The sequence below is a fragment of the Ciconia boyciana genome, chromosome 4 (assembly GCF_034638445.1).
Source record: "Ciconia boyciana chromosome 4, ASM3463844v1, whole genome shotgun sequence".
Classification (NCBI taxonomy): Eukaryota; Metazoa; Chordata; class Aves; order Ciconiiformes; family Ciconiidae; genus Ciconia; species Ciconia boyciana.
Window position 1 is genome coordinate 33,427,496 of NC_132937.1, and position 72,089 is coordinate 33,499,584.

Consider the following 72,089-nt stretch of genomic DNA (forward strand, 5'->3'; position numbering starts at 1 on the left):
GTGGCTAGAATGTTTCTTGTACCTGCAGCATCTTGTTTCTAAAACATGTTAAAGCAGTCAGCAGTATGAACTGTCCTTCATCTCTTTTCTCAGAATGGAACTTTTTACATTGATTTTGTTATTGAAATATCTGTTTAATCAGTGGTTTACTGAGATCTTTAGCAAAGACATTATTGTGGTGTTGCTGCTGTCTAGTATAGCATACTTTCCCCCAGCTCAGCTCTGTCTCCTGCTTTGACCTAAGTGTCCTGAAGCTGAGGGGAAAACAATGCAGCAGCTAGTTGCATGTGGATTTTTTGAGTTCTTTTCTGAATCCAAACCTAGAGTAGTTTTCAGTTTTGAAGGACTTTTACCCCTAATACCAAAAATATCTTAGGAAAAGCAAGAGGCAAATGGAGACCATTGCTTGGAATGCTATGAATCCGTGAATGTAGCTCTTCTTAGTGACATTAGTATTAACTGAGATTAACATTTGAAGGCAGTGGGACTGCTGATTCTGCCTTGGACTGTCTGTCAGAGCAGAATTGGTTCCTGAATGCTATCAGTTTCTGTGTCTGAAGCAGGAATGCAGTCATGTTGTTGGGTTACTGGTATACTCTAAACCTGTACTTCATAGTTGGTGTACTGGCAACAGTTTAAAACTGAAGTCTGGTTATCCATGAGCTCTCTGAAAATCAGTGTTGCTTTGACTCCTCTTGTGACAAAAAGCAAGAATTTGTTTTTTATCATCTGTAACTCAAACTCTGTAGCTCAAAAATCAATATTTTTATTCAAATGGAAAAAGTTGATTTACCACAGAAGAGAAAATGGTATTTTGCTAAAGATATCTTTTAGAACCATTGAGCTGTGGCTTGTGACCTTAAAGTCTATGCTTTTATTTCCTCTAAATATACTCTATTCTGCTTTCTGTGTGTCTGTCATGTTGAATAAGTAACTGGCAGTGGGCACAGGACCAGGACCCATGCCCATGCATTATGTAAAATAAAACAGGCAACTCTTTGAATTATGAGACTAGAATTCCATCAAGGGATTCTTCTGATGTCAAAAAACTGGAAAGCAAATTTCATGCATAGTTCTCAGAATCCTGAGATAGAATTGTAGCCTAGTAACTCAAAATTTAGTAATTCAAAATATGCTCAGGTTGGGTTTTGTTTGTTTGCTTGTTTTTCAATATAATACTTAGTATTTTAGTATAATACTTGCTACAATTTCTTTAAAAAACAACCTCATCTTTCAAATTTCTTGTTCTTCTGCCTAAGGTTCCTTCTGAATCTTCCCCTAGCCTGCCTCTTTCTGTCCCCCTTCTTTGCTGTCCTTTACCAGTGTAGCTTTCTCTACCATTCTGTTCCATCTCAGACATTGCCAGAATCCTCTTCACTGCTCTGAGGTTACTGCTTTGGCTCTGCTCAGTGACAGAGAAATAGTGTTGACAATTATAACTTCAGATCTGCCTTCTTCACTGATGCTTAATAGTACTTCAATCTGTGAACAATCCCTTGGATTTGACTTTCCAACTGTCAGAGAATCCAATTTCTAATCAATAAGATGCTGCTTGTGTGTTATACACTTATATGCTGTGAATGAGAAAGAGAGAACAGGATCCTGTGAGAGTAGGTTAGCTGGCAATTTTCTGTCCTGATATTATCTCATCAGCAGTAGATTTGAATAATTCACCAAAGTAATATTACTACAGCAATCAAAAGAAGGGTTATTCAGAAATGTTATTTTAAAATATTGTGGATCACACTTCTGAGTATATATTAAAAGTTTCATTTTGTGTTACACATTCCTTAGTTTAGGGCTTAATTTATATAAATTTTGCAGCCTGTCTACTCAAAAGTGTGGTTTGGCAGCTCTCAAGACTGGTGTGCCAAACTGTCCATGTCTTTTCCAAATTATAGGTTAAACAGCTGATTGGTGGTACCTTGCTCCTGTGGCAGGCAATGATTCTTGACTCCCAGATAGTGATGTACGACATTCTGAATCTGCTCATGTTCCTTCTCTAGCATGCATGCTTATCAACTCCTTGCTCTGACAGATAAGGGACTGCCCCTGCCCTTTAGTAAAAAAAAACAGATTTCATGCTTATATAAAGTAACCAATTCCTATAATGTCATCTGCCAACAATTAAAATGTCATTAATTTAATAGCTTAGAGGAAATTTGACAAGATTTTAAAAAAGATAAACTTCTTTTCAGATTACATTAATATAGTTACCTGTTGAATAAAAGAAGTACAGATGGTTATTTTCTTTCTAGCCTGCCCCTGTTATATACCTAGAGGGTGATATTTCAGTGAATCTTACTAAATTCCCTTCAAAATGTAGCTGTTGATCTCTCTTTTTTTTCAACAATATTCTGTTTCAAGTGAATTCCAGTTCTCTGATGCTAACTGTTTTGATAGGTTCTTAAATAATATGATAAATGTTAGAGTCTATTAAATTTCAACTTTCTATTTTTATCCATTGTTAAACACTACTCCAAATGTGGGTGTGAAGGACCCTGAGAAGCTGAAGGAGTTCTGCTTTTATTCAGCATTTTTAACTGTCCAAACGTTTTAAGGTTGAGTGTGTGCTGTTTTGGTTTTTTTAAGAGCAGAGAAAAACAGGCTTGCGCAACTTACTTTGCATAAGTGCAGTGAGTCATTCACATCTATTTTTGGCATGTGTCTGTGCATGTGTTATATCATTTTATATAACCTTTCTTTGAAAAAGCACTACTGTGAATGCTAAGAATATATTTGCCTTGTAAAATAAAAAAGATAGGTGGCCATTGAACACATAGCTGCTTCTCTGTGATGTCTCCTCATAGATGCTGTTCTCCAGAGAGACATTTTGGTCATTCTCCTTGAAGCTCTCATTCAGTGGCAAAATTTATGCTGGTATATAATTGTATAAGGGGAAGGATGGGTAGATCTTACATTCCCCTTAGTAGGCAGAGCTGTGAGGAACTCCAAAACACAACCGATAGAACTCTGCAAGAGTTTAACATTGCTGCTTTTCTCTTTTTTCCCCTACATGATCTGGGGCTGCCTCAGTTATGATAATGTTGATTATATATATAGGGAATTCAAATGTATATAGTCCTTTCAGCATATCATAGCTTCTTCATTATTGCATTGCTTCTTACCACTTAGGGAAGGGTGGAACTTTCCTGAGCCTCAACACCAACTGGTACTCTGTGCATAATAATGCAATCATCAGGCACAGTCAACATGGGTTTACAAAGGGAAAGTCCTGTTTAACTAATTTGATATCCTTCTATGATAAGGTCACATTCCTAGTGGATGAAGGGATGTGGATGTAGTTGTTCTGGATTTTAGGAAGGCTTTTGATACTGTCCCTCACAGCATCCTTCTGGACAAGTTGTCCAACTGTGAGATGAGCAGGTTCACGGTGTGCTGGGTGAAGAACTGGCTGAAGGGCAGGGCTCAAAGGGTTGCAGTGAATGGGGCTACATCTAGCTTGTGACTAGTCACCAGCGGTGTTCCTCAGGGCTCAATTTTAGGGCCAGTCCTGTTCAATATTTTTATCAACAATCTGGATGCAGGAGTTGAATGCACTATCAGCAAGTTTGCTGATGATACCGAACTGGGAGGTGCTGTTGACTCTCTTAAGGGCCAAGAGGCCTTGCAGAGGAATCTAGATAGATTGGAGCATTGGGCAATCATCAATGGCATGAAATTTAACAAGAACAAATGCCGGATCCTGCACCTGGTATGGAGTAATGCTTGGACACAAGTATAGATTGGGAGAGGAATGGCTGGAGAGCAGCCCTGCAGAAAGGGACCTGGGGGTGCTGGTCGACAGTAGGCTCAATAGGAGTCAGCAGTGTGCCCTGGCAGCCAAGAGGGCAAACAGCATCCTGGGGTGCATCAAACACAGCATAACCAGATGGTCAAAAGAGGTGATTATCCCACTGTATTTAGCATTGGTGCAGCTTCACCTTGAGTACTGTGTGCAGTTCTGGGCCCCACAATTTAAGAAGGATGTTAAGGTAATTGAATGCATCCAGAGGAGGGCAACAAAGCTGGTGAAAGGGCTGGAAGGCATGTCCTATGAGGAGCAGCTGAGGACTTTGGGTTTGTTTAGTTTGGAGAAAAGGAGGCTGAGGGGCGACCTCATTGCTCTCTACAGCTCCCTGAGGAGGGGAAGTGGAGAGGGAGGTGCTGAGCTCTTCTCCCTGGTATCCAGTGACAGGATGTGTAGGAATGGTTCAAAGCTGCATCAGGGGAGGTTCAGAGTTGACATTAGGAAGCATTTCTTTACTGAGAGGGTGGTCAAACACTGGAACAGGCTTCCTAGAGAGGTGGTCAATGCCCCATGCCTGTCAGTGTTTAAGAGGCATTGGGACAATGCCCTTAATAACATGCTTTAACTTTTGGTCAGCCCTGAATTGGTCAGGCAGTTCAACTAGATGATCATTGTAGGTCTCTTCCAACTGAAAACATTCTATTTTATTCTATTCTATTCTATTCTATTCTATTCTATTCTATTCTATTCTATTCTTCAACATGGGTCCTCCCTATGGGCTGCAGTTCTTCAAGAACTGCTCCAGCATAGACCCTTTTCCACAGGCTACAGTCCTTCAGGAACAGGCTGGTCCAGTGTGTGTTCCCCACACACCACAGGTGCTGCCAGGAGCATGCTCCAGTGTGGACTCTCCAGAGGCTGCAGCTTCCTTCAAGGCCTATCAGCCTCCTGCGGCGTGGGGTCCTCCACAGACTGTAGGGTGGATAGCTGCTCTACCATGGCCCTCCATGGACTGCAGGGGGACAATCTGCGTCACCACGGGCTGCAGGGGAATCTCTGCTCCAGCGCCTGGAGCACCTCCTTCCCCTCCTTCTTGGGAGGGGACATTTGTGTCTGCATAGTTATTTCTGTTACATCTTCTCACTACTCCTCTCTCACACAGCTGTTGCACAGTGGTTTTTACCCTTTCTTAAATATGTTATCACAGAGGCACCACCAGCATTGCTGATTGGCTCAGCTTTGGCCAGCAGCGGGTCCATTTTGGAGCCAGCTGAAACTGTCCAACATGGGGGCAGCTTCTGGTGTCTTCTCACAGAACCCACCCCTGCAGCCACCCCGCTACAAAAACCTTGCCATGTAAACCAAATACAGTCAGATGCAATTTTTTATTACTGCTCATGAGTAAGCCAGGAGTTAAGCTGAATATTACATTTTTGAATGGCATAATTACATTTATTTTTCTTGTTTTTTTGAAGTGGCTTTTGCCTAAATGCAACTGCTAAGCTTACAGTGGATGGACTGTAGATAATATGTAAAAGTTAAGACATTGTTTACTTTTTTGCTAAAAGCTGCAGCATTTTTGAAGAAAATCAGTTGCATGATTACTCCTTGAAAAATATAATGATACATTAAGCAGAAATCACTCTGAAGATAAATTTTAAGCTGTTATGATGTAAAATGTATTTATGTTCATTGCTTTTCCTTTTTAGTCTTTTATGATTCACAGTATGTACTGCAAAGAAAGATCTACTGCATATATTTCATACTTTGTAAGGAATGCCTCACATTAATTTTTACCCCATATGGGGAAAACACTGGGGGCTTTTTGATGTTCTATTCAGTTTCATTAGACTAGGTTATCTTTTACATTCTAACCGTAACTGAATTTTCCTGCATTCGTTCCTCTCTAAATATCAATGCAATTAAGACACTTTGATAAGCTGAGTAAGCATTTTCAATTAAAACTTATTTTCTTCCTCTTTTAGCATCATAGAATCTGAATGACATTGTGACCCTAATTTTCAAGACAGAGCGAAAGATTAAATAATCAGTCTCTCTATATCACACATGGATACAAGAATAGATTGAGATCCACATAAGCTAAGGACTCTTTGTTCTGTCAAAATGGTTTCACCATAACCTTTTTTCTACTCATACCCCTTAATGTAGGTCTTTTGTCTATGTAGGAAAGCAGGATCCTTACAACTGGTATGTGAAAATAAAAGAAAAATATATACCAAGTGGCTAGTATTTTATGTGCCTAGAGACAGACTGAATGTGCAGTTATTCACCAACACCTGTACCTTGCAATTTCCAACACAGCAATTTTGAGATTTCTGATTTCTTAACATTCTTTAAAAACATATTATTTTTGTAGATCCTCAAAATTAGGATCTCATCTAGGAATCCATTTTTGCAATTTGTGAAAATTAAGCATCAATTAAAGAAAAATAATCTGCAAAAATTAACCTGTTTTCAGAGTTCTAGCTAACATTTTCTTTCTAAATAGTATCTTTTTGTGTATGTCACTTTATGTCTGGAACGTAAAACTATATTCCAACTGCCTTATGCCCCATGAAGGATATTTTATCTTCTAAGCAGAAAACAATATACTGTATCTTCTCAGCCCTAGCAGCAGCTGGCAAAAAAAGGTTTACGTATCTAAGCTCCTCATTGTACTGGGTGTACATGGCAAGGTTTTGTAGCAGGGGAGCTGTGGGGGTGGTCTCTGTGGGAGAAGGTCAAGGGTTGCCCTGTGCTGGGCACAGCCAGTTCCACAATGGCCCCACTGCAGGCCAAAGCTGATCCAGTCAGCACAGTTTGTGGTACCTCTGTGAAAACATAATTAAGAAAAGGCAGAAAACGCCAGCCAGGCAGAGGAGAAGAGAAAAACAGTGAGAAACAGCAGAGGGAACAGCAAGGTTGGAGGAGTAGGAGGCACTCCATGGCAGAGCAGGCACCCCTTTCCAAAGGGACTGTGGCCTGTGGAGAATCCATGCCGAAACAGGTACTTCCCTGGAGCGACTGTACTGGTTTTGGCTGGGATAGGGTTAATTTTCTTCATAGTAGCTAGCATGGGGCTATGTTTTGGATTTGTGCTGAAAACAGTGTTGATAATACAGAGATGTTTTAGTCACTGCTGAACAGTGCTTATGCAGTGTCAAGGCCTTTTCTGCTTCTCACACTGCCCCACCAGTGAGAAGGCTGGGGGTGCACAAGAAGTTGAGTCACCGAGACAAGCAGCTCCGGTGCCGGCAGCTTGGTGTACAGGGGGGGTTCCTGAACCGGGGAAACCTCAGGGGAGCAGAGAGACCCACCAGGAGCCCGCAGCTCGCGCGAGAGCGGCTGATGAAACCTGGGCAGGGCCAGGAGCAAACGGCGGCCAAGCCTCCCCCCACGTATAAAAGAAGCCCCTAGGGAGCGCTAGCGACTAGGAGTGCTGCGAACAGGGTGGGCAAACAGGGCGTGGCGCAGCAGTTCGCGCGGAAGGGTGCTGAAGCTCTGCTAGCTTGACCAGGGAGCAATGGTATCCACCCGGCAGAAGGCCATGGCCTCTCTAAACTCTGCACCCGCCACGACTGACGCAGCTTCCCAGACAGAGCTCCGATGGGAGCATGTTGCCACCCAGGTGTCAGGCTGCAGGGTGTGCCCTATTCTTATGCCAGTACTGAACGGCAGCAGTGAGCACACCTGTGGGAGGTGTGCCCAGGTAGAGGAAATCCTCTGCTTAGTGACAGAGCTCTGGGAGGAGGTGAGTAGGTTGAGGAGTATCAGGGAGTGTGAGAGATAGACTGACTACTGGAATCGCACCCTACCTTCCCTGAGACAGGCCCAACAGGCAGACAGGGCGCATGATATGGAGGGTTCCCTATCCTCTCTCCGCCTGGCTGAACACAGTGACTCAAGGGATAGGGGGCAATGGCGACAAGTTCCTGCCCGGCGCAGCAGGCGCGTCTCCTCTGTGACTACCCCACCTTCCCAGGCGCCCTTGCATAATAGGTATGAGGCTCTGCAAATGGAACCGAACAATGACGAGGACGATGGTTCATCTAGGTTGGTGGTGTCGCAAAGGTTAAGTCGGCCTACACCCTGCGTCAAAACCACTTCCATAAAGAAAAAAAGACAGGTCATTGTCATAGGAGACTCTCTTCTGAGGGGAATAGAAGGCCCAATATGCAGACCAGACCCACTTCTTAGGGAAGTCTGCTGCCTCCCTGGGGCCCGGGTTAAAGATGTGAAGAGAAAACTTCCTACCCTGGTATGGCCCTTGGATTATTATCCATTATTGCTTTTTCATGTAGGCAGCGACAAAGTTGCAATAAGAAGTCCAAGGGCAATCAAGAGAGACTTCAGGGCCTTGGGATGACTGCTTAAGGGATCAGGAGCACAAGTAGTGTTCTCCTCTATCCTTCCAGTTGCAGGGAATGATGAGGGAAGAAACAGGAAGACCCAGCAGATCAATACCTGGCTCCGAGCCTGGTGTCACAGGCAGAATTTGGGGGTTTTTGATCATGGGTCGGTCTACACAACACCAGGCCTGCTGGTGACAGACGGGGTGCACCTGTCTCAAAGGGGAAAAGGATCTTTGCACAGGAGTTAGCAGGGCTCATTGAAAGAGCTTTAAACTAGATTTGAAGGGGGGAAAGGGCTTGCTAGTGGCTTGCTAGTGATAAGCCTGGGGGCGTCATGCCAATGTTTGAGGGACGGTGTGCTAGCGAGGTCCTTCAGCCTGCTCCACGATGTGCTGAGTACACTGGAGCACATTTGAAATGTCTTTATATACTAATGCACGCAGCACCTTAGCCATCTCAGTGGGGGTTGGGGATGGAGATCCACGCAGCAGCAAAGACCCAAGGGTTGTTGAAGTGTTAGAAACCACGGAAGCACCTGAAAACAGTCACATAGGAATTAGGGCTTCTCCCCCAAAAAAGGTGGCAGGATCTGCAGTGCATCTACACCAATGCACGCAGCATGGCAACAGACAGGAGGAGTTGGAAGCCATTGTGCAGCTGGAAAACTGTGACATAGTTGCGATCACAGAAACATGGTGGGATGGCTCGCACAACTGGAGTGCTGCAGTGGATGGCTATAAACTCTTCAGGAGGGTTAGGCAAGGCAGGAGAGGCGGTGGGGTAGCCCTGTATGTTAGGGAGTGTTTTGATTGTCTCGAGCTTAATGATGGTGACGATAGGGTTTAGTGCTTATGGGTAAGAATCAGGGGGAAGGCCAACAAGGCAGATATTGTGGTGGGAGTCTGTTATAGACCACCCAACCAGGATGAAGAGGCAGACAAAATATTCTATAAGCAGCTGGGAGAAGTCTCACAATCGCTAGCCCTTGTTCTTGTGGGGGACTTCAACTTACCAGATGTCTGCTGGAAATACAATACAGCAGAAAGGAAACAGTCTAGGAGGTTCCTGGAGTGCGTGGCAGATAACTTCCTGACACAGCTGGTGAGCGAGCCAACTAGGGAAGGCGCCCCGCTGGACCTGTTGTTTGTGAACAGAGAAGGACTTGTGGGTGACGTGACGGTTGGAGGCTGTCTTGGGCATAGCGATCACAAAATGACAGAGTTTTAGATTCTTGGAGAAGTAAGGAGGGGGGTCAGCAGAACTGCTACCTTGGACTTCCGGAGGGCAGACTTTGGCCTGTTTAGGGGCCTGGTTGACAGAGTGCCTTGGGAAGCAGTCCTGAAGGGCAAAGGAGTCCAGGAAGGCTGGACATTCTTCAAGTAGGAAATCTTAAAGGCGCAAGAGCAGGCCGTCCCCATGTGTCGAAAGACGAGCCGGCAGGGAAGACGACCGGCCTGGCTGAACTTTGGCTGGAACTCAGGAAAAAAAGAGAGTTTATGACCTTTGGAAGAAGAGGCAAGCAACTCAGGAGGACTACAAAGATGTCGTGAGGTTATGCAGGGAGAAAATGAGAAGGGCCAAAGCCCAACTAGAACTTAATCTGGCTACTGCTGTAAAAGACAATAAAAAGTGTTTCTATAAATACATTAACAACAAAAGGAGGGCTAAGGAGAATCTCCATCCTTTATTGGACGCAGGGGGAAGCATAGTGACAAAGGCTGAGGTACTTAATGCCTTCTTTGCCTCAGTCTTTAATAAAGACCGGTTGTTCTCCAGGTACCCAGCCCCTGAGCTGGAAGACAGGGATGGGGAGCAGAATGAAGCCCCCATAATCCCAGGGAAACGGTTAGCAACCTGCTACACCACTTAGACACACACAAGTCTATGGGGCCGGATGGGATCCACCCAAGGGTACTGAGGGAGCTGGCGGAAGTGCTCACCAAGCCCCTTTCAATCCTTTATCAGCAGTCCTGGCTAACCGGGGAGGTCCCAGTTGACTGGAGGTTAGCAAATGTGACGCCCGTCTACAAGAAGGGCCGGAAGGAGGACCCGGGAACTACAGGCCTGTCAGTCTGACCTCAGTGCCAGGAAGGTTATGGAGCAGATCATCCTGAGTGCCATCACATGGCACGTACAGGACAACCAGGTGATCAGGCCCAGTCAGCGTGGGTTTACGAAAGGCAGGTCCTGCTTGACTAACCTGATCTCCTTCTATGACAAGGTGACCCACTTAGTGGATGAGGGAAAGGCTGTGGATGTTGTTTACCTGGACTTTAGTAAAGCCTTTGACATGGTTTCCCACAGCATTCTCCTGGAGAAACTGCCTGCTCATGGCTTGGACGGGCGTAGTCTTCGCTGGGTAAGAAACTGGCTGGATGGCCGGGCCCAAAGAGTGGTGGTGAATGGAGTTTACTCCAGTTGGCGGCCAGTCACAAGTGGTGTTCCCCAGGGCTCAGTACTGGGGCCAGTTCTGTTTAATATCTTTATCAGTGATCTGGATGAGGGGATCAAGTGCACCCTCAGGAAGTTTGCAGATGACACCAAGTTGGGCAGGAGGAGTGCTGATCTGCTTGAGGGTAGGAAGGCTCTACAGAGGGATCTGGACAGGCTGGATCGATGGGTCGAGGCCAATTGCATGAGGTTCAACAAGACTAAGTGCAAGGTCCTGCACTTGGGTCATAACAACCCCATGCAACGCTATAGGCTTGGGGAAGAATGGTTGGAAAGCTGCCTGGCAGAAAAGGACCTGGGAGTGTTGGTCGACAGCCGGCTGAATATGAGCCAGCAGTGTGCCCAGGTGGCCAAGAAGGCCGATAGCATCCTGGCTTGTATCAGAAATAGCGTGGTCAGCAGGACCAGGGAAGTGATTGTCCCTTCGTACTCGGCACTGGTGAGGCCGCACCTTGAATACTGTGTTCAGTTTTGGGCCCCTCACTACAAGAAAGACATTGAAGTGCTGGAGTGCATCCAAAGAAGAGCAATGAATCTGGTGAAGGGTCTAGAGCACAAGTCTTATGAGGAGCTGCTGAGGGAACTGGGATTGTTTAGCCTGGAGAAAAGGAGGCTGAGGGGAGACCTTATTGCTCTCTACAACGACCTGAAAGGAGGTTGTAGAGAGGTGAAGTCGGTCTCTTCTCCCAAGTAACTAGTGATAGGACAAGAGGAAATGGCCTCAAGTTGCACCAGGAGGTTTAGATTGGATATTAGGAAAAATTTCTTCACTGAAAGGGTTGTCAAGCATTGGAACAGGCTGCCCAGGGAAGTGGTTGAGTCACCATCCCTGGAGGTATTTAAAAGACGTGTAGACCTGGCGCTTACGGACATGTTTTAGTGGTGGACTTGGCAGTGCTAGGTTAACGGTTGGACTTGGTGATCTTAAAGGTCTTTTCCAACCTAAATGATTCTATGATTATATTCAAGACAATTCATAATGATAGAATTCAGCCAAAGGGAACGTCACTTATAGAAGACAGTATCTTTTTTTTCCTTACATAAACTAGATTGTGCTGGACTGAAAATATTTTAAAACAAAAGTGATTTTTTTGCTCTTAATATGTTAAATCCATGGCATTTCTTAACATAAAGTGCATACTTACTAAGACAACTTAATGTACAGCCATATTTCCCAACATTTTCCTGTTTTTCAGAGTTCTTCCTGAAATGTTTTGAGCATGATTTTTCAAAGGTGATGAGAGCCTACTGCCTCTGCTGAGCTTATTTACAACTTCAAGTAGTCATGAAAACCCACTGTGACTTACATTCGATATGTAAGAACAAGAATAATGAATATGTCTGAAACTTTTGGCAACATCTGAGTGCCACAGATGTTATATCAAATATTGAGAACATCTGAAAGAAATAACCACAATGTACAGACCATCATACATAACTGTAGTATTAAAAAGTGGAAGTATATTCAAAATTTATATTCCTTTCTCTACCTTTTTAACTGAATATGTGTTATAATAAAGTCTTACTTACTAACAGTTTTGTTTTCCTTTTACTCAATCCTCTGTTGGATTCATCATAATCCTATATTTAAGGCATCAGTCTGTTGTCATGGAAAGGAGAGCTCACAAATTCACTCTTAGAACTTCATGACAGGATCAAATATAATAAGAAAATGGGGCTTGAAAAGAAGGAAGCCACTGTTTAAAAAGCAAAACTTAGGTAACAAATTTATTCAAATGAATGTTGACACGTTCCCTATGTAACATTTCTCTGAGATCAGATTTTTCATCTTTTTAGTAGCCTATTTTTACTATTTTTATTTATCTAAGACTGTTCAGTGTCACATGCTGGATAAAAACTTCTTACTAGCTGTATTCTGTGGTCTGTAAGGCTTGTCAGATACAGCACATCTTGGAGGAAAAAATGCACTTATAAAATGCTCAGTGGCACCAATTAAGCTACCTTTCTGTTCCCATTGCAGAATGTAACCAGCTGTTATACTGTCATTAATAGAAAACTAGCAACAAAGGTAAGAAACAGATTAACAACAACAATTTGAAGAGAGAACAATTTGTGGAAAAAGAAGAGGTTGCTGAAACCTTCCTAATATATTTGTAAAAATCCCATTAAATGGCAAAGAAATTTCTCTCAGCTATAGCACTAAGAAGCCTTATGAAAAGGATAAAATTTTAAGAAGATACTCTTTTCCTCAGCATTTCCCTATTGGCTAGTTTAGATTGTTTGCCACTTACATTGCTTTTTGGATATCCCATTCTTAAGTGTCCACCTTTTCCCATAGCAGGTGTAAGTTCCAAAAGACTATAGAATCTACCAGAGGAACTTGGTATCCTAAAAGTTAGGTGTTGAAATGCTCAGTATTATGATACCCAGTTCCCTTTTTGAAGAACTTAAAAGTCAAGTTCTCTTTTGATACCTGAGAAAACTGATGAATGTCAAGGTTGTACAAAATAACAGAGGCCACAGTGCTTACATTAAAGATGCACAATTACCAAGTGTCTTAGAGGACCCTGACTTCCTCGTCTCCTAATCATACAGCTAGACCTCATAAAAGATGCAGGTGAAGCATGTTGTAGATCTGTTCCATTCTGTCCACTTTCTCATAGACACAGGGACAAATGAGCTATGCCCAGATCTTACCTAAACATGGAGTCAGGAGACAGCTGGAGCATGCAACTAGATCAGGGTAGGTGGAGACTATCTGAAGTCCCATTGTTTACATATGGCCTGGGAGATCATAGAATCATAGAATAGTTTGGGTTGGAAGGGACCTTTAAAGGTCATCTAGATCCAAGAAGTAGAAATAGATATCCCCTTGTCCACTGTTCTATGGTCTGGGTTAGATTATTGTGCAAGATAAATTCATAAGCCATTTCTTGTTATTCACTTCGTGCAATATTTTGAAAAACCCCTGTATCAACAACAGCTGTACATCTAAGACCCCAATCCAATAACCATTGCCATTAATGGGAATGCCCATGCTGACTTTGAAAAGAATTGAATTGAGCCAAGATGTTAAAAAGAAAAGCTTATTCTGTGAAAAAGTCTTAGCTATGTTATAAAGTTAGGCACTCTAAGATTCCTTATAGCTAACCTATTCCATCTTCATAAGAAGAATGGGTTTATGCTATCTAAGATTAGATTATTAGTATCTAATTGGAAGCCAGGCATAAACAACTTTTTCAGTCAGCACTTTGTTAAATTTACAAGAGAAAACTTGTATTTAAGCTGAATCAAGAAAAATAAATAAATTCTTATCAATGAGAACAAGTAAGGTATTTCCCATAGGATGAACTGAAAATAAATAATTTGAGAGTTTTAAAATTAGTCTGGAAAAAATATTGAAGAATATATTCTGCATTGATGGTAGATGTGACTTAACTGGATTTTTCCAACTGTAGTGTCTGTGATTCATTCTCTGAAATCAAAGTAAGGAAATGGGCTCAGAAAAATTATTATCTACTCAAAGGAATTGCAACTTTCTTTTCTTCCTACATTTTCCAAAAGTAATTAATAATTTTTTTTACTACTATAGCCTAGTTAAAAAATTTCAAAAACCTCTTTGTTGGACTGTACAGCTTTTTCACATTACAAATGTGAAAAAACACTTAGAGAAATTTACAACTTTCAAATGTGTATTAAGTTTTCTTTTTATCTGCATGTTTGAACTAAATCAAGTTCCTAGTTAGATATGTGTGCAAATTTTGATCCAATGAAATAACGCTATTTCAAGATAGAAATGGGTCTTCTTACCAATATAATTTTTAGTGCTCTGCAATAAAATAATAGTAGCAATAAATTGACATTTCAATAAGTTATTGATGAGGTCATAAAGTCTTTAATTAGCTAGGAATCAGATGTGATAGGCATTTGCGTCAAACTCTGATAGCAACTCAAAGATAATGAAAATAATTTATAAGTTAAAGAATCACTTCCAAAAGTGTCATTATAATAGACACATATTTATTACATAGAACCATAATTCAAAAAGCACTCAAGGAGCAGAGATAGCTACCTGACTTTTTCATGTATTAGGGAACAGTAAGTTTTCAACAGTGGCTGAAGGCAGATCCAGAATAAATCACAAAGTCCACATATGCATTTTAATATGTTAGAAAAAGAAAATATGTCATCCAATTATATTCAACTTCACTCTGTAAGTTTTGAGTTGCAACTATAGAGATGCAACTAACATCTAATAAAAGCCAGACTGTAAATTGCAATACAACCCTCCTACCCCCTCTTAGTAAGAAGTGTGAGAATGACTCCTTAGCCTACATACCAGTAAATCAGATTCTCCTCCAGCATCTCCAATCTGCTATATTGTTGGCAAGAGTAAATCCACATACAGCTGAGCCTATGATGTTTCAGACCTCTCTAAGTGGGGAAAGAAAGAACACATGATTTGTATAGCTGTAGATAAGGACATGAATTCCTTGACATTTACCTAAATGTTGATTCTTTGTTTGTACTCAGACACCGATCTGATCAGCATTATTCCCAAGTACATTACAAATATCAATTAATTTCATACACAATGATTTCTAAGGCAGGAAAGGTTTGTTAAGCAGATGAGCAATTGGGGCAGAGACAAATTACAGAACTGCACAAAAGTAGGGCTAAAGGAACTTCAAGGGATGGAGTTAGTTATCCCCTCTCCCAGGAAAATAACATCCTGACAGATCCTCGTATAAGCTGTTCTTAAAGATTTAAAACAATGGAGACTTCACAGCCTCCACAAGTGATTTAGTCTAGTGCTTCTCCATACTTTCTGTGAGGTTTCCCAAATTTCCAATCCTGTTTTCTTGCTGTTGTTTAAGCCTATTATTTCTCATCTTATCCCTCCTGAATACCGACAATAAATAATTACCACAGCAATGTTTTATGTACTTGAAGATTCCTATCTGTTCTCTTCCTCAGTCTTCTCTTTTTTTATTTAGGTTAATCAACCTCATTTTTTCCCAGTCTTTCCTGTAGGTCCTGCATTTGATGATCTCCTTCTCATGGCCCTATTCTAGATTCTCTACCATTGGTTGGATTTTGCTTAATGTTTTTCTTCTTGAATGTGATGTCCAAAACTGGAAACGTCCAAAACCTTCATAATGCAGAAGAATTACTATGTGTATCTTGTAAGCTGTGATCCTGTTTATACATTCCAATATGCTTTTTCCAACAGCATGAGCACGTTGACCCATGATCAGCTTGCAATCCATTATAAGTCACAGGTACTCCCCATGGAGGCCTGTCCTGAGCCAGTTGCAGCTCATGTTGCGTTTGGGCAATTGAACATTCTTGTCTAAATATAGTGTTTTGCATTTACTAGTGAACATTATCCCATTTGCTTCTAGATAATTTCTCCAATTTTGCCATCATAATTTTGAATTTTAAACCTGTATTCCACTTTACAGACAGTCCCTCTCAGCTTCACATTGTCTGCAAATTTAATAAACACATTATTACATTTTCATATGTTTAATGAAAATATTAAACAGATTCCACGTAATACAACGCCCCCCCAAAATCCCACTTGATTTAGTGTTTGTTTTATAATAAATAACTCCTAACTCTTCACAAGTGTTGTGGTTTAACCCTGGCCAGCAACTAAGCACCACACAGCTGCTTGCTCACTCCCTCCCCCAGTGGGATGGGGGGGAGAATCGGAAGGGTAAAAGTGAAAAAACTCGCGGGTTGAGATAAAGACAGTTTAATAATTAAAAAAAATTAAAAACATTTGTAAGAAAAAAACCCAACAAACAAAGAGAGAGGAAAATAAAACCCAAGAAAAACAGGTGATGCAAAAGAAAACAATTGCTCACCACCAACCAACCGATGCCCAGCCAGTCCCCGAGCAATGGCAGCCCCTGCCAACCTCCACACACACACCCCGCACACACCGCGGCCAGTTTTACTGCTGAGCACGACATCATATGGTGTGGAATATCCCTTTGGTCAGTTGGGGTCAGCTGTCCTGGCTGTGTCCCCTCCCAACTTCTTGTGCACCACCAGCCTACTTGCTGGCAGGGCAGTGTGAGGAGCAGAAAAGGCTTTGACACTGTGTAAGCACTGCTCAGCAATAACTAAAACATCGGTGTGTTATCAACACTGTTTCCAGCACAAATCCAAAACATAGCCCCATACCAGCTACTATGAAGAAATTTAACTCTATCCCAGCCAAAACCAGTACAAGGTATCATCATACTACTACTTTTGCATCCCCATTATGGTAATTTCATCTTGATCAGACTTCCCTAGCATCCATCATGTGAGACATAAAAGCCTTACAGTAGTTAAGATATATAGCAGGAGTTTCTTTGCTAACTCTCAAGTGTTTACAAATAGTTTGTTTGATTATTTATTCCAGAATTTTCAATAAATCAAACTGATCCATAATTTTTCAGGTTTTCTCCCCTCCTCTTTTTGAAAGAAGCAAAGAGGCTTCTTCTTTTCCAGAGCATCACCCCAGTTCTCAAGGGGTTCTCAAGTACTCCAGTGTCTGAGATGATAGCTTTAGATGATTGTTTAAGCAAAAATCTTACAGGACAATTCGTAAGAGTCCAAAGATTAAATTCTTTGGTCGATTTGAAAGCATCCAGTTCACTTAATATTCTTATTCTATCCTACACAGGTATTGTCTTGCCCACTTACTTGCATTAACTTTTATTAGAAAACACCAATCCAAAAAAAGCAGTTTTTCCTGTGGCCAAAGGATTTGTGCAACACAACACAGGCCTGAAAACTCACTCCGGTTTGGTCGGGGAGTTAGATCACTACCTCCCCGATGTACAGTGGTCTTCCGGTCAGGATCACTACACCTGCTAAGGGTGTTTTCCAAGCTGTCTACAATCCTTGAGAGTGAGAGTCTAACACTAAGAATTAGACTCAGTTCTTTCACAAGGCTATAATCAGCCTGCTAACAGTGCATGCACCGCTTCAACATACAATAACCATAAAAAGTCACACAAAGATCTCCTGCATGGAACAAAGATGACTTCTTGTCTTTCTGCTAATCATTGCTGTGTGACAATCTTTTTATTAATGTCTTTAAGTTTACTACTTAATTTTCATTTCAGTAGAGCACATTTACAAAGTATTTTGCAAAGCATGGAGGCTTCAACAAATGACTCACTGATAATTAGTGTCATAGAAGAGCCAATTGCTCAATATTTTAATACATATTTTACTATTCTTAGTTGTTATGGTGGCTGTACATCACATCACGTGATGTTTTCTCTCAGCATCATTGCTCAAAGCACAATGTCATAGGAAAATGTCTGTCCTCAATGTCTGTCTGTCTTCAGTGGTCAAGCATAATAGGCTTCCAAACATTTTGGTGAAAATCAAGTGAGATATATTTATTGTAGATTTTGTCCTATCACTTGAGTAAGGATTACTCACAAATGTAATACCATAAAAGGCAATGGGAAGACTAATGTCAACAAAGATTAAATGGCACAATCACGTCTCAAATGTATGTAAGGAATTACTGCAAAAAACATCTCATTGGCTTTCTTTATGCATCTCTCACCTTGAAGTATGACAAATGAAGTGGGAAAGTAGATGACTGGCCATATCTAAAAGACTGTGTCTAAAATTTTCCTTTCCCTTGTCATGGCTTTGCAGGATACCAGGAGGTGAAGTTTTTGGCCTGTGTCATCATTTTTGCATAACCCCATATAGATGACTAAATCAGGCATGTGTTAATGTTGTCATTTGAGTAACTTTCATGCAAGACAATTTCATGTTGTTTTGGAGATAAGATCACTCATATCCATGGGAACAGAAAACTGTATCTTAAAGGGAAAAATGTGAAAGTGTTTTTTTCTGCTTCAGTGTCAGAAAGCTTAATTTGCTGAGGCTTTAGACTAGAACCTCTGTCAGTAATTGCTTCAGTTGCTGTAGACCAGGAGAGCCTCTAGTTACTAGGGACTTTCAGGCCCTCTATAGCAGAAATAGTCTTTCTTCTTCTCAAGAAATCATCGTTTCACATCACAAATCCTCCAAATTATTGGCCTCATTTTATTAAAATTATTCAAATATCATCAATAAGGCAACTCTGAGTAACTAAAAATTTCAAATCTCCCTGGTCCTTGGAAACTTCTGAACAAGGTATAGGGAAGCTGGAACTTAGCACACTGTCTGGTGAGCTGTTTTTGCCAAGAGCTGAAAACGGGTGTTCCTGATGACATTGTAAGGTCAGTTTTCTCCCTTCTGTGCTGTTGGCCATGAGAAATTGCTGATCTACCTGTGTACCTGTGTGTGATCTACCTTCTTTCAATCATGTTCAAGCATAATGTGTGCCGTTCCTTCTTGAACGTTGCAGGGTGCCTATTGCTTTCCCTTCTCCAGTACTTTTATGTGGTGCGCTCCAGATTTCCCACTCATCATTTCTCCTGCTCAGTCATGTGTAGAGGGATGCTAGAAGTGATTTTTTTCTTGTTGTTGTTGTTGCAGGGATATTCATAGCACTTCTGCTGTCTATATACTTAATATACACTTCATAAAATGGCACATTTTTACATTCTTGAGGACTTTCCAGTGATTTTTCAGTCTAATCTTAAAAATGAATGGTGATACATGTTTCTACTTTCCACAGTATTGGCAGCATTACCTCAGAGTTTCAGTAACTGCAGTGTTATTTACATTAGCGGCACATGCTCATTAATTAAAAGAACCTTTTTGAAAATACTTCTCATCTTTATTGTGTTCAAAATATTCAGGTGAAATCAAATATTTACTTCAGTCCTGAAGAGTTTTCTGTTCTCTAGATTCTCTTTGAATCTAAGTAGGGTAACGTGCTAGTTTCCGGTACAGTTTCCACAAATGTTCCCATATGCATGGAAATATTTTGATTAATACTTTGAACTGCAGTCAAATGACCCTCCTCTTTCTTTACTGTATTTTATTTCTGGCTTAGATCTTTATTAAAATCACAGTAACACGTATTTTATAGAACTTTCACTACTACTCATCTTGAGCAGGAAGCCCTGAAGGACTTGGTTAGTATTAAACATTTTTGAGTACTGATAACATTAAATATATAAAATGATTGGTGAATATAGTTTTCTCTGACTACATTGTTATGTACTAAATACCCTATGGATATAAAGAATGCAATGCAAGGAAACCAAGGATAATACTAGAAGTCACCATATCTCCAGTTAATTCCAGGGTGTGTATGTATATACATATGCATATGCATATGTATAAATTCATTAAAATACGTTTCATATATCATGACCTTAAAAAGTATTTTATTCTTATTTCCGTCCAAACTGTATGTTATTTGGAATATTATTTTGTACTGTATGTGGGCTATATTAAAGGTGAGGAATTAAAGCCTTTTCCCTGTGACTGGGTGTCGCGGTTTAACCCCAGCCAGCAACTAAGCACCACACAGCTGCTCGCTCACTCCCCCCTGGTGGGATGGGGGAGAGAATTGGAAGAGTAAAAGTGAGAAAACTCGTGGGTTGAGATAAAGACAGTTTAATAGGGAAAGCAAAAGCCGCGCACGCAAGCAAAGCAAAGCAAAACAATTCATTCACTCCTTCCCATGGGCAGGCAGGTGTTCAGCCACCTCCAGGAAAGCAGGGCTCCATCACGCGTAACGGGTACTTGGGAAGACAAACGCCATCACTCCGAATGTCCCCCCTTCCTTCTTCTTCCCCAGCTTTATATGCTGAGCATGACACCATATGGTATGGAATAGCCCTTTGGTCACTTGGGGTCAGCTGTTCCAGCTGTGTCCCCTCCCAACTTCTTGTGCACCTGGCAGAGCATGGGAAGCTGAAAAGTCCTTGATTTAGTATAAGCACTACTTAGCAATAACTAAAACATCTCTGTATTATCAACACTGTTTTCAGCACAAATCCAAAGCATAGCCCTATACTAGCTACTATGAAGAAAATTAACTCTATCCCAGCCAAAACCAGCACACTGATGAATCCCCTTTCTAGTAATGGTGGGCTCTGTAGTCTATTACCATTATCAAGGCTCTATATTCTACATATTAGAAGATTAGGAGTGGAGCAGGGAAAATCAATGTGGGTAAAGGTTATTAGACTTGCACAATGAATAACTCGAGGACATAAATATAAATGAATTCGTAGATTTATTGTGGAGGGAAGGTATAGATAAGTATGATAAAAGATCAGGGACAGATAAACTGAAAAGTATTCAATGGACTCGTGTAGTTTCTGAATTTGCCTTCTGTTAGGAAGGAATCACAGAATCATACAGAATCACAGAATGGTTGAGATTGGAAGACACCTCTGGAGGTCATCTGGTCCAACTCCCCTGCTCAAGCATGGACACCTAGAGCCAGTTGCACAGGACCACGTCCAGGAGGCTTTTGAATATCTCCTAGGAGGGAGACTCCACAACTTCTCTGGGCAACCTATTCCAGTACTCAGTCACCCTCACAGTAAAAGAAGTGTTTCTTGATGCTCAGACAAAACAACCTCCTGCATTTCATTTTGTGGCCATTGCCTCATGTTCTGTCAGTGGACACCACTGAAAAGAGCCTGGCTCCATCATCTTTACACTCTCCCTTCAGGTATTTGTATATGTTGTTAAGATCCCCCCAGAGCCTTCTCTTCTCTAGGCTAAACAGTCACAGCTCTCTAAGCCTTTCCTTATAGTAGAAATGCTCTAGTCCGTTAGTGATCTTTGTATCCCTGTGCTGGACTCTCTCCAGTATGTCCATGTCTCTCTTGTACAGGGGAGCCCAGAACTGGACACAGGACTCCAGGTGTGGCCTCGCCAGTGCTGAGTAGAGGGGAAGGATCACCTCCCTCGACCTGCTGGCAACCTCGAGTAGGCTGGGGGTGCACAAGAAGTTGGGAGGGGACACAGCTGGGACAGCTGACCCCAAGTGACCAAAGGGCTATTCCATACCATATGACGTCATGCTCAGCATATAAAGCTGGGGAAGAAGAAGGAAGGGGGGGACATTCGGAGTGATGGCGTTTGTCTTCTCAAGTAACCGTTACACGCGACGGAGCCCTGTTTTCCTGGAGATGGCTGAACACCTGCTTGCCAATGGAAAGTGGTGAATGAGTTCCTTGTTTTGCTTTGCTTGTGCACGGCTTCTGCTTTCCCTACTAAACTGTCTTTATCTCAACCCTCGAGTTTTCTCACTTTTACTCTTCTGATTCTCTCCCCCTTCCCAGTGAGGGGGGAGTGAGCAAGCGGCTGGGTGGTGCTTAGTTGCTGGCTGGGGTTAAACCATGACACTGTCAGCCCAAATACTTTGCTCCAGAGGGCTATCTGCATTTACATATAAATACAGGATGACAGAGTAATATAACAGGGCTATCTTAGTCAGGACTGTGCTATTTTGGTAAGAGCGTTTAACAGGATGAAATCAGGAATAATTTCTGTTCTGGAACTAGAATTTAATAAAGAAATTTTTTTCTGTTGTCTTCAGATATTTTATTTGTGGAAGAAAAAAAGGGAGTGATAAAACTGTGAAGAAAAAAAATGACGAAAACGTCACAAAATCAAATGTGTATACATTCAAACACATTACGAAAGAGTTGCATTTCTTGCTGGCCATGTGTAATTTTCTAAAATGGAGGTTAAACAAGGGTCAAACCAACACCAGACTCTTCTATTTAGTCTTCCTTTTTTTGTAATACTCTGCAAAGAGAAGTATGGTTTGAGGGTTTGGGAGATGTTGAACTGCAGGCAGGCACTCAGTCCCTATCGAGGAATTACCTTCTTACGGCGAGTAGGATTAGAAACAATGTAAATGGGTTCTCCAAAATATTTCCTCACTTTTGAGCATTTCAGCACTGGGATGAGAGCAGCAATGAAATTAGCGGAAGAAATATAGTAAAACCCTTCATCCTTGAAGATCAGTAAAAGAAAACACTGGCTGTACTCTCTGATGCATACAGTGTAAGCTTTGTAGCTCATAGCACAAAATGTCAAGTGGCGTAACAGCAGGGAACACACCCAACAACTGAGCCAGTGTATCTTCAGCAAGCTTTTTCTTTTTTTTTCTTTTATTTTTTTTTGTTTGCAAGTCAAAGATTAAGTTTAATTAATTGGAGGATTACCCATATGCCATGGCTAGATGGCAGATATGTGCCTTAGAAAGACAGTTTTTCAGTCTTGTGCAATTACTTTGAAATGATAATGCTTCTGCCAGATCAGAGGTTTTTATTTTTACACTCTGGTCAGATACAATATAATTACACTATATACCAAGTAAACAGTAAGGCTGAGAGAGCTACAGCTCAATTAATTTTCCCTGACAATAAAACCGACAGCACTCAAACCTCTGCCATAAATCTTCCTCGGAACAAGCAAGAAGCCCTCTCCACGCACGCACACACACACACACGCACGCACGCACATACATGCATACGCACGCACGCACGCACATGCATACGCACGCACGCAGCCGCGCACCAGCCTGCTGCGGCCCCCACGGAGCACGGAGCCTTTCGCGGCCCTGGCCCAGCGGAAGCCCACCGTACACGCCCCACCGCTCCCGCAGAACTTTGGAAAGAACACCCCCTTCCACGCTGCCCCAGCTCGCCAGGGACGATTACGTAAATGTCAGCCCCGCCCCCCTTCCGCGCGCTGCCTCCCGCCTGGACCCCCCGCCTACTGTACCACACACAGCCCCAGCGGCGCAAGGGGCGGGGTGTCCAGCCCCGCCCCCCGGCAGCCTCCATTGGCCATCCCCCTAGAGTGCTCGGCGTGTATTGGGGTGTTGCTGCTGTCACTTGCAGTTGATTGACAGGCCGGCCGGCCGGCCATGAGAGTGAGTGAGTGAGTGCGTGCGTGCGTAGTTCTGACCTACTAACATACATCCTTTCGTGTTGCCACACGCTCTCTCACTCACTCTGGGTTGCCCTACTCCCGGACAAGTGAGACACTGTTGCTTGCCCGTCCTTACCCGCCTCGCCTCGGCCAGGTGCGGGGGATGCTCCGCTTACCGCGCTGCACTGAAGGTAGGAATGCGCGCTCAGAGTGGCGTCATGTGCGGGAGCCTGGGGGGGAGGGGGAGCGGGGGGCGCGCGTGTGGGTACGGAGCTGTTTGCTGTGTGCGTGTGTGTATAACGTTTTGCTGGCGTGTCAATGCCGGGGCTCGGCGCCTGAAGGTAACAGGCACGACGTGTGCGTGAGTATGAAAGGCCATGGTAATTTCGGTGCAGAGTTAAGGATTAGGTCGTTAATTACAACCCTTTTGTACGTTTACGAGAAAAATCGGAGTTTTGTGCCGATGGATTGTCAGAGGCCGCCGGAGAGATCCCATTTTCACATGGTGTTGAGGGATGTTGTTTGTAGGCAAACTGAATGGTAGCAGTCTGTCCCACAGCCCCCGTGTTTTGCTAGGCTGTATTTGCCTAAGCCTTTTTCGTCACTTTTGTCGCTGTTTTTCAGACTCTACGGAACCGATCACATAATAGTTCCTGGAAATGTTGCATTATGTAACCACAGTATTTGCTGTCAGGCTAGGAAGAAGGAGCTAATTATACGATTTTATAATCTTGCTACAAAGAAACTGGGACAATCACTCTTAAAAATGTAACTAACAGATTTTGTTAAAGTACATTTAATAAGGAAAGTAGACAACTGGGTAAGTGGGGAGGTAACTCATGCTCGCTGACCATGTGTTGTGTACCTTAAAATGAAATTTGTGTTAATCTATATTTAGCTCTATCACATTTTAGCAATTGTGGCTTCCCGGTCTTTTCTCCAGAGCCGTGCATATAGACGTTCAAGGCCATTTGCTTGGATTTTTAACTCCATGCTTTCAGAGCTCTTTTGATAAGGCTGTATTTTTAGGAAGGCATTTTACTAGACACTAAACAATTTATTTGGTACTGGCTTTTACTTGTCACCCTTTTAAAAGAGGGGAACATGTAATTTAAGAGAGGAATTAATTTAAGAAAATGTCAGCAGCGCTGAAGAAGTGAGATGGCCTGCCCGTGTGACAGCTGCAGTGGGCTCAGGTGAAGAAGTAACGCCAGGCCCAGGGGGCAGAGGAGTACCCCAGTCCCACGAAATCGGGCATTTTAGTGTGGCACACAACAAAAGCAGAAGTAGGTCAGTATGACGTTCTCGATAGCACTAATCTTTGGTTAGTTGGTGCGTGATCACGACCGGAATGCGTGCGCTGTGGGTCACGGGGAATGCTACCGAAGGGAGTATCGCAGCAGTGCTGGTATGGGGCGGGGGGGCGGGGGTTCCCGATCCCGCGCCCCAGCGGCTCTGACTGCCCCGAGGACTTGCACAACACGGGGCATGGAGGTTGTTGTGTCCTTCTCCTGCTGGAGATGGCGGCAGGCTGGGACCTTTCCAACGTCCGCGCGGCAGCGGGCGAGGGCTGAGGGCACTGCCGCGCCCCGCCGTTCTGGGGCTGGGGCAGGCACGGCGGCAGAGGCTTGCGAGGTCAGGAGGGGTGATAACGCGGGGCAACTTTGAACAGAGCGGGCCGGGCGCTATGCACCGCCGGTCACGTAGCGGGACGCCTCACCGCCGCGCCCCGCCCGCCCGTCTCCCCCTTGTGGGGGCGTCGGTGCGCCGCAGAGCGGCGGGACCGCGGGGCGGATGTCATGTCTGACCGACGCTTTCAGTCAGGGCGAATCGGACAAAGAGAGCCCCGAGCTCCCTGCCCGAGGGTCTCCCCGTGGGCAGGTGTCCCCTCCCACTACCCGCCCGGCGGCCCAGGGGCCACAGGTTGGGTGCCACTGTAGGAAGGGTACAGCTCACAGATAGGCAGTAGAAATCTTCCCTTCCCCCCCCGCCCCCCGATTTGAATATTTAGGATTTCTCCTTAACTCACAAACAATGAAAACTGGCCATTTTCCAGTTCTGTTGTTGGCAAGTCATTTCGACATTTCAATGGCAAAAGCTGTGGCTGGAAGTCCCATGTTCTGGTGTCATCTTGTGCTCTGTCCTTGACAGAAGGCTACCTTGAAAGTTGCTGATGATAACTTGTCTTTAAATATGAGGCAATTTGTGTGTGTGTGCCTAAAACGGTCTTCTAAGTAGACAAAACCAAAATTACCGTGTTTTTGACTAAACCCTCCAAAGTGAAAATTTAGTATCACAACCATGGTGGTATGTTCAGTATAAGTGTTGTAGGTAGTAACAGTAAAATATTTTTTTAAAAAGGTGATATTTTTTTATAACATGCACAAACTTTTCTGCTACTTGATTGTTGGGGTCAAGTACAGTTTTGCCATAGTAAAGCTGTTTGGAGTTACTGTGTTTAAAAAAAAAAATATTTTTTTTTCCTTGTCCTTATAATTTGAATGCTTGCACTCAGTTTCATTGTGTTCACTAGTATGTATGTAACCTACTTTGAGTTATCTTTGTTCTCCTCAGTAATTAATTCAGTCCAGAGCCTAGTTTAAAATATTGCTATGGGCATTAGTTTTACCATCCTTATTCAATTAAAATGTTGACTTAGATAAGAAATGTGAATGAATAAGGCTTCAGGTTTTGGTCCAAAGACCTGATTTAAACCAACCAAATCAAGGATTACTGATTGAAGATCCTTAATATCATTGGCACTACCAAATATATCATTATGAGTTCTCACATTGCAGATGTCTTTATTTGACTGTTGAAGTATTAACAGTTTGTAAAATTATTTGCCTTTATTTTCCATTCTTATTTATTTTCTATTTTTAATTCATCTTATTCTCTAAAGGACTGTTAACTAGCTTTCAGAATATCCAGCTTCCTGAATTTGACTTCAAGGCTTCAAGTTTCTTTTGGAATTTATTTATTTTAAAGGACCTGATTTGAAAGGTGTCAAAAAGTTTAGAGTCTTCCCACGAGCAATAGGAACTTAAATGACCTCTTCACAGCTTATCTTATCCTAAGAAGGAACAGTATTTTCCATGCTTTGTCTGAAACTTGTAGAACATATGTGCATTCTATCTATTGCAATAAAAGGAATGCACAGTCTAGAAAAGATATCAGTACTCTGTTGCTTTTTTCAATCCTTTATCTTGAAATAAACCTTTAGCTCATTCTAACTTTACTTATTTTAACAAATAGTTGTGCAAACTATGTTTATTCAATAGTTTCCTTTTCCAGACAGCAATCTTGCTGCTGTTATAACATGACTATGATGCAATAATATGTACAATTGAGTCTTATTACACCCTGTTAAGCAATGTATCTGACTCCTCAACTTAATTGACTCTTCTAGGTGAACTTGTCATGATTATTACAGTCAGTTATGAGATATAAATGTGCTTAGGATGTGTAATAAGAAAAAAAAATGCAAGTTCCTGTGGCCTATTTTATGACAAAATGACAGTTGATTTCAGTGTTAGTATTTTACAGTGTTTGGGGGGGGGAGGAATTTCAAACAAGATATTTGTAACTGTCTAATACTGATGGTGATGACTGTCAAAAATAAGATTGTGTAAACAAGGGCATACTTGGATGTGATTCAAAATGTAATAGAAGCAATGTTTCTGAAAACTTTTTGGTTTTAAAGGTATACCTAAAATGGATTAGTATTGGGACCTTGTTAAATATCCTGCTTTTTTTTTTTTTTTTCTTCAAATTCACATGTTGAATTGATCCATGTCCAAGTTAGCATACTCTTGAGACTGAATCTGGTCACAGATATTATAAATATCTATTATAATAAATCTATAAATATCTATTATATCTATAAATTATCTATTATATCTATTAAATCTATAAATATCTATTATAATAAATCTATTTATTTTATGTTAGAAAGAAAGCCTTATTTAAAATATTTTTCCTTTTTTTGTAAGTTGCTACATTTTGGTGTAGCTTTCAGTTCTGTCCCCAAAGTATTTAAATAATAAACCAGTTTTTGCCATAGAGATGGCTTCACAGCAGTTAGCAATATAGGTGCCAGTCCTGCAAGACCTCCTTTTATGATTAGAGCCAAACGCTTGGACTCTCAATAAAGAAAATGAGGCTTTGTGCGTGCAGTAGTTTTCCCTTCTGGACTATCTTGCAGGATTAGAGCTCTAAAGATTGCTATTTCTCCATTTCATTTGCAGTGAGTGGTAGAGATCAAGATTTTTTACATGCAATGTTTATTTTATATATTTGTACTTCAGTTTTTATATAATAAGATGCAAGTTTAGAGCATCAGCTGGGATTTACTAACATAATTTTACTGCCTTTTAATAGAGTTATATGAATTTAGATCAGGTGAAGGTCTGGTCCATGCTTGACATTTGTAAGACTACAGTTAAAGCATGTTATTAAGGGCATTGTCCCAATGCATCTTAAACACTGACAGGCATGGGGCATTGACCACCTCTCTAGGAAGCCTGTTCCAGTGTTTGACCACCCTCTCGGTAAAGAAATGCTTCCTAATGTCAACTCTGAACCTCCCCTGATGCAGCTTTGAACCATTCCTACACATCCTGTCACTGAATACCAGGGAGAAGAGCTCAGCACCTCCCTCTCCACTTCCCCTCCTCAGGGAGCTGTAGAGAGCAATGAGGTCGCCCCTCAGCCTCCTTTTCTCCAAACTAAACAAACCCAAAGTCCTCAGCTGCTCCTCATAGGACATGCCTTCCAGCCCTTTCACCAGCTTTGTTGCCCTCCTCTGGATGCATTCAATTACCTTAACATCCTTCTTAAATTGTGGGGCCCAGAACTGCACACAGTACTCCAGGTGAGGCTGCACCACCGCTAAATACAGTGGGATAATCACCTCTTTTGACCATCTGGTTATGCTGTGTTTGATGCACCCCAGGATGCTGTTTGCCCTCTTGGCTGCCAGGGCACACTGCTGACTCCTATTGAGCCTACTGTCGACCAGCACCCCCAGGTCCCTTTCTGCAGGGCTGCTCCCCAGCCATTCCTCTCCCAATCTATACTTGTGCCCGGCATTACTCCATACCAGGTGCAGGATCCGGCATTTGGACTTGTTAAATTTCATGCCATTGATGATTGCCCAATGCTCCAATCTATCTAGATTCCTCTGCAAGGCCTCTTGGCCCTCGAGGAAGTCAACAGCACCTCCCAGTTTGGTATCATCAGCAAACTTGCTGATGGTGCATTCAACTCCTGCATCCAGATTGTTGATAAAAATATTGAACAGGACTGGCCCTAAAATTGAGCCCTGAGGAACACCGCTGGTGACTAGTCACAAGCTAGATGTAGTCCCATTCACTACAACCCTTTGAGCCCTGCCCTTCAGCCAGTTCTTCACCCAGCACACCGTGAACCCGCTCATCCCACAGTTGGACAACTTGTCCAGAAGGATGCTGTGAGGGACAGTATCAAAAGCCTTCCTAAAATCTGGAAAAACTACATCCACTGCCTTCCCTTCATCCACTAGGAATGTGACCTTATCATAGAAGGTTATCAAATTAGTTAAACAGGACTTTCCCTTTGTGAATCCATGTTGCCTGTGCCTGATGATTGCATTGTCCTTTAAATGCCTTTCAATAGCACCCAGTATGATCTTCTCCATAATTTTTTCCTGAGGTAGAGGTGAGACTAACAGGTCTGTAGTTTCCTGGGTCTTCCCTCATGCTCTTCTTGTAAATTGGAATAACATTGTCTAGCTTCCAGTTAGTGGGGACCTCCCCAGACTCACAAGACCTTTGGTAGATGATTGAAAATCCAGATCTTTTCAAATCTCTTTCATTACAGCTTTAACTGGTGATAGACATATTCCATACCTGTGGTAGATGATCGAGAGGGGTCCTGCCATAACATCCGCTAGCTCCTTCAGTACCCTGGGGTGAATCCCATCAGGCCCCATGGACTTATGAACATTCAGCTGATACAGCTGGTCCCTTACAATTTCAGTGTCCACAAATTGAAAGTCACTGTACCCACACTCATAGTCCTCCAACTCAGGGGATCGGGCAGCCCAAGGTCTATCAGTATTATTAAAGACTGAGGCAAAAAAAAAGCATTGAATGCCTCTGCTTTTTCTTCATCCCTATTAGTCAGATGACCATCTTCAACAAGTATCAGTCCAATATTTTCCTTAGACCTCCTCTTGCTATTAACATACTTTAAAAAGCCTTTTTTGTTGTCTGACACAACACTGGCCAGTTTAAACTCTAGTTGAGCTTTGGCCTTTCGTGTCTTCTCCCTGCATATACGAACCACAGCTCTGTAATCTTCCTGCGAAGCCTGTCCTTGCTTCCAGAGATCATACAATTTCTTTTTCATCCTGAGTTCCAAAAGGAATTCCCTGTTCAGCCAAGCTGGTCTTCTGCCCCACTTGCTTGATTTACGACACAGTGGGATTGCCTGCTCCTGTGCTTCTAAAAGGTGGTTCTTAAAAATTGACCAGCACTTGTGGACTCCTAAGCCCTTAAAAGCAGATTCCCAGAGTACTCTGCTAAATAGTTTAAAGTTTGCCCTCCTGAAGTCCAGAGTAGCAACTCCGCTGTCCTTTTTTCTCATTACACTGAAAATTTTAAACTCAACCATTTAATGATCACTGTGGCCAAGACAGCCACCTATCATCACATCTCCCGCGAGTCCTTCTCTATTCACAAACAACAAGTCTAGGAGGGCATCTTTCATAGTTGGCTCACTGAGTACCCGTGACAAGACGTTATCTGCTGCAAACTTCAAGAATTTCCAAGACCTGCTCTTCTCAGCAGTATGATACTCCCAGTTGATGTCTGGGAAAGTTGAAATCTCCCATAAGGACAAGGGCTACTGATCCAGCAATTTCTTCTAATTGCCTATAGAATAACTCATCACTGCTTACATCCTGTCTGGGCGATCGGTAGTAGACTCCCACTACAACATCTCCTTTGTTTTCCATCCCCCTAATCCTCACCCAGAGGCTCTCAACCACATCATCCCTAACTGTAAGGCCTGTACAATCAAACCTCTCCCTTACATACAGAATTCAACTCCTCCACCTTGCCTGCCCTGCCTATCCCTCCTGAACAGCCTATAGCCCTCCATCCCAGCACTCCAGTTTTGGGACTCATTCCACCAAGTCTCGCTAATACCAATGATATCGTAGCTCTGGGAGCTGACCAATGCTTCTAGTTCATCCTGTTTGTTTGTCATACTGCGTGCGTTGGTGTACAAGCATTTCAGATACGCTCATGAGCCCTCAGTGCTCCCTGGAGCAGCGTAAATGTTCCCACTAGCATTGTCACACTTAGGAGATGCCATGCCAACCCTTGGCTTACCTTCAGCTCTCCTGTTGGTATCCCTTCCCCCATTGATTCTAGTTTAAAACTCTCTTGATCAGTCCCACCAGCTTACGCCCAAAGATGTGTTTTCCCCATCGGGACATGTGGATCCCGTCAGGCCCCAGCATACCTTGTGCCTTGAGGGCTCTTCTGTGGTTTAAAAACCCGAAGTTTTGGCGCAGGCACCAGTCCTGGAGCCAAGTATTGATATCCTCGGCTCACCTATTTCTTAAAAAGTCTCCCCCCATTACTGGGAGGATTGAGGTAAACACTGCCTGTGCTCCCAAATTTTTTAGCATTCTTCCCAGGGCTCTGAAGTCTCTTTTGATCAACCTCAGACTTTTTGTTGCGACATCATTTGTACCCACGTGAAAGAGTTCAATAATAGAAAGCTATTTGTCAGAATAATTAACATTTGATTTTGGTTTTTTGTTTTGTGGCCCTTAATTAGGGGAAAACAATAAAACAAAATCATGAATTTCAGTATTTGAAATTAGGGATGCTGAGATTTTATTTGCAGAACATTGTTACTATTAAGTTATTGCTTTGTGCAATCTAGTTTTTCCTACTGTCAAGTGATGTGATATTTAAATAAAATGGCATGATATATATATATAATTAAAACTCAGAGAAGCAAAAGTAATTTATATATTTATATAAATATTTAAAGTTTTTCCTGGTTTTGGACAAATTGAACAGGTCTTATAGAATTATACTGACTTTCTAAGCAAGTTGAAGAAAATATAGGTTGAATTTGCACCTGTTAACCTTGATTGACCTTTCTGAGCAACAGCTATTTTTAACATGTGTTTAGATCTCTCCAAATAATAATTTTACTTTCATAATTTGTGTATTTTACCTTTGGGAAGAAAACTATACTTTCATGAGTTAATTTGTAGTTATTAGGATAAACAGTAACTTAACTAATTTTCCTAACAATGAAAGTCTTTTATATAAAATTACATATGACATCAACTTTCTGGATACAACTTGGAGTTGGGTAATATGAAAGTGCAATAGTATTCCAAGTGCCATGATGAGCTTATTCATTTTTTTTATATTTGATTGAAAAGTGTCAATAAATGAATGATTCTTGATGTTTGCATAAATTATATTGTGTAGACACATACCATGATTTTCTTTCAATAAGACAAAGAAAATCAACATTTTAGCAAAAATGCTTCATCTTGTATGAAGCATCATCAGCAGTGTTCCACTGACCTAATTACATGTTGATCCTGGAACCATAAACACTTAAAATGCCTATTAAGTTGTAAGAAAAGGGAACCCTAATGCAGGAGCAATAGTTCTGTATTTCTCCATGTTGCTGTAATAGATTCAGCAGTAATTGGTGGTAACATTGGTACTGTGCATTTTGTTTCCTTCTTTGACCTTGGATAACCTATAATAGCATAACATCCAGTTACCCAGTGTTTCCAGAAAGTTTGAACTTCATTTGCTCCCCATTGCCTAGACCCTCTTGCCCACAAATCTAGGGATAATATCACTATTCCAGTGGAGTCGGCATCAAAGTTTTTCTTCAGCAGGAACAGAATTTAACTGAAGGTGCTAGATATAAGGCAAGAAAGAGTATGTTGGATGATTTCAGTAGAGGTTGGTTTGGGCTTTGGAGGCCACATCCTCAGTTAAAGAGGATTTCTTTATTATTATAGACCTGAAAGGTGCAGAATTTCATGGCATACTTTTTGTCTATGAAGTTGTGTATCCATCAACTAAAATTAAACTCAGTTTCCTCCCCTGTATGTGCATAATATTATTTCTGTACCTCATAAAAGTCTTGAGGTAGTTAGCAAATGTTTTTAAAATGCTTTGTAGATAGAAAGTACAAAATATATTCTTCAGTATTTCAAAGTACAGAGTACAAACTGGTCATGTTTGGGTATCTATGAGCAGGTTCTATACTATCCCTGGTATGTGAACAAATTTTTAAAATACATAACCTTTGACAGAATACTAGCAATAACATAATTAATGATACCTATGTGGAACATGGAAAACAACAACTAGAAATATGTGCAGTCATGAATGTGAGCTTTTATTGTTTTTCAACACTTTGCTACATAGTGGTTTGAGCTGTTTGTTTATTAAAAAGACAGTGATAAATGCATGGTTCTTTAAAATGGGAAGTTATTTTGCATTTATTTTCCTTTTTTTTTTAAGGACAGGTAAATTTTGAAGACACAGCTTTACAAAAGTGAAGTTTGTTTGAAAGCATCTGACTGCTTGAAATGGGATTTAATTTAGTTTTTTAGAATTGCTATCAAAACGTTAGAGCAACAGAATTAAATAATTAGATATCTCATTACAGAATACGTTTTGAAAAATTAAGCTTGGAGATAATGTGAATTATTTTGATAAATACAAATAATAATATGCAGTTACTCTGGAGAAGCATATGTATGTGTGGAGACCTATGTGTGTATTGTAAAGCAGAACTGACTTATTTAATTAAATTCCAAAGAACAGAGGCAAGATTGAAGGACTGGGTCACAACCCTTTGACACATTTCAAGTATTACAATCTGAATATGCAAGTCCCCAGGGTCAGATTCTTAATGTACTATTTTGACATGGATAAATTAAATTTTCCTGATTTCTGCATATGTAATTTATTGCTTAAATAGTATGAATTCTATGGAAATCTCATTAATATTTGGATCTGGGATTGTATCCTGCTTCTATTGAAGCCAATGGCAAAATTGCTGTGGGAGCAAGACTGGATCTGTAATTGATAGGGTCGAGTGTTATTACACTGTTACATTGGCACTCAATGTCATTAACATCAAGCAACAACAACAAAAATATCTTTAATAATGACTAATGTAAGGTACTATTAAATGTTGGTTTTATAATACTGTCGTGGTTTAACCCCAGCTGGCAACTAAGCACCACACAGCCGTTCGCTCACTCCCCCCTCACTGGGATGGGGGAGATAATCAGAAGGGTAAAAGTAAGAAAACTCGTGGGTTGAGATAAAGACAGTTTAATAGGGAAAGCAAAAGCTGCGCACACAAGCAAAGCAAAACAAGGAATTCATTCACTCCTTCCCATGGGCAGGCAGGTGTTCAGCCATCTCCAGGAAAGCAGGGCTCCATCGTGCGTAACGGTTACTTGGGAAGACAAACGCCATCACTCTGAATGTCTCCCCCTTCCTTCTTCTTCCCCCAGCTTTATATGCTGAGCATGACGCCATATGGTATGGAATAGCCCTTTGGTCACTTGGGGTCAGCTGTCCCAGCTGTGTCCCCTCCCAACTTCTTGTGCACCTGGCAGAGCATGGGAAGCAGAAAAGGCCTTGACACTGTGTAAGCGCTGTTCAGCAATAACAAAAACATCAGTGTGTTATCATCAACACTGTTTCCAGCACAAATCCAAAGCATAGCCCTATACTAGCTACTATGAAGAAAATTAACTCTATCCCAGCCAAAACCAGCGCAAATACTTTATGAGGGAGTGATAAAACAATTGAAAAATTAATCATAAGGGAAAATATTGGAATTTGAAATATAATCAGAGGAATCATTGCATTTCATTAATTTACATGTAAATACTGATGTTTTCCAGTGGAATTATAAAATGCAAGTGAAGCGAAATGGCCATTTTTATTGAAGACATTTTGCCATTATCATCAGATGGAATTTGATTTGTTTACAGACTCAGTATTGGGCTGATCCACGTGGAGAACTATTAACAAACTAGGGCTTTTGAGTCCTGTTTGTAAAGTTGCAATTTCAGTTACCATGATAAAAGTGTTCAGGGAATATGTGGAAAGAGCTAGAGCTTTATTGTTGTTTTGTTAGCTGACTAAAGCACTGGCATTAGAACTAATTACATAAATATCAAACCAGTAAGACTGACATAAAAATTGTGACTTACACTTTTGTCTTGACTACTTTACTGATGTACTCTGGCTGAAAGCAGAGTTGAATGCTGCATGCAAAAGCACCACTGTTTTGATACACACTTATATTTGCTGTAGACTTACAAGCTACCAATTCTATGTTCATTCTACTTGTTCCAGGAACAATGTGTACAGGAGGGAGACTGGCCAAAACAGGAGTTACCAGTGCTAAAACAAGCAGATTATGCCCTTGAATGCCCCAAACTATAGAAGGCCTGTGAAGCAAGGGACATGAACTCTGCAGCTTGTTGGATTTTAAGTGTAGGTCAACACCAGTATCTGGCTGCATTAAACTGTTTGAACTTGCAATTGAATTTTCATTGATTAAATAGAAGATCATACTGATGAGCTATTCCCATGGTCTGCATGCGTTTAGAAGAAAACCTTTCTGCTCTTTATTATTGTCAGTTACTATCATTACTAATATTTTCCCTAAACTGTAGTGTTGGACAGACACCAAAGTGGCATAACTTTGAGCTGGAGACCATACAGATAGATACAAAGACATAGTTCTTGTCCTGAAACAGTCTTATTTAAGAGAAAACATGCTGCTTCTGTATTTGCCAGAATTATGTGTGCATTTACTAGTTTGAATTTATATGCTTGATCAAAAAGGGATTTTAAAACTTGAAGCGTGTGCACGTGTGTATACACACATGCACGCAACACACATTTTATATATATATAAAAATTTACAGGATACAAAAGCAGTAGTTAAATGTTCAATAACTTTAATGGATAGCAGTGTTATTTTAAGACAATAGAAAGCACTCTAGCTTCTCTAAATCAGTTTATGTTATTTTTAATCTGTGGAGGACCTAAATATATAGCATTTCCAAATCATGCACCACAGCTGTTTTCTGAAGAGATGTTTTAATTTGGAAGGACAAGATACTTTCTAGTGCTGCTCATCAACATATCTGGTGTTCAGTAGTGTTAAGTGCTAGGTTTAAGTTGGTCAGTGATATTATGGAAAGTAAGTTCTGTGACGTTATTGTCAGATCAAAATTCAAATATATAAATTTTTTAATTAATTTTCCTTGGATCATATTGCATTTGTTTTGGAAGCAAATCTGCTACCTAGGTATTATAAAGCTTAGAATATCAGTTGTTTCAGTATCAAGCTTCCTTCATATTACAGCAGGTTTAATGAATCAAATAGTAGTCTAAGCTTTTTATTGAAAGTTACTTTTGAATGCCCCAAACCAGCAATTCCTAAACAGTAATCAAATTTTCTATTTATTGAAGGTTATTTAGAAGATTCTCATCACCTCTGCCAAGAAAATTGGATCTAGACACTTCTGTTTGAGAATATGAAACAAAAGGAAGAATATGAGAGGATTTCAAAGTACTGCATTAAGTTGTGGTATGAGAAGTACTGGGGAAATAGTTTGCTCTGTTGCTCATTGTAGATCTATTACAAATTGTTTCTGATGCAGCTGAGAAAAATGCAGACCCTTAAGAAGGAACACGGACCTGTTGACACAAGTAGCAATGTGGACAAAATCATGGTACTTAAGTCTACTTTAGCAGAAGTGTCTGAAGAATTGTCTACAAATGAAGAGATACTACTCACTGAAGCAAGTAGTGGAAAAAGCAAATCTTCAGCTTGCCGGAGAAAGCGAGAATTCATTCCAGATGAAAAGAAAGATGCTATGTATTGGGAGAAAAGGCGGAAAAATAATGAAGCTGCTAAAAGATCTCGTGAAAAACGACGACTGAATGACCTCGTCTTAGAGAACAAACTAATTGCACTGGGAGAGGAGAATGCCACTTTGAAGGCAGAGCTGCTTTCTTTGAAGCTGAAGTTTGGTTTAATTACTTCTGCAGCCTATGCCCAAGAGATACAGAAACTCAGTAGCTCAACAGCTGTGTATTTCCAAGATTATCAAAGTTCCAAATCAAATATTAACTCATTTGTGGATGAACATGAACCATCTATAGTTGGTAGCAGTTGTATTTCTGTCATTAAACATTATCCTCAAAGCTCTATGTCTGATATGTCAGTAGAGTATACTCAGTCAAGTTGTATGCAAAACAACTGCAGAAGTCCTGAAAATAAGTTTCAGATTATAAAACAGGAGCCCATGGAATTAGAGAGAGAGCCAAGAGATGACAGAAGTTTACAGAAAGCATCCATATATCCACACTACATGGGAACTACCTTTAACACGTACTCACATTCTCCTCCTCTCTTCCAAATCAATAGGTCCTCCAGTAATTCCCCCCGAACCTCAGAAACTGATGACAGTGCAGTTGGAAAGTCATCTGATGGAGAAGATGAACAGCAGGTTCCTAAGGGTCCAATCCATTCCACAGTTGAACATAAAAATATTCATGCAACAGTTAAAGTTCCAGAAGTGAATTCTTCAGCTTTGCCTCACAAGCTTCGAATTAAAGCCAAAGCCATGCAAGTTAAAGTGGAAGCAGTAGATAATGACTATGATGCTGCACAGAAACTATCATCACCTATTGATATGTCATCAAAAAGACATGTTGAGCTTGAAAAACACACTGCACAAAACTTGGTGCATTCTTCTTGCACTCCTTTCTCAGTTCAAGTGACTAATATCCAAGACTGGTCTCTCAAACCAGAACTCTGGCATCAAAAGGAACTCAATGTAAGAATTCAGAGTGGTTGCAAAACTGAAATTGTTGAAATAAAAGACAGTATCTTCAATGTCTCTGAGTCAGAGAACCTGTATTTGAAGCAGGGCATAACAAACTTATCTGCAGAGGTTGCTTCCTTTAAAAGACTTATACCTACACAACAAATCTCTGCATCAGACTCTGGTTAAGTTACAACTGAATAAAGGCTTATTGTTTTTTTAAAAACAATGTCATTTGCAGTAGATCAATATGTTTTGTATTATGCTGACTTATCACTGGACTTGTGATGTCATTTCACTGTAATGTTCACATAATGTCTGGTGTCTTTTTGTGCACAAATTATTATGGAGACTAGGCTGTGTTATGATCATTATGCCTTGTGTATAGTCAAGTAGCTGGTACGAAGGCTATATATAGTGAACTTTGTTTTCTTTTTCTTCTTCTAAAGAGTGCAAGTTACCAGTTACAATAAAATATTGGTGACAAACACAAAACATCTACTTCAGTTCAATTGACTTTTATGAACTTGTAAATATGTTATTAATTAAAAAAAAAAAAGGCTTGTTTCTTACACTGTGCTCAACTTAACTTATATGTTTGGTTTTTACAGCCAAACTTTACACATATTTTAAATTGTATTTTTTTTCCTTAAGACCTCTTTTTAGAAAAGAATTGAAATAAAGTGGATATTTATAAATAGTATCCAATACATAGCCTTAGCTTTCTTTAACTTACTTCTTAGTATAAATTAACCAAAAGCCACACAAATTCTAACACAGTAATTGTCATATCAAGGAACTTTTTCTCCTGTCTCAAATGAGAGAGTATTGGGTTTCCTGAATGGCTTACTATAACAAACTTTTTTCAGTATTATAACTTTGTGTTTTAGATTAAATTAGTTATGTTGGACTTGTGCATCTTCAAGTTTTAAGAGCCTTGAAGTGACAGAATTGGACAATGTCGTCTTTGCCAAGGGCTGCGCTTATGCCTGTACAGGCATGGAAAGAAGTATGGTCAAAGGCTACTGGATCTGTAAACTCTGAGCTTAACTTGGCAAAATCTATATAAGGACAGGCAATAGTAGCAGCATTAGAGGAGATAATCTGCTATTTCAGCTCCCACTGTGGGGCATAACAGAATTGTAAGTATGAAATAAGGCTTACAACCAATATGGCTTTGGTTTTAATGGCTTAGTTAACTGAACTGGAATACCCTGGCTGACTACAAGGCATTTTGCTAGAAATTCTTAAATATAAAACAGAATATGTGGAGAACAATCCAGATAGTACTAGCCCCTTAAAATTTGCATAGACAAGGACTTCTTCATATGATGACTGGACAGGATTTTAGTGTTCTTGTCTGAGAAGAGCCGTTGGAGCATGGAGATTGTATTGCATCATACCCCCTTGGCTGGGCTTACCAAAGTCTTTCATTTAAAAAATAAAAATAATTTATAAATAGAACATAGATTTGGCAGAAATCCTTCTCAAGATAATTCCCCATTCTCTTAAAGTACTAATAAATCAGAATAATAAATAAGCACTTTCTGAAAAAGTTCTTTATGGAAATGTTCCATTATAGATCATGGAAATTAACAGACTTAAAATATTAATTAAGAAAACAGAATGGAGTTAGTGATTTTTAATTTCATATTTGACTAGAGTGAGAGGAAGTTTGTTGATTTATTTTTGGGATGAAGAGGAGTCTGAGTCTCTTCTGATAGCTCTGAAGTTTGGTCCAGCAGTCAGGGCAATGGCAAAACTCCCTGATGTCAGCAAGGCCAGGATTTTATTCTATATTTTTTTCAGGCACTGATGATTCACAGTCACATTCTGGGTGGACCTTGGCACAGAAATCACTGGTACAATTTGAACTTTTTTGAGTTCTCTAATTGCTGAGCTGTATTTGTGACATTGAGAGTTAATAACACACAGAGATTCCTTTCTCAAAAATTGCTTGTTATTCTTTTCTCATGCCTTAATAATATGATAGACCCCATAGTCAGGCTCTATATATATTTGGTAATTAATATAGATGACATCTCAGTGTTACTGAAAATAAGATCAAGATTACTGCATGAAAAAAAAAAAAACATTGAATGACAGGGATATGAGACACCAGGCAGTGACTGCTACTGGCTTTTTGCTTGCTAAATATCTTCTGCAAGCAACCACGAAATTCTTTAAATATTTCATATATTATTTATCACATGTAATGTGTTCTAGGAGAGGACTTAAAAATCTCAGTGTTGCTATGTGTGTAAGCCTAGATCTATTGTGTTTTGGGTTTTTTTCAATTTATTTTTACTTACTGTTTGTCATAAATGAAGAATATTATCCTCCTTTTAGCTCATATTTTCCACTATTTTGTGTATTTCTTTTGTGCAATTAATACTTAAAAGCAATGATGTAGTTAATTTGTTGAAGTGTGTCATTGCAAGTAAGCTATAGCATGGAACTTAGGAGCAGAATCAGATGCTATTTATGCACACCCCCCTCCCCTTTAGTATTTGAAAAAAGAAATAATTTGTCTTTTGTTCAAAACTAGAACTAATTACAACATGATTTTATATTATGTTCATCGTATTAGTCCAATATGTAGGTCAGTAGGTGTTATCTCTACAATTCTGCAGTTGATGACAAATCATTCTATGCCCAAGTTATTACTTCTATGGCTAAAATTTGGAGTATCTTCCATAAACTGAAGTTATAAAATGCAGGAGTGTAGGTGGTTCATATAAAGCTAGATTTTTGTCTACAGTCTCATCCTCTAAACTGGACAACTGAAAAATAAATTTGGTGTAGCTGACCTCCTCATCCAGCCCCATCTTTAGCCTGCCTTCCTCCAGCATGTTGTATCAGGGAAGAGGAAGAATTGCCACTGATCGGTAGGAGGGATGCAGTGGGACTCTGCTCCCATACTCCAACTTTCAGCAGCAGTGGCTAATAAATTAGAACATAAATAGTAAGGATATATTTTCCTGTCCTATCTCACAGGAACACTTAAAAGATGGGTATGGTTATGGTTATGTGTAAGTTTACACTGCAGATTTATATTGTTACCCTTTCACATGTCTGAGTTTATATATGGCATATTTAAAAAACAGATAATTATTCACTGTTAAAAATGTGTATAAGTGGTGATTTTGGCGTGTGGATATGCTTATTTTGGAAAAGGATATGTAACATGAATGCTCTTATACTCTGTCAAATCCTGTGGAAAACAAATCAAACTTGAGAAGTGGGATAGAATTTTATTTTGGTCAAGTTAGGCATATACTAGAACTATAGTGACTGAAAAATGTCCGTAGGGTGCGCTTTCAAATGAGAATGTTAAGAAAGGTCATATATGGAAACTGGAAACCCCACTGATTTATCAATACAGAAATTGTCATTTTTCATGGGAACATAGGAATTATCATGCCAGATAAGTTTGATTAGTCCTGAATCTTGCCTTTGATAATTGTTAGTATGAAAGGCTTCACAGAAAATTTTAAGAAAGCCCATGGAAAATAACTGTTGATTAACAAGGTAAGTTTTTTCCTGGTGACATCAGGTAGTGGTTGATTGATACTGTGAAGTGTGTGTGTGTTGTGGTTTAAACCCAGTCAGCAACTAAGCACCACACAGTTGCTTGCTCACCCTCCCCCCGCCCCCGGTGGGATGGGGGAGAGAAATGGAAAAAAAGTAAAACCCGTGGGTTGAGATAAAGACAGTTTAATAGGACAGCAGAGGAAGAGAAAATAATAATAATGATAAAAGAATGTACAAAACAAGAGATGCACAATGCAATTGCTCACCACCCACTGACTGATGCCCAGCCCGTCCCCGAGCAGCGACTGCTACCCCCCGGCCAACTCCCCCCAGTTTCTATACTGAGCATGACGCCATATGGTATGGAATAGCCCTTTGGCCAGTTTGGATCAACTATCCTGGCTGTGCCCCCTCCCAGCTTCTTGTGCACCTGACAGAGCATGGGAAGCTGAAGTCCTTGACCAGTGTAAACACCACTTAGCAACACCTAAAACATCAGTGTTTTATCAACATTATTCTCATCCTAAATCCAAAACACGGCACTATACCAGCTACTAGGAAGAAAATTAACTCTATCCCAGCCGAAACCAGGACAGTGTGTCAGTCCCTCTTTTAAATCTGCCTACTTTAATTATTTATAAATACAGTAATATATTTTCATGTTTCATCAGCATCTATATTTTTGTAGATATAAAGATTGAATATAGATATGCTTTTCTGAATCCCTTCAAACTTCTGCCTTCAGTAAAGCTTATGTATTGCATAGGATAATGATATATTTAAATCTTATTAGTATTATTCTGTATAGCCAAATATCCCCTTGTTCATGAATAGGAGATGGGTAAATGGCAATACCTGATTTATCTTCTCTTATTATTTTGTATGTTTTCATTATGGCTCTTATGTCCATGTGAGCGGTTCATGAGAATACATAGTGTTCATTTTCTGTAGAACTTAACAGAAACGTACAATTGCACCATAAACACATTTCTGAAGTTATATTAAAATACCAAATTCTACAAATCTTTTCTACTTGCTAGTATACATATATGCTTTTGAAAATAGGCGATGCACAATGAATGTAGCAGAAAACCCACAGAGAATGTAATTAAAATATGGCCTTTATTAACACCATATTGTTTTAAAAATACTTTTACAGTTTATTGTACAATACAAGCTTGGTAACTACAAGAATACAGCAAAATAATTTTTAGTATTTATTGCATGAGAATGAGTAGCACATATTGTTCCATTACAGAATGCCAAGTTCAAAGTTAAAAATACTAGGCCAAATCCTGAGGCCTTTAACTTAGTGTCCGATTCTACTTTCCTTATTCAAGGGGACTTTTTTATAAGTTGAATAAGGGATTTACTCAAACTGAGTAAGATTACCAGGACATAATCTTTACTGTTCACTCATGCCGCAGAGTCCTACTGATTTTCAGTATCTCTAAGGCTAACTCTCTTGTGACACAATAGTGATATGTGAGTCAATTAATATTACTGGAGTTACAGAGAACTTTCTCATGTAGAAAGAGAAGGCAGCCAGGTCTTCAACTATTATTTATTCTATGTCAGCTCTAAAAGGGCTGGGTGAATTATGAGCAAAAGCTCAGAGTAAAGGCATAGTGTTTATTTGCTTGAAAGAGAAAGCAGCAGAAGACATTTACTCTTATAACTCCAAATATTGCAGGAACACATCTACACTTTTTATGATTCTGCCAGCTATTATCTGTGTGCCAATCCTAATGTATGAAGTAGAGTTATGGTGATTCCTCCTCATCTCTCCTCTTTAAACACTATGGAGCTCCACAAGATTACAAGACAAAATGCAGGGCCTGCAACTCTGCTCTGATTTTATGTGGGTTTTCATCTGCTGTAAGCATCCTTCTTGCCTTTGCTACATCTGAGAGATCTGATCTGAGAAAACCTGCATCAGCCCAAGAGGTTCTGGGGAAGCTACACGTGCATCTAATACTATTGACATTCAGGTACCATGGTCAATTTTTCCTCCTCTCTCCCTTTTCCCCCTGCACAAATGTATACACAACTTAAAATGTCAGACAGCTATTATACTTTTCCATGCTACTCAGATTCTTGGATGTGCAAATAGCTGAATGGGCATCTAAATAACTTACATATGTAAAAACCTAAATTTGTCCTGATATCTCTATGTGCCAGAGTCAGCATCCATTATATCTACATTTCTGAGGCATGACATTAAACCTCTGTCTCTTTCTAACAATTTAGACCTCTAAAAATTATCTGTGTTATATATAAATACACTGAGAACATATTGCATTGATTTCCATCGGATTTGTATTACGCGGCCCTGGAAGCCAGGATGTTAATGGTATGTATAACAATCAGAAAGTACTAAAGCATAATACTATATCATATAAAATAGTTGAAAAGATTATAAAATGTGATGAGAACCATTGTAGCAGAACACAGTGTTCCTTTCTCTGGGCCCTGTTCCCATTAAGGATTTAGAAATACTAGAGGGATTTCGGAGGAGACCAAAAGTAAAATAATCAACTGTCAAGGGTTGATCCATGAATTAAAAGTAAACATTTAACTAGTCCCCAATATACATGTCAACATCATACGTACTTCACAATATACATGTTAACATAGATTGAAGTATTTAGTTCCTATTCTCAAAAAAGGCTTGGTGACACATTTTTTTTAAAAGCCTGTTAAAAATGTGAACGTACAAATGTCAAAGATATATATGTAAGAAAAGCTGCATTGGACAAGAGACTGTGACAGTTGGACAACATATATTATCTATAAATATTGTAGGGGGCTGGAAGGAATTGCTTATATTTTCTAATTTTCTGTAAGAATAGTGAGATTACTTTTGAAAAGAAGATTTTAGCTTTTTTTATCACGAGTTATTTATGACAGTGAAAACTAGAAAACTGGGAGAAAGACAAACAATCCTGATTTGATGGTATTGCAAGGTAGTGTTAACAGGCATGGAAGGGACAAATAGTCTCTCAGGTGATGCATTGATATACATCAATTTCTAGACCAACAACAAATTTTACTGTAAATCCTAGCAAAACAGTGCAAGATACATGGAAATTAAGAAGAAAAATCCATGCCTTGTATCTTTTATTAGAATGGTGCAAGTGTGCTACTCATAGGTAGGTGTGAGAACTTTTAAAATAACAAGAAACAGAATATAACAGCAAATGTCATATCAGAACCTCCTATAAATATAGTCACGGTGACACAAAAATATCTGAGGCTCCTCTGGAACTTTCTATGTCTGCATTAGATCCCTAGTATGTGGTTTATGTAATATCTATGTACTAGTCTTTTCAGGTATGGGAAAAATGTAAGTGTGGCCTGCAAAATGACATCCAGAGGGAACACTAACTCATCTGCAGTCTGAATTCTTTATAAACCACTCTGTTTTGCCAGAAATGTCTCATCTGAACAAGTGCAGGATTGTGGTTGAGAACAAAATTGACTTATCTGCCTTCAAAAAAAAAATTGCTACAAACTCCTCACTTATTTATTTATGATTGTGTTTGATGTGATAAACAGTTAAGTAGCATGTCAGAATGTACAAAAAGTCAGCTGGCTCTCAGAAGATTACTTTATATATACAAAGTGATATAATGAAATTGAGTAGTAAGAAAAGTGTGAGAGCCTTCAGGAGCCATTTTATAACTAATGTATTACAATCTGTCCATGTGACACTTGCTAATCTGATGCTTTCATCCATTAGCTTGCTTCCTTGCAAGTCTGCAGTGTTTGTTTATTTTTCTTCTGATAACTCTTCTCATATAAAACTCATGGGATAAAGCTCCTTAAGGAAGATACTCTCTTCCTCTTCATGTTTGACTTCAAGAGATCACAGAGAGACTCCAGAGACAGATATCTTCTGTCTACATTTTTTCATGGCTCACATAGTGAGCTAATTGTAATTCTGTTATCTTACTGTGGCTTTAATATGACATAAATTTTCTGACAACATTGAATTTACATGATATTTACATGAAATGAAGGAATTGGAAACCAGCCTTCAGCAAGGATCTCATTTTATTATGGCAGAATCTTTTTGTATAATATAATAGAGGTGTTGGCAACAGGAAGAATATAAAAAGGCAAATAAAAAGGCAAATAAAACAACAGTTAGTGTATTCTTGGTCATGTAGCTGTGGTTTGATAGCTCAGGCCATGTTATTTATTATACAAGTCTTTTTTACAGAATGTGGTGTTATAACTGGTTTTCAGTATAATTTTCTTTGTCAGTTTCAGCTTTGTTAAATGTTTCTTTATCATCTCTGAAAATGCTCAGCTCCAAAAACTGTAGTAATTATGCTTACTTCATGTAAACAAAACATTTTTGTTGCCATTGTGAAAGCTGTAAAACAGGAAGCAAAATGTGCTCCTCGGAGAGGTAGGGAAGGGCTGGGACACCAGACAATCTATTTTTTTAAAGACTGCATACAATCACTTTTTTTTTCACCTACTCTCTTTCCAAGTATCCCTGAGTCAGCTGATGTTACAGTCCTGAAACATCCACAGTGTGGTGTCCTACATATGGCAAATGAAGATTTTCCTGAACTGCAGCATATTCTTTCATTTGAATTTCAGTCACGACCATTCATGGTTATTAAAGCACTTTGGTAAAGGAAAAAAGAAACAAAACTACAGATGCCAGTAATTTTTATTTACATTTGAGGATGACTAAAGGTCCAAGGTCAGTCTGCAACTCAATAAAAAGATTACTAAATCTGAGATATGAGAAGAGGGACAGGTTTACTGGAATATGAAGTGTTTTTCTTGGAAATTATACAGTGTATGTGTTTGCTTATTTGTCTATTTATAACATGAAACGTTACTGAAGCACATTTTTTCTGTGTAATGTGAAGTGTTGCATGGATTTTTGAATGCATAGATAATGGTGAAATATGTTCAAAAGCAGCTGTTATTAAACTGACCCAGTTTACTTTTAAAATCCTTAGGAAACAATAATGATAATTAATAAACAGGTTTGTATAATAGGTTTTGCACCTGAGTTGAAAAGAAAATGTTTTGCATGTGGTGCTGAGTAATTTTTGTAACACTTTAACAGTATTTTTCTAGCACTGCAAGCTACTTTTTCACAGTTTAATACAAAACACAGTGTCTGTTCAAAACTTCTGGTAGTTTTATGCCTTAGTACATTTCTGAAGTGTTCACTAGAGAAATGGGAGCTCTAATGTTCTTGTGTGTGATCATTTTACCACTCAAAGGTTATGGGAAAGAACATTAAAATGGGGTAAAAAGAAATAGAATATGCAATGAAATCAAAATAATTTCAACGTGGCTGATTAAGTACAGCATCAGACAGGAAGTTAAGTAAACATGCAGTCACAGAAAAAAAATCCTACACTGGGGGAAAGACTCCTTTGGTTCTTTTTATAAGAATTGCTAGACAGCAACTTTAATTCTCACAAGAACTTTGTTACAAACTTTGTGCTCAACTTTTGTAGTTTATCCTGTCAAGCAGAAAGTACAACCACGTGCAGCATGAGAGGAACATTTCCGTTTGTATGACAAATGTCACTTGAAAATGGGCTTTGCTTTTAATTTAGAACACTGTAAACACATCAGGAGAAACTAGTTTTGATAATTTGCCAAATATTGCACAAGTATTTAGACTAATAAATAGTCTTATATAACAGGAAGTGTACTGTGTTTTTTATGTGTTCCCACAATTTTTGATAGAAAGTCTCATCCCTTCTGTTTCACAGATGTTTCTGAAGAAAGGAAAAAAACCCCACTAGATAAAATAGTATGTATTATTATAAAAAAGCATTTCAATCATCAGCTAAAGATTTAGGGAACATTAATAGTACAATATAAATAAGAGTACATTTTAATTAGAGGGTTCTGCTCACTGATTAGTCTTTCAGACCCCAGGTTAAAGTCATGCCTTACTGAATAAAAGATGATGTATAGTTAAAAGATAATCATAGGGCCTAACATCTCATTATTTTAATTGTGTAAATTACACAGTAAGGCATATTCAAGCTGGTAGTCAAACCAACTTGTCTGATTTCCTACGGTATTATTAAAGCATGGGGATCAGACCTAAGAATGTACAATGCACCAAATGTTCTGTCTCACACTGTCGTTACCAAGACTATGGCACAGAGCACTTGGGTTTTTTTGTAAACTTTGTGCTGGACTCTCCCTTTTGTATCCAAAATGTCACAGGAAGGAAGCAAGCCCAAACAACCTCCATGTCTTTAAGGCATGATAAAAGCTCTCTTATTTATGTTCCCTTACCATCCCACTCAAAGGGCTCATGACAGTATGGAACAAGCAAAAGTAGTTCCAAACATGCAAAGAATATTTCTAGTATTAGTTCTCCAAATAAATTGGGGGAGAGGCACATTAGATCAGAGTATGCATTTATGAATTTGAGAGATCTTAATTATATTTGAGTTTTTACAGGAGAAAGATTGTTCTGTGGTTGACAGAGGTGACTTGGACTAAATTCTGCAGAAATTTGGTGTGACCTTGGGGAAGGTGCAGGACAGTATGCAGAGAGCTCAGCAAGTTCTTGGAATGAGTTGGTAAAAATTTTTTTATGCAGACAGTGAACTATGCAAGTAGTGAAAGAGCTTTTTAAAGTTTGATTCTAACCAATGAGGTTGAGAATGTGAGAGCACAAAGTAAAGTGAATTGGAGTGACCATGAAATGGCAGAGCTAATAATTTTTAAATAGAGGAGAAAAGTAAAATAAAAATAGCAGTCTCAAATAAATGTAGAGATCAGGAAGACAAATCAAAGGGGTAAAAGGTTAAGATTAACTGGCAAAAAAATTATACTAAGGACACAAAGTAGAAGATGGGGAATGTAGGAAGGGAACAATTTGCTTAATGATGGGTTTCACTGACAATAAACATAAGAAAAGCATACAGAAAGTGGAAAAGGTTCAGTTATATAAGCACATATAAAGAAAGTCTGAGGAGGAAAATGAGCTATAGATATCATCGGTAACAAGAAATCATCCTATAAGCTCATCAGCAGCATGATACTGAGAAGGGAATTGTTGCTCTACTACAGAACAGAAAGAAGCAGATAATGATAGACAATGCAGAGAAAGTTGAAGGGTTTAATGCTTTTTTTGGATTGGTGTTTTCTAATAAAAGTTAATGCAAGTAAGTGGCCAAGACAATACCTGTGTAGGATAGAATAAGAATATTAAGTGAATATAGTAAATATTAAGTGAAATCTCAACCATTCTGTGATTCTGTATGATTCTGTGATTCCTTCCTAACAGAAGGCAAATTCAGAAACTACACGAGTCCATTGAATACTTTTCAGTTTATCTGTCCCTGATCTTTTATCATACTTATCTATACCTTCCCTCCACAATAAATCTACGAATTCATTTATATTTATGTCCTCGAGTTATTCATTGTGCAAGTCTAATAACCTTTACCCACATTGATTTTCCCTGCTCCACTCCTAATCTTCTAATATGTAGAATATAGAGCCTTGATAATGGTAATAGACTACAGAGCCCACCATTACTAGAAAGGGGATTCATCAGTGTGCTGGTTTTGGCTGGGATAGAGTTAATTTTCTTCATAGTAGCTAGTATAGGGCTATGCTTTGGATTTGTGCTGAAAACAGTGTTGATAATACAGAGATGTTTTAGTTATTGCTAAGTAGTGCTTATACTAAATCAAGGACTTTTCAGCTTCCCATGCTCTGCCAGGTGCACAAGAAGTTGGGAGGGGACACAGCTGGAACAGCTGACCCCAAGTGACCAAAGGGCTATTCCATACCATATGGTGTCATGCTCAGCATATAAAGCTGGGGAAGAAGAAGGAAGGGGGGACATTCGGAGTGATGGCGTTTGTCTTCCCAAGTACCCGTTACGCGTGATGGAGCCCTGCTTTCCTGGAGGTGGCTGAACACCTGCCTGCCCATGGGAAGGAGTGAATGAATTGTTTTGCTTTGCTTTGCTTGCGTGCGCGGCTTTTGCTTTCCCTATTAAACTGTCTTTATCTCAACCCACGAGTTTTCTCACTTTTACTCTTCCAATTCTCTCCCCCATCCCACCAGGGGGGAGTGAGCGAGCAGCTGTGTGGTGCTTAGTTGCTGGCTGGGGTTAAACCGCGACACCCAGTCACAGGGAAAAGGCTTTAATTCCTCACCTTTAATATAGCCCACATACAGTACAAAATAATATTCCAAATAACATACAGTTTGGACGGAAATAAGAATAAAATACTTTTTAAGGTCATGATATATGAAACGTATTTTAATGAATTTATACATATGCATATGCATATGTATATACATACACACCCTGGAATTAACTGGAGATATGGTGACTTCTAGTATTATCCTTGGTTTCCTTGCATTGCATTCTTTATATCCATAGGGTATTTAGTACATAACAATGTAGTCAGAGAAAACTATATTCACCAATCATTTTATATATTTAATGTTATCAGTACTCAAAAATGTTTAATACTAACCAAGTCCTTCAGGGCTTCCTGCTCAAGATGAGTAGTAGTGAAAGTTCTATAAAATACGTGTTACTGTGATTTTAATAAAGATCTAAGCCAGAAATAAAATACAGTAAAGAAAGAGGAGGGTCATTTGACTGCAGTTCAAAGTATTAATCAAAATATTTCCATGCATATGGGAACATTTGTGGAAACTGTACCGGAAACTAGCACGTTACCCTACTTAGATTCAAAGAGAATCTAGAGAACAGAAAACTCTTCAGGACTGAAGTAAATATTTGATTTCACCTGAATATTTTGAACACAATAAAGATGAGAAGTATTTTCAAAAAGGTTCTTTTAATTAATGAGCATGTGCCGCTAATGTAAATAACACTGCAGTTACTGAAACTCTGAGGTAATGCTGCCAATACTGTGGAAAGTAGAAACATGTATCACCATTCATTTTTAAGATTAGACTGAAAAATCACTGGAAAGTCCTCAAGAATGTAAAAATGTGCCATTTTATGAAGTGTATATTAAGTATATAGACAGCAGAAGTGCTATGAATATCCCTGCAACAACAACAACAAGAAAAAAAATCACTTCTAGCATCCCTCTACACATGACTGAGCAGGAGAAATGATGAGTGGGAAATCTGGAGCGCACCACATAAAAGTACTGGAGAAGGGAAAGCAATAGGCACCCTGCAACGTTCAAGAAGGAACGGCACACATTATGCTTGAACATGATTGAAAGAAGGTAGATCACACACAGGTACACAGGTAGATCAGCAATTTCTCATGGCCAACAGCACAGAAGGGAGAAAACTGACCTTACAATGTCATCAGGAACACCCGTTTTCAGCTCTTGGCAAAAACAGCTCACCAGACAGTGTGCTAAGTTCCAGCTTCCCTATACCTTGTTCAGAAGTTTCCAAGGACCAGGGAGATTTGAAATTTTTAGTTACTCAGAGTTGCCTTATTGATGATATTTGAATAATTTTAATAAAATGAGGCCAATAATTTGGAGGATTTGTGATGTGAAACGATGATTTCTTGAGAAGAAGAAAGACTATTTCTGCTATAGAGGGCCTGAAAGTCCCTAGTAACTAGAGGCTCTCCTGGTCTACAGCAACTGAAGCAATTACTGACAGAGGTTCTAGTCTAAAGCCTCAGCAAATTAAGCTTTCTGACACTGAAGCAGAAAAAAACACTTTCACATTTTTCCCTTTAAGATACAGTTTTCTGTTCCCATGGATATGAGTGATCTTATCTCCAAAACAACATGAAATTGTCTTGCATGAAAGTTACTCAAATGACAACATTAACACATGCCTGATTTAGTCATCTATATGGGGTTATGCAAAAATGATGACACAGGCCAAAAACTTCACCTCCTGGTATCCTGCAAAGCCATGACAAGGGAAAGGAAAATTTTAGACACAGTCTTTTAGATATGGCCAGTCATCTACTTTCCCACTTCATTTGTCATACTTCAAGGTGAGAGATGCATAAAGAAAGCCAATGAGATGTTTTTGCAGTAATTCCTTACATACATTTGAGACGTGATTGTGCCATTTAATCTTTGTTGACATTAGTCTTCCCATTGCCTTTTATGGTATTACATTTGTGAGTAATCCTTACTCAAGTGATAGGACAAAATCTACAATAAATATATCTCACTTGATTTTCACCAAAATGTTTGGAAGCCTATTATGCTTGACCACTGAAGACAGACAGACATTGAGGACAGACATTTTCCTATGACATTGTGCTTTGAGCAATGATGCTGAGAGAAAACATCACGTGATGTGATGTACAGCCACCATAACAACTAAGAATAGTAAAATATGTATTAAAATATTGAGCAATTGGCTCTTCTATGACACTAATTATCAGTGAGTCATTTGTTGAAGCCTCCATGCTTTGCAAAATACTTTGTAAATGTGCTCTACTGAAATGAAAATTAAGTAGTAAACTTAAAGACATTAATAAAAAGATTGTCACACAGCAATGATTAGCAGAAAGACAAGAAGTCATCTTTGTTCCATGCAGGAGATCTTTGTGTGACTTTTTTATGGTTATTGTATGTTGAAGCGGTGCATGCACTGTTAGCAGGCTGATTATAGCCTTGTGAAAGAACTGAGTCTAATTCTTAGTGTTAGACTCTCACTCTCAAGGATTGTAGACAGCTTGGAAAACACCCTTAGCAGGTGTAGTGATCCTGACCGGAAGACCACTGTACATCGGGGAGGTAGTGATCTAACTCCCCGACCAAACCGGAGTGAGTTTTCAGGCCTGTGTTGTGTTGCACAAATCCTTTGGCCACAGGAAAAACTGCTTTTTTTGGATTGGTGTTTTCTAATAAAAGTTAATGCAAGTAAGTGGGCAAGACAATACCTGTGTAGGATAGAATAAGAATATTAAGTGAACTGGATGCTTTCAAATCGACCAAAGAATTTAATCTTTGGACTCTTACGAATTGTCCTGTAAGATTTTTGCTTAAACAATCATCTAAAGCTATCATCTCAGACACTGGAGTACTTGAGAACCCCTTGAGAACTGGGGTGATGCTCTGGAAAAGAAGAAGCCTCTTTGCTTCTTTCAAAAAGAGGAGGGGAGAAAACCTGAAAAATTATGGATCAGTTTGATTTATTGAAAATTCTGGAATAAATAATCAAACAAACTATTTGTAAACACTTGAGAGTTAGCAAAGAAACTCCTGCTATATATCTTAACTACTGTAAGGCTTTTATGTCTCACATGATGGATGCTAGGGAAGTCTGATCAAGATGAAATTACCATAATGGGGATGCAAAAGTAGTAGTATGATGATACCTTGTACTGGTTTTGGCTGGGATAGAGTTAAATTTCTTCATAGTAGCTGGTATGGGGCTATGTTTTGGATTTGTGCTGGAAACAGTGTTGATAACACACCGATGTTTTAGTTATTGCTGAGCAGTGCTTACACAGTGTCAAAGCCTTTTCTGCTCCTCACACTGCCCTGCCAGCAAGTAGGCTGGTGGTGCACAAGAAGTTGGGAGGGGACACAGCCAGGACAGCTGACCCCAACTGACCAAAGGGATATTCCACACCATATGATGTCGTGCTCAGCAGTAAAACTGGGGGGGGTGTGTGGGGGGTGTGTGTGTGGAGGTTGGCAGGGGCTGCCATTGCTCGGGGACTGGCTGGGCATCGGTTGGTTGGTGGTGAGCAATTGTTTTCTTTTGCATCACCTGTTTTTCTTGGGTTTTATTTTCCTCTCTCTTTGTTTGTTGGGTTTTTTTCTTACAAATGTTTTTAATTTTTTTTAATTATTAAACTGTCTTTATCTCAACCCGCGAGTTTTTTCACTTTTACCCTTCCGATTCTCCCCCCCATCCCACTGGGGGAGGGAGTGAGCAAGCAGCTGTGTGGTGCTTAGTTGCTGGCCAGGGTTAAACCACAACACTTGTGAAGAGTTAGGAGTTATTTATTATAAAACAAACACTAAATCAAGTGGGATTTTGCGGGAGTCTCTTCTTAGGTCCATTCTGTTTAATATTTTCATTAAACATATGAAAATGTAATAATGTGTTTATTAAATTTGCAGACAATGTGAAGCTGAGAGGGACTGTCTGTAAAGTGGAATACAGGTTTAAAATTCAAAATTATGATGGCAAAATTGGAGAAATTATCTAGAAGCAAATGGGATAATGTTCACTAGTAAATGCAAAACACTATATTTAGACAAGAATGTTCAATTGCCCAAACGCAACATGAGCTGCAACTGGCTCAGGACAGGCCTCCATGGGGAGTACCTGTGACTTATAATGGATTGCAAGCTGATCATGGGTCAACGTGCTCATGCTGTTGGAAAAAAGCATATTGGAATGTATAAACAGGATCACAGCTTACAAGATACACATAGTAATTCTTCTGCATTATGAAGGTTTTGGACGTTTCCAGTTTTGGACATCACATTCAAGAAGAAAAACATTAAGCAAAATCCAACCAATGGTAGAGAATCTAGAATAGGGCCATGAGAAGGAGATCATCAAATGCAGGACCTACAGGAAAGACTGGGAAAAAATGAGGTTGATTAACCTAAATAAAAAAAGAGAAGACTGAGGAAGAGAACAGATAGGAATCTTCAAGTACATAAAACATTGCTGTGGTAATTATTTATTGTCGGTATTCAGGAGGGATAAGATGAGAAATAATAGGCTTAAACAACAGCAAGAAAACAGGATTGGAAATTTGGGAAACCTCACAGAAAGTATGGAGAAGCACTAGACTAAATCACTTGTGGAGGCTGTGAAGTCTCCATTGTTTTAAATCTTTAAGAACAGCTTATACGAGGATCTGTCAGGATGTTATTTTCCTGGGAGAGGGGATAACTAACTCCATCCCTTGAAGTTCCTTTAGCCCTACTTTTGTGCAGTTCTGTAATTTGTCTCTGCCCCAATTGCTCATCTGCTTAACAAACCTTTCCTGCCTTAGAAATCATTGTGTATGAAATTAATTGATATTTGTAATGTACTTGGGAATAATGCTGATCAGATCGGTGTCTGAGTACAAACAAAGAATCAACATTTAGGTAAATGTCAAGGAATTCATGTCCTTATCTACAGCTATACAAATCATGTGTTCTTTCTTTCCCCACTTAGAGAGGTCTGAAACATCATAGGCTCAGCTGTATGTGGATTTACTCTTGCCAACAATATAGCAGATTGGAGATGCTGGAGGAGAATCTGATTTACTGGTATGTAGGCTAAGGAGTCATTCTCACACTTCTTACTAAGAGGGGGTAGGAGGGTTGTATTGCAATTTACAGTCTGGCTTTTATTAGATGTTAGTTGCATCTCTATAGTTGCAACTCAAAACTTACAGAGTGAAGTTGAATATAATTGGATGACATATTTTCTTTTTCTAACATATTAAAATGCATATGTGGACTTTGTGATTTATTCTGGATCTGCCTTCAGCCACTGTTGAAAACTTACTGTTCCCTAATACATGAAAAAGTCAGGTAGCTATCTCTGCTCCTTGAGTGCTTTTTGAATTATGGTTCTATGTAATAAATATGTGTCTATTATAATGACACTTTTGGAAGTGATTCTTTAACTTATAAATTATTTTCATTATCTTTGAGTTGCTATCAGAGTTTGACGCAAATGCCTATCACATCTGATTCCTAGCTAATTAAAGACTTTATGACCTCATCAATAACTTATTGAAATGTCAATTTATTGCTACTATTATTTTATTGCAGAGCACTAAAAATTATATTGGTAAGAAGACCCATTTCTATCTTGAAATAGCGTTATTTCATTGGATCAAAATTTGCACACATATCTAACTAGGAACTTGATTTAGTTCAAACATGCAGATAAAAAGAAAACTTAATACACATTTGAAAGTTGTAAATTTCTCTAAGTGTTTTTTCACATTTGTAATGTGAAAAAGCTGTACAGTCCAACAAAGAGGTTTTTGAAATTTTTTAACTAGGCTATAGTAGTAAAAAAAAAAATTATTAATTACTTTTGGAAAATGTAGGAAGAAAAGAAAGTTGCAATTCCTTTGAGTAGATAATAATTTTTCTGAGCCCATTTCCTTACTTTGATTTCAGAGAATGAATCACAGACACTACAGTTGGAAAAATCCAGTTAAGTCACATCTACCATCAATGCAGAATATATTCTTCAATATTTTTTCCAGACTAATTTTAAAACTCTCAAATTATTTATTTTCAGTTCATCCTATGGGAAATACCTTACTTGTTCTCATTGATAAGAATTTATTTATTTTTCTTGATTCAGCTTAAATACAAGTTTTCTCTTGTAAATTTAACAAAGTGCTGACTGAAAAAAGTTGTTTATGCCTGGCTTCCAATTAGATACTAATAATCTAATCTTAGATAGCATAAACCCATTCTTCTTATGAAGATGGAATAGGTTAGCTATAAGGAATCTTAGAGTGCCTAACTTTATAACATAGCTAAGACTTTTTCACAGAATAAGCTTTTCTTTTTAACATCTTGGCTCAATTCAATTCTTTTCAAAGTCAGCATGGGCATTCCCATTAATGGCAATGGTTATTGGATTGGGGTCTTAGATGTACAGCTGTTGTTGATACAGGGGTTTTTCAAAATATTGCACGAAGTGAATAACAAGAAATGGCTTATGAATTTATCTTGCACAATAATCTAACCCAGACCATAGAACAGTGGACAAGGGGATATCTATTTCTACTTCTTGGATCTAGATGACCTTTAAAGGTCCCTTCCAACCCAAACTATTCTATGATTCTATGATCTCCCAGGCCATATGTAAACAATGGGACTTCAGATAGTCTCCACCTACCCTGATCTAGTTGCATGCTCCAGCTGTCTCCTGACTCCATGTTTAGGTAAGATCTGGGCATAGCTCATTTGTCCCTGTGTCTATGAGAAAGTGGACAGAATGGAACAGATCTACAACATGCTTCACCTGCATCTTTTATGAGGTCTAGCTGTATGATTAGGAGACGAGGAAGTCAGGGTCCTCTAAGACACTTGGTAATTGTGCATCTTTAATGTAAGCACTGTGGCCTCTGTTATTTTGTACAACCTTGACATTCATCAGTTTTCTCAGGTATCAAAAGAGAACTTGACTTTTAAGTTCTTCAAAAAGGGAACTGGGTATCATAATACTGAGCATTTCAACACCTAACTTTTAGGATACCAAGTTCCTCTGGTAGATTCTATAGTCTTTTGGAACTTACACCTGCTATGGGAAAAGGTGGACACTTAAGAATGGGATATCCAAAAAGCAATGTAAGTGGCAAACAATCTAAACTAGCCAATAGGGAAATGCTGAGGAAAAGAGTATCTTCTTAAAATTTTATCCTTTTCATAAGGCTTCTTAGTGCTATAGCTGAGAGAAATTTCTTTGCCATTTAATGGGATTTTTACAAATATATTAGGAAGGTTTCAGCAACCTCTTCTTTTTCCACAAATTGTTCTCTCTTCAAATTGTTGTTGTTAATCTGTTTCTTACCTTTGTTGCTAGTTTTCTATTAATGACAGTATAACAGCTGGTTACATTCTGCAATGGGAACAGAAAGGTAGCTTAATTGGTGCCACTGAGCATTTTATAAGTGCATTTTTTCCTCCAAGATGTGCTGTATCTGACAAGCCTTACAGACCACAGAATACAGCTAGTAAGAAGTTTTTATCCAGCATGTGACACTGAACAGTCTTAGATAAATAAAAATAGTAAAAATAGGCTACTAAAAAGATGAAAAATCTGATCTCAGAGAAATGTTACATAGGGAACGTGTCAACATTCATTTGAATAAATTTGTTACCTAAGTTTTGCTTTTTAAACAGTGGCTTCCTTCTTTTCAAGCCCCATTTTCTTATTATATTTGATCCTGTCATGAAGTTCTAAGAGTGAATTTGTGAGCTCTCCTTTCCATGACAACAGACTGATGCCTTAAATATAGGATTATGATGAATCCAACAGAGGATTGAGTAAAAGGAAAACAAAACTGTTAGTAAGTAAGACTTTATTATAACACATATTCAGTTAAAAAGGTAGAGAAAGGAATATAAATTTTGAATATACTTCCACTTTTTAATACTACAGTTATGTATGATGGTCTGTACATTGTGGTTATTTCTTTCAGATGTTCTCAATATTTGATATAACATCTGTGGCACTCAGATGTTGCCAAAAGTTTCAGACATATTCATTATTCTTGTTCTTACATATCGAATGTAAGTCACAGTGGGTTTTCATGACTACTTGAAGTTGTAAATAAGCTCAGCAGAGGCAGTAGGCTCTCATCACCTTTGAAAAATCATGCTCAAAACATTTCAGGAAGAACTCTGAAAAACAGGAAAATGTTGGGAAATATGGCTGTACATTAAGTTGTCTTAGTAAGTATGCACTTTATGTTAAGAAATGCCATGGATTTAACATATTAAGAGCAAAAAAAAAATCACTTTTGTTTTAAAATATTTTCAGTCCAGCACAATCTAGTTTATGTAAGGAAAAAAAAAAGATACTGTCTTCTATAAGTGACGTTCCCTTTGGCTGAATTCTATCATTATGAATTGTCTTGAATATAATCATAGAATCATTTAGGTTGGAAAAGACCTTTAAGATCACCAAGTCCAACCGTTAACCTAGCACTGCCAAGTCCACCACTAAAACATGTCCGTAAGCGCCAGGTCTACACGTCTTTTAAATACCTCCAGGGATGGTGACTCAACCACTTCCCTGGGCAGCCTGTTCCAATGCTTGACAACCCTTTCAGTGAAGAAATTTTTCCTAATATCCAATCTAAACCTCCCCTGGTGCAACTTGAGGCCATTTCCTCTTGTCCTATCACTAGTTACTTGGGAGAAGAGACCGACCCCCACCTCTCTACAACCTCCTTTCAGGTCGTTGTAGAGAGCAATAAGGTCTCCCCTCAGCCTCCTTTTCTCCAGGCTAAACAATCCCAGTTCCCTCAGCAGCTCCTCATAAGACTTGTGCTCTAGACCCTTCACCAGATTCATTGCTCTTCTTTGGATGCACTCCAGCACTTCAATGTCTTTCTTGTAGTGAGGGGCCCAAAACTGAACACAGTATTCAAGGTGCGGCCTCACCAGTGCCGAGTACGAAGGGACAATCACTTCCCTGGTCCTGCTGACCACGCTATTTCTGATACAAGCCAGGATGCTATCGGCCTTCTTGGCCACCTGGGCACACTGCTGGCTCATATTCAGCCGGCTGTCGACCAACACTCCCAGGTCCTTTTCTGCCAGGCAGCTTTCCAACCATTCTTCCCCAAGCCTATAGCGTTGCATGGGGTTGTTATGACCCAAGTGCAGGACCTTGCACTTAGTCTTGTTGAACCTCATGCAATTGGCCTCGACCCATCGATCCAGCCTGTCCAGATCCCTCTGTAGAGCCTTCCTACCCTCAAGCAGATCAGCACTCCTCCTGCCCAACTTGGTGTCATCTGCAAACTTCCTGAGGGTGCACTTGATCCCCTCATCCAGATCACTGATAAAGATATTAAACAGAACTGGCCCCAGTACTGAGCCCTGGGGAACACCACTTGTGACTGGCCGCCAACTGGAGTAAACTCCATTCACCACCACTCTTTGGGCCCGGCCATCCAGCCAGTTTCTTACCCAGCGAAGACTACGCCCGTCCAAGCCATGAGCAGGCAGTTTCTCCAGGAGAATGCTGTGGGAAACCATGTCAAAGGCTTTACTAAAGTCCAGGTAAACAACATCCACAGCCTTTCCCTCATCCACTAAGTGGGTCACCTTGTCATAGAAGGAGATCAGGTTAGTCAAGCAGGACCTGCCTTTCGTAAACCCACGCTGACTGGGCCTGATCACCTGGTTGTCCTGTACGTGCCATGTGATGGCACTCAGGATGATCTGCTCCATAACCTTCCTGGCACTGAGGTCAGACTGACAGGCCTGTAGTTCCCCGGGTCCTCCTTCCGGCCCTTCTTGTAGACGGGCGTCACATTTGCTAACCTCCAGTCAACTGGGACCTCCCCGGTTAGCCAGGACTGCTGATAAAGGATTGAAAGGGGCTTGGTGAGCACTTCCGCCAGCTCCCTCAGTACCCTTGGGTGGATCCCATCCGGCCCCATAGACTTGTGTGTGTCTAAGTGGTGTAGCAGGTTGCTAACCGTTTCCCCTGGGATTATGGGGGCTTCATTCTGCTCCCCATCCCTGTCTTCCAGCTCAGGGGGCTGGGTACCTGGAGAACAACCGGTCTTTATTAAAGACTGAGGCAAAGAAGGCATTAAGTACCTCAGCCTTTGTCACTATGCTTCCCCCTGCGTCCAATAAAGGATGGAGATTCTCCTTAGCCCTCCTTTTGTTGTTAATGTATTTATAGAAACACTTTTTATTGTCTTTTACAGCAGTAGCCAGATTAAGTTCTAGTTGGGCTTTGGCCCTTCTCATTTTCTCCCTGCATAACCTCACGACATCTTTGTAGTCCTCCTGAGTTGCTTGCCTCTTCTTCCAAAGGTCATAAACTCTCTTTTTTTCCTGAGTTCCAGCCAAAGTTCAGCCAGGCCGGTCGTCTTCCCTGCCGGCTCGTCTTTCGACACATGGGGACGGCCTGCTCTTGCGCCTTTAAGATTTCCTACTTGAAGAATGTCCAGCCTTCCTGGACTCCTTTGCCCTTCAGGACTGCTTCCCAAGGCACTCTGTCAACCAGGCCCCTAAACAGGCCAAAGTCTGCCCTCCGGAAGTCCAAGGTAGCAGTTCTGCTGACCCCCCTCCTTACTTCTGCAAGAATCTAAAACTCTGTCATTTTGTGATCGCTATGCCCAAGACAGCCTCCAACCGTCACGTCACCCACAAGTCCTTCTCTGTTCACAAACAACAGGTCCAGCGGGGCGCCTTCCCTAGTTGGCTCGCTCACCAGCTGTGTCAGGAAGTTATCTGCCACGCACTCCAGGAACCTCCTAGACTGTTTCCTTTCTGCTGTATTGTATTTCCAGCAGACATCTGGTAAGTTGAAGTCCCCCACAAGAACAAGGGCTAGCGATTGTGAGACTTCTCCCAGCTGCTTATAGAATATTTTGTCTGCCTCTTCATCCTGGTTGGGTGGTCTATAACAGACTCCCACCACAATATCTGCCTTGTTGGCCTTCCCCTGATTCTTACCCATAAGCACTAAACCCTATCGTCACCATCATTAAGCTCGAGACAATCAAAACACTCCCTAACATACAGGGCTACCCCACCGCCTCTCCTGCCTTGCCTAACCCTCCTGAAGAGTTTATAGCCATCCACTGCAGCACTCCAGTTGTGCGAGCCATCCCACCATGTTTCTGTGATCGCAACTATGTCACAGTTTTCCAGCTGCACAATGGCTTCCAACTCCTCCTGTCTGTTGCCATGCTGCGTGCATTGGTGTAGATGCACTGCAGATCCTGCCACCTTTTTTGGGGGAGAAGCCCTAATTCCTATGTGACTGTTTTCAGGTGCTTCCGTGGTTTCTAACACTTCAACAACCCTTGGGTCTTTGCTGCTGCGTGGATCTCCATCCCCAACCCCCACTGAGATGGCTAAGGTGCTGCGTGCATTAGTATATAAAGACATTTCAAATGTGCTCCAGTGTACTCAGCACATCGTGGAGCAGGCTGAAGGACCTCGCTAGCACACCGTCCCTCAAACATTGGCATGACGCCCCCAGGCTTATCACTAGCAAGCCACTAGCAAGCCCTTTCCCCCCTTCAAATCTAGTTTAAAGCTCTTTCAATGAGCCCTGCTAACTCCTGTGCAAAGATCCTTTTCCCCTTTGAGACAGGTGCACCCCGTCTGTCACCAGCAGGCCTGGTGTTGTGTAGACCGACCCATGATCAAAAACCCCCAAATTCTGCCTGTGACACCAGGCTCGGAGCCAGGTATTGATCTGCTGGGTCTTCCTGTTTCTTCCCTCATCATTCCCTGCAACTGGAAGGATAGAGGAGAACACTACTTGTGCTCCTGATCCCTTAAGCAGTCATCCCAAGGCCCTGAAGTCTCTCTTGATTGCCCTTGGACTTCTTATTGCAACTTTGTCGCTGCCTACATGAAAAAGCAATAATGGATAATAATCCAAGGGCCATACCAGGGTAGGAAGTTTTCTCTTCACATCTTTAACCCGGGCCCCAGGGAGGCAGCAGACTTCCCTAAGAAGTGGGTCTGGTCTGCATATTGGGCCTTCTATTCCCCTCAGAAGAGAGTCTCCTATGACAATGACCTGTCTTTTTTTCTTTATGGAAGTGGTTTTGACGCAGGGTGTAGGCCGACTTAACCTTTGCGACACCACCAACCTAGATGAACCATCGTCCTCGTCATTGTTCGGTTCCATTTGCAGAGCCTCATACCTATTATGCAAGGGCGCCTGGGAAGGTGGGGTAGTCACAGAGGAGACGCGCCTGCTGCGCCGGGCAGGAACTTGTCGCCATTGCCCCCTATCCCTTGAGTCACTGTGTTCAGCCAGGCGGAGAGAGGATAGGGAACCCTCCATATCATGCGCCCTGTCTGCCTGTTGGGCCTGTCTCAGGGAAGGTAGGGTGCGATTCCAGTAGTCAGTCTATCTCTCACACTCCCTGATACTCCTCAACCTACTCACCTCCTCCCAGAGCTCTGTCACTAAGCAGAGGATTTCCTCTACCTGGGCACACCTCCCACAGGTGTGCTCACTGCTGCCGTTCAGTACTGGCATAAGAATAGGGCACACCCTGCAGCCTGACACCTGGGTGGCAACATGCTCCCATCGGAGCTCTGTCTGGGAAGCTGCGTCAGTCGTGGCGGGTGCAGAGTTTAGAGAGGCCATGGCCTTCTGCCGGGTGGATACCATTGCTCCCTGGTCAAGCTAGCAGAGCTTCAGCACCCTTCCGCGCGAACTGCTGCGCCACGCCCTGTTTGCCCACCCTGTTCGCAGCACTCCTAGTCGCTAGCGCTCCCTAGGGGCTTCTTTTATACGTGGGGGGAGGCTTGGCCGCCGTTTGCTCCTGGCCCTGCCCAGGTTTCATCAGCCGCTCTCGCGCGAGCTGCGGGCTCCTGGTGGGTCTCTCTGCTCCCCTGAGGTTTCCCCGGTTCAGGAACCCCCCCTGTACACCAAGCTGCCGGCACCGGATGCGTAGAAAGTGACTTAATATGCAGAAAAAGCGTTAAAAAGTCACCAGATCAGAAACAAAGAGCAAAAGTGAGCCTGCCTTATATAGCTAAGCAATCAGGACATCTGTGTTTCACTACTTCAAAGATAGTTTATGCATTGAGAAGACTGGACCCAACCCTAAAGAACATTCTGTCTTATCTCAGTTGAATATATAGCTGTTGTGAATTTGTGCAAACACATTTTATTCATTCTGTCCTGATCAACCCTGATTTCCTCATACAGCATCACATGTAAAAAGGTGCTTATTAGCTAGCTCAAAAATAGTTCCTTAAAAAGAAGTATGATGGAGACTGTAACTGTTTTCTTCATTGCCTTTCATGTAAGAAACAGATATCAAATGCAAAAAAGATCCGAATGTAGTAAGAGAGTAGAATTGGAGAATATGTAGTCCAATGAAGCCAGTCAGTATCAGCAGTCTGCAAACAAAGCTATTTTAGAGGTATCCTAATTGTTAATGCCTATGCCTTTCCTTCAGATGGAAGATGGAAGTCTAGTACATTAATCTATTTTGACTGCCAGACTCATATTCTTCATGCATAAACACCAGTTCCTAAACAATATTCAGTACAAATCTCTTATGTTAAAACAGGTAAGCATGGATAAAATCTATTAGGAAATTTAAGTGGAACTAGAGAAAAGGAAATCCTGATTGAGTGTTCCATATATCTATGTGGTTGTAACACTTAGAGAGTTACAAGTATCTTCTCTCCAGAGCTGCTGCTAACACAAGTCATAGCAACATAGAAAAACATTATGTTTGACTGTAATCTCATTCTTAAATTGAGCTGGCCAAAACACAGAGCAAAAGTTTTAAATAGTACATTATGTCAAACGATGGTTTAAAAAGCCTGTAGTGTTAGTGGCAAGCTAGCTTTACCTAGTGTTGCTAGTCATCCAATATTCCAGTGAAATAATTTTATGTTAGAAAAACTTGAGAGATTATTTGAATTAACTCTGAAAGCTAACAAGGAGGAATGGGGTAACAAACTAAAGGGACTGAGGCTTTTTCCCTGTTACCCCATTATTACTGCCTGCACATGGCACATATCCTTGCAAGCCACCCAGCCTCCCTTCAGAGCATGACTGAATCTGTCCCATATCTCTACTAGTGATGACACATCCTATAGGAGAATATTCTTGAGATTTGTTAAATTAACTCCTGAGTTGCCTCTCCTCATGTTCAAACAGAGAAGGAGAAATCAGATAAGGAGGAGAGAGTTGAGGGGAGTTGGCTGCATGGGATTGTGTTTGAGGTGTGAAACTCTGACTGCAAACTTCTTAGAGCAATGAGAGAACCATGGTCCAGAATTAGGTCAAGGGGACCAGGTTTTCACTGCTGGTGATCAGTAGTACAAAAGACATCCAGAAATTGAATATTCTATCAAATATCCATAGGAAAAATCTGAGGAAAATAAGGGATGGGTGAAGCAAGATTCCCTGAGAACATTCAACAGTGAATAAACATGGAAAGAATAAGAGATTGTTTCTCTTTACTAGGCCAAATCTCAAATTGTCTCCTTGCAATTAGTATAAATAAGTCTAGAATTCGGCTCCATAGTCCCTGTGAGTTCTAAGGGCAAGGCCCCATGTTTTTACTTGTGCTTGGCTCAAAGCATGTGTGAGAAGAAAAATGTTATTTCATTGGTACAGATAATCTTCTCAAACATGAACCTTTTCCCATTAAAACTGAGGATATGTCTAGAAAGCACAACACACACCATCTTGAGCTATATGAGCTAGCTTATGAAGACAGTTTTGATACTAAGTGGTAGTGGGTGCAGCTGTAGTCCTACTAGTGTACTTGAGCTAAACTTTGCTTGGGCTAATTAGCTGTATGAGAAAGTTATCGAGTGTTAGGAGAATTGGCATAGATAATTCCTTCCAGAGTTAGATATTATTCCCTACTAAAAAACTTTTTTAGGTTTCTGTCAACCATTCTCATGGAGGTGAACTGGTGTTAGTTACAGTGGCCAATAGCAGGAATACAATAAAATAATTAAGAGCACTTTTCATCCAAATCCCCAAATTATGATTTTTGTGTACTTGTTCCTCAGATATTATTGTTAGAATAAAATCTCTTCCCTTACAGAATAGAAAAAGCAACAACAACAAAACCTGCTAAAAATAAAGGTCAAAAAGTGTTTAGCAGGACCATTTTCTAAGTCTCAGGTACTCAGCCTTCATTCCTTCCCCAGGCTACACATGACCTTCTAGCACAATTTGTGGTGGTGTATTCCCAGAGGGTCTCTTTCCTGGGGACAACTTGGGAACAAGCTGGCAGCAGGTGGTGGGGAGGTGAATATTTCGAACACTGACAGAAGACCACTTCTACCCACCAGCTTTTGTGGAGTTTCTTCAGGTTCTCTTCTGTTACATGACAAACACATCCATTACACAATGAAGGAGGCCCCAAAGTTGCAAATAAGGTTAGACTACCACTTCCAGAATGTCTCACCCAATATACATCCTATTCCCTTGTATATTCTTGAGTTGTCCTTTGTAGAAAAAAGACTGCTAGGAACAAGTTGTTTGAATTGTCACCAACACTCATGCTGTTTCCTGGGGCAATCACAGACCTTTGTAGTGTAGCAGGTGCTCAGTGAGCCCACTGCTTCTGGGAAGAACTTGGTCTACTATCCACATGCAATACAGCCACTCTGCAATACACAGAGAGTAAACTGGGCATGGTACAAGCCCACTATGTGACAGAAAAGGGGCTTCCCAGCACAGAAAGAAGTTAAACTGAGTCTAGAAAAAAAAGTTGAAACACTTTTATGCATACCCAGATATTTTGATGGATAGGAGTCTTTAGATAATTGAGCCAATTTAGTGTTCCCCTCCTCACTACGTATTAGATCCAGAACTGAAACTCCCCCAAAATAGGGTCAGTACTAGGACTAACCAGGGCAAAAAGAAATGGACATTATTCTGTCCTTCTTGAAGTCTTCTCCTCACCCCCTATTTAATGCTTCCCTTACAGACGTCCCAGGCAACCATCTTCTTACACTTCCTTTGTAGCAGCTCTGGTCTCGCCTGCCCTTAAGGCTGATAACAAGTGCAGTTTTGTGATGAAGTGCCTGCAAGTCTGAAGGGCCTGGAAGCCAGTTTCCATCATTTACCAGCAGTCCTGGCTAACTGGGGAGGTCCCAGTTGACTGGAGATTAGCAAATGTGACACCTATCTACAAGAAGGGCCTGAAGGAGGACCCGGGGAACTACAGGCCTGTCAGCCTGACCTCGGTACCAGGAAAGCTGATGGAGCAGATCATCTTGAGTGCCATCAAATGGCATGTAGAGGATAACCAAGGGATCAAGCCCAGCCAGCATGGGTTTATGAAAGGCAGGTCCTGCTTGACTAACCTGATCTCCTTCTACGACAAGGCGACCTGCCTAGCGGATGAGGGGAAGGCTGTGGATGTTGTCTATCTAGACTTCAGTAAAGCCTTTGATACAGTTTCCCACAGCATTCTCCTGGAGAAACTGGCTGCTCATGGCTTGGACGGGTGTACTCTTTGCTAGGTAAAGAACTGGCTGGCTGGCCGGGCCCAAAGAGTGGTGGTGAATGGAGTTTACTCCAGTTGGCGGCCAGTCACAAGTGGTGTCCCCCAGGGCTCTGTGTTGCAGCCAGTTCTGTTTAATATCTTTATCAGTGATCTGGATGAAGGGATCGAGTGCACCCTCAGGAAGTTTGCAGATGACACCAAGTTGTGCGGGAGTGTTGATCTGATTGAGGGGAGGAAGGTTCTACAGAGGGACCTGGACAGGCTGGATCGATGGGTCGAGGCCAATTGTATGAGGTTCAACAAGGCTAAGTGCAAGGTCCTGCACTTGGGCCACAGCAACCCCATGCAACGCTACAGGCTTGGGGAAGAGTGGCTGGAAAGCTGCCTGGCAGAAAAGGACCTGGGAGTGTTGGTTGACAGCCGCCTGAATATGAGCCAGCAGTGTGCCCAGGTGGCCAAGAAAGCCAATGGCATCCTGGCTTGTATCAAAAATAGTGTGGCCAGCAGGACTAGGGAAGTGATTGTCCCCCTGTACTCAGCACTGGTGAGGCTGCACCTTGAATACTGTGTTCAGTTTTGGGCCCCTCACTACAAGAGAGACATTGAGGTGCTGGAGCATGTCCAGAGAAGGGCAACAAAGCTGGTGAAGGGTCTGGAGCACAAGTCTTATGAGGAGCAGCTGAGGGAACTGGGGTTGTTTAGTCTGGAGAAAAGGAGGCTCAGGGGAGACCTTATCGCTCTCTACAACGACCTGAAAGGAGGTGGTAGAGAGGTGGGGGTCAGTCTCTTCTCCCAAGTAACTAGTGATAGGACAAGAGGAAATGGCCTCAAGTTGCACCAGGGGAGGTTTAGACTGGATATTAGGAAATTTTACTTCACTGAAAGGGTTATCAAGCATTGGAACAGGCTGCCCAGGGAAGTGGTTGAGTCACCATCCCTGGAGGTATTTAAAAGACGTTTGGATGAGGTGCTTAGGGACATGGTATAGTGGTGGTCTTGGTAGTGTTAGGTTTATGGTTGGACTTGATGATCTTAAAGGTCTTTTCCAACCTATACGATTCTGTGATTCTGTGTAGTCTAGGGTCCCCCAGTGCTGAAGCACTTTGTTCAATAGACTGCCCCAGCAATGGAAAGTCTGAAGGCCTGGCATTTTGTCTCCCTGGCAGACTGCTGGGCAGACTGCTAAGGAGCTAGGTTGTCAAGCTGGCATGAAACCAGGCAGATTTTGACTGAAGCCTGCCTGGCAGGCAAGTTTGGAAACATGCCTGTGTTTTGTCAGAAGATTTGTTAAAACAGGCACATTCCCACAGAATTTGGGATTTTGATTTTGATTAATCAGCATTTCAGGATGGAGATAATGTTCCACTAGAAAATTTCTGACCAGCTCCACTGACAATAAGCTGCACATTTACAGCACACCCCATTGCAATACTGTCAATGATCGTTTAGTACTTCCCACTCAAAATGCTTGCGCTGAAGAGAGACTGACTCTTACCCTGCAGGAATGCTAAGCTCCATTGTGCTCGTCATGAATAAGGGCAGTGTATAACATGGGCAAAGACTTCAGGCCTGGGCCATTTGACATTAGAGGAATACTTTGCAGGCAGAGAGAAAAGGGCCTTCCCATGCATTAAAGTACCTCACAAACATTCATAATTATGAGTTATGTTGCTCAAGTTAGTTCATCTCACATAAACCTGCCCTCAGTTTGCTATTTAATATTATGAATTATGGGCACCAGAACTCTTGAATTAGGAAAATAAGGTAATGGAAAACATTATGCAGGTTAAAGAAATTAAACTCTCAGCATTCTGTGCTTTGCTTTCTTTGCTCTTGTTTCTCATTGAAAAATAACCCACTCCCCCAAAAGATATTTTCTATACATTTTTAAAAAGTGTTATGTGTTTGCATCCTTGTCTTTTTGAGAATAACAACAAAGTTCTGCTTGCTCTGACAAACTGAACTTATTCTCATGCCCTTTATTTCAAAGCAAGATTTGACACAGAGGAAACCCAGAAAAAATAAGTCTGTCACACCTGTTTTTCTTTTTAGTTTAACTGATTGATTCATTTATTTTCTTTTAAGATATTATAGGCAATGTTATGATTCTACTGCACTTTCTTGCATCTGTGACTCATGAGGTAGGCTGAGTGTTAGAGAGGGGCTAAGCCACAAAGTTCACATACAGATTCTTATTTTTCCAAGGTCTGAGGGAGTTCAGATTTGAGGTTTTGGATTTGGACCATCTCAGGAATGTACAAGGATTCAGTTCCTAGCTAAGTAATTTGACACATTTCTCTCTCCCTTTCCTTCCACTCTTACCACTTTTGATTTTATCTTACTGATTGTGTTAGCTGTGATTGGAAAAATGAATGAAAAAGTGATCATTGTTACATTGTCTCTCTGCTGGGGCAGGGGGGAACAGAAATCTTCTACTTGACGGTAATAATATTTCCCACACTTGTAGTCATCCATGGCTAACTAGTTATTTGTATTGCTGCTTATCACTAGTATCTGAGTACCTCCCAGGTAACATCAGTGGCAATAACAAAATCCCTAATGGACTGCAGGACTCAGGATTTTCAGGCTCTTCTTTTTTTAGGTCAGAAATCTTTTGTTGGGAGAGAAGTTTTTAGATTTTGTCAATGAAAAGATGCATTTGAAATGAAACATTTATGACAAAAATGGCTGTCTCGAGAGTTGTTTGTGTTTCTGAAGACTGTCAGAATTGAGGCTTTCCTCATCTTTTCTTCATCAAGCAAGATAACTTAACAGAGGACGTTTTGTTCCTAGTTCTCAAATTCTTCATCCTGGTCTTTGAGATCAGTATTGTCCAGATGTGCACAGCTGTAGCATTGCATGGGCTGAATTTGATACAGCTGCAAGATGCAGTGGAAGTAGATACCCCTACACCAGGGTCACTCTGATGTTTTCTCTCCAACAAGACTGGGAGAGCAGCAAGGGTAACTTTCTCTCTTGAAAAGTCCTTCCTTTTGAAGTTCTACCTCTGTATACCATCTTGCAATATTCATATGAGTGGCATGGATTTAGTGCCCACCTATAGATTTTCAACTAATTTAACCATGACCACATCTAAAACATTATCCTGCCTACAGTAAATCAGGTCTTGGCTGAAGAACAACTGGTGTGAGCTGAATCAGACAGGAGAAATACTTTGAAGGAAGTTCAGCTGAAAGGCATGCAGCCCAAATCAAAATAGTGGGAGACCCTGGCATTCTGCATACCACACAAGGACCCCAAAAATGCCTTCTTCCAACTTCACTGTGCTAAAAAAAGTCATCCCTTTCTGTTTGTGAGGAACCTGTCCATCAGGAGATTCTTATTGTAGTCATTTCTATGCTGGATCACTATAATATGAAGATAGTGTTTGGGCTCTAACACCTATCATGGCTGCCTACCCTCTCTCTGACTCAGGCCAAGATAATCAAATTAAGCTATCATTCAAGTTCCTTCTATGGCTTCCACTCAGCTTTTAATGCCAATTTAAGCATTTGATTAATTTGTGAATCAGGCTCCAACTTCATCAAAGGCTGATTTTCCTCCGTTTTCCTCCAGTTTTGTTGTTTTGTGCAGCAAGAGGGTAGAATCCTAAGTCATCATATAATGTGCAAGTTCTGCTAGCTCTTCACCCTTTTTATTTCATATTCTGGGTATTGCTCTGTAATATCTTCTCCAATCATTACTCTCAAAAAACACACATCTGTGAGTCCATTTTTGAAAGGTGTTATGTTTGTCATTTAGTATTAATAGAGAAGTACCAACTAGTCAATTTCAGGATTTTTATTAGCGAGAGGTGACATTATAAGGTCACTAAGACAATGGGGAACTATGAAGGGTCTAAAGACAGGTGTCTCTAGTAAATGCATTATGTAGATCCGCAAATAGTGACTCAAATAGAAACATAGACTCTTTGATCTAAAAGATCACACTGTAGGCTATTATGGTCAGTATACTGACAGCCCACATCAGAAGAATCTAATGGGAAAAGGAGGGCAGGAACTCCTGCATGAAGATGACATGGCCAAGAGGTAATTAAAAAAAAAAAAAAAGTAGAGGAAGTAGCAAATTGATGGTAGTAAAACAAGGAAACGGGCATAGGAGGAGCATGAGTAAACAGAGATTATGAAGGTCAGCAAAGGTGCCAGAAGGAAACTGGACACACAGATTAACGGGGCTGGACTAAATGAGACTGAATAATGCCACTACTTTGGGCAAGTTACGAAAGACAGAGAAGTTGACTGTGAGAACCAGTTTAGTCTTTGGAGTGCAGGAAGAGCCTGGAGCAAAAATATCAAAGACAGTGTATAGGGGATCCATACGCCACCAAGCGGTGGGCAGACGAGCACTGGGGGTGTTTACCATACAAACTGACCTCAGATGATGGGACAAGATAATCTAGTTTTCAGTTAAATTTTCTCAGGATGGAATTGGGATATTCTTTTCATATGCACTTTTCTCAGCTGTGCTTCATGACTCAAATTCACTCAGTATATTCTAATCATAAGTCTTGCCCCTATCCTTCTGTAATTTGAAAAGAATTAGCCATAGGCATTCTGAAAAAAAATCACCATTAGTAATAAACCATATCACCAAATGTAGAAATACCATTTTCTGTATTATTCTAGTGAAAATTACAGATTAACAGCAGCATAAAAGGATTTTTTCCTCATGTTCTGTTCCATCTCCTTCTTTCTTTCTCTATTTGCAACAAATAAGAATAAATCTATCTTAATAAATAAAAGTCAAATGTTTGTCACAGAACAGTTTTCCATAACAAGCTAAACAAACTCTGTCAAAGCTTGTGCCCTGACTGAGTCTACAAACCAAACCAGTATTTAACCGACTGTTCATATGGAGTCTTTTTTATGTGCCTTATGCTATACAGGGTGCAACAGAAAGAAACAAAGGGTTATGTTTTGCTTTTCAGAATTCAGTAACTCTGAAATACACATTACAGGGAACTTCATTATTACAACAGGTAAAATTTTTTGATGAGGGGTATCCACAGGTTCCCCTACGACTGACCTGTTAGCCAGGAATGCACTCTGCTACTGTTCAGCGCACATACTTGTGAATAACTTTTACTTCATTCCTGGACTCTAAAGAGCAAAGGCCACACTTTCTCAGTGGAAGAACTGAAATCAGGCTCCTCTGTATCATAGCATATATCAGGGTTTAACTTCAAGGACACTTGATGGTTGAAGAGCAAAGAATAATCTTTTCAAGATTGTATACATCTCTTTAGATCTCAGTCTAATAAACCCTGTGAACACTAACTTCATGTCGATGACATGTGGTTTTAGTTGCCCTCTATACATATCCCTGTGGTGATCATATCTGTAGAATATTGCCAGTTTTCATACTTTAACTGTTCATAGGGATTTACATAGTGAACACTGTGTCAGCACAAACTGTTTTCTACTCATCTGGACTATATTAGATGCAGCTATAAAATGTTGCAGCAGAGGTGCTCTATATTAGTATTTGAAATGGTCATGATCTATGCAGAGGACCAGGCCTCATCCACTTGAAAATCATGCGTGTTTAATAGCGAGTGGGCTGAACCAGTGAGTATTTCACATTTGAACAGAATGAGTTCCAATTTTCTATTGTGAAGCCCAGCACCAAGACTTTTATTATGGGCTGATTAGAGCAGATACTCTATGGGTTGGGCAGCCATAAACTAGTTCTTGATTACTCTTACCTCACTGCTGGTGAAGTTGTTGGCATTCTTATTTATTGCAGACTGAACTTTGGAGCTAAGCCAATTTGGCGTTTGTACTTTCTTCTTAAGAAGTACATTTCTGTATTTCTGATATCCCTCACTGCAAATTCAACACATACTCATCTTTTAGGCATGTCTGAAGGTGATCTATATGTAGTTATTGTCATGACTCACCAGCAGGGCTTTCAGGGAAAGGGACTGTCAGAGACATGAAACTTAGCCAGTTATCATGTAAATATCTATATGTTGCTCCAGATCTGAGGCAGTCACTTGTATACAGCTTCCTAGCAGGTTCACAGCAAACTTCACAAAGGCTGCAACCTGCAAGTCACCCCTTGACTTCAGGAGGCAGCAGATTAGCCTCCAATACACAGCTAGAAAAACCTCCATAGCACTTGAGGCCAGCAGCACAAGTTCCCTGGGAGCTTGTTTACCTGACATATTTCTACATCCTGTCCCTTTGTACAATACATGCATAGCTCTGAATAACATAGTTTTAAACTGTTGAATTAAAAACCTTTATACGCTCTTTAGGGTAATATCAGGTGGGTATTTCTATTCAGGTGGGTGGTTCTATTTAAATATCTGATTATCACCCATGCACGGATGCCAGAGGTTTCTATTTCCTTTTGTAAAATGCTCAGCCCAATGTACTGGGCATTACTATCCATCTGTGTTTGCTGTTGAAGCTGTAGTAACTTGTGCTATACACAACTGGACATTGCTGGGCAAAAAAAGTCTCCAAGAAACAGTCTCCTCTTTGTCAAGGACTGACATATGTTTCCTAAAATCATATGGGATTCACTTTCAGAGCAACATGCTGCTGTTATGGAGCAGAGACCTGCTACTGCACAGACAAAACCGAACATTGTCCTGGACACAATTTTATGAGGAGGCCTAAGCTGTTTGGCATGTGTGAG

The 72,089-nt window shown here is 40.4% G+C and overlaps 1 protein-coding gene across 3 annotated transcripts; it reads left to right on the forward strand.

The window, feature by feature from the left end:
* Positions 1-23,314: 23,314 nt before the first annotated feature.
* Positions 23,315-38,010, forward strand: LOC140651121 (nuclear factor interleukin-3-regulated protein-like). Of its 3 annotated transcripts, XM_072860239.1 has the most exons (3): positions 23,315-23,534; positions 34,764-34,904; positions 35,892-38,010. In XM_072860239.1, exon 3 carries the CDS (start codon positions 36,077-36,079, stop codon positions 37,439-37,441), a length of 1,365 nt encoding a protein of 454 aa, XP_072716340.1. In that variant the 5' UTR covers positions 23,315-23,534; positions 34,764-34,904; positions 35,892-36,076; the 3' UTR covers positions 37,442-38,010. The 3 variants fall into 3 exon arrangements, with proteins under 3 accessions (XP_072716340.1, XP_072716339.1, XP_072716341.1); XM_072860238.1 differs by lacking the exon at positions 34,764-34,904; XM_072860240.1 differs by lacking the exons at positions 23,315-23,534; positions 34,764-34,904 and adding an exon at positions 23,674-23,704.
* Positions 38,011-72,089: the final 34,079 nt, after the last annotated feature.

Excerpts from the sequence above, each read along its gene's own strand:
- LOC140651121 (XM_072860239.1), top strand. The coding sequence starts at position 36,077 with ATGCAGCTGAGAAAAATGCAGACCCTTAAGAAGGAACACGGACCTGTT.